The following is a 72089-nucleotide window of genomic DNA, read 5'->3' on the forward strand; positions in this document are numbered from 1 at the left end:
ATATTCTCATTTACATAATGACGTGGAGTGAGGATACAAGCTTTATATTTAGAAAGAACACACAGCATCCATTTTGTACAGACTTTTCATGACTGCTTGAAATGTATATGGCATCTTATATTGTAGTTTTCGTATATGTGAACAGACTTGTTTTGTAGAATAGAAACAAAGTTTGAAATTAGGTTTTTTTGTATTAAGAAAGGTGGCAAGGATCATTTAGGGTTTGTATAGTGGAAGCTTTAGTGAGAAAAGATAAGGTGAAAAGTGATAGCATTAGTAATCAAATTGTAGAAATCATTAGTAGGAGGAGAAAGAAAGAGTACAGGAGTACAGTTAGAAAAGTTACATAGTTAAGTATGTAATATAAGGGTGCAGGCCTGGTGAGAATGGTATAAGACAGATGCTGATGAGTGAAAAGACAAAGGTAATAAGGGAGAAAGAAAAGAGGTGGGGAGGAGGAAGGGGAGCTAGGATAAAATAGAGAAAGAGAAAGAAGGATGGGGTGGGGAGAGTGGGCTGGTAGAGTGGGGTGAAGAGTGAGAGGAAGGTTAGTTAGACTGTGAACTGGGACAGGTACTTGCTCTTTATAGATGTTTCTGTAGTTTGAATTTGAACTTTTTGAGGTTTAGGGTAGTTCTAATGTCTAAGGGAGCACATTCCATAATTTGGTAACTGACTATGAGTATAAACACTGTCCTGCAGTTTTATTTGGTTTACAAAGGGTTAGGAGTTGTTTGTTTTCAGTGTAGAGCTCAATTTGGTATATGTTTGGAGAAAGGAATTCATGGCAGGATAGGTTTCAGAGTTATAGATAATTTTATGGACCATTGACAGTTGTGGGTAGGTAAGTTTTGGGTGAGTTTTAGCCAATTAAGGAATGTAAGAGCAGTACAATGGTGTTTATAGAATGTGGATCCTTTTGCAAATTTTGCAATTTTATTGTAGCATGACTCAAGCTTACGTTTTAGTGTAGATTGAAGGTTGGTTAGTATAGGGGAACCATATAGTAAGGAGGGTAGTAAGTACATTGAAATTAGATTTATTTTAGTGTATTGATAAAGCATTCCAAGTTTAAGGTGAGTTGTTTTAACAGTATTGTGTATGTGAAGATCAAAAAAAAGTTTGTTGTCTATGGTTACCCCTAACAGTTTGGTGTGTGGGACTACTTCTATTTCTGTGTTATTCAGAGAGTATATTTTGAAGTCTGTTGGTTGAGATTTTGCTGTGAAAAGAAGTAATTCGGTTTTATTAGGGCTGAGTATAAGTTCTGCATTGTTAAGCTAGGGTTCAATGGATGAGAAGACAGATTGGACTATATCCCTAATGTGGGTAATATTATAAGAGGAAGAAATAAGGGTTTCATTGTCAGCATATTGAATGAGAGTACTTTGACAGGAAGCAGTATATAGGTTGTTTATAAAGATGTTAAAAAGAAGAGGACCAGAGATGGACCCTTGTGGTACTCTTGTTTTATTTATTTCATATTTTGAGGGAGCATTTTGAAATTTTACTCATTGTTCTCTTTGAACTAAATAGTTTGAGTACCATTATTCAGATGCCTGAGTTAGGTAAAGGGAAAAACGTTTCTGTAACAGTTTTGGATGTGAGACTGTGTAAAATGCTTTTGATTGCTGAGGTTAGTTTGGCTTTATTAATAATATCAGTAAAGGATACTAGAGTAGTTGCTGTGTTATGTCCTGGTCTGAAGCTGTGTTGGGTTGAGGTAAGTAGTTGGTTGTGGTTAAGGTAGTCAAGTATTTGTTTATGTATGCATTTTTCTAGGATCTTGGAGAGGGGAGACAGAATGGAAATAGGATAGTTAGATATGTCATTGGATTTACCTCCTTTATGTAGAGGGATTTATAATTGATTTTGTTCCAAAGGGCTGGGACATAGGATTCAGAGATGGATCTATTTATGAGGGTACTAATAGGGTAGGCAATAGCATCAGAAGAAAGTTTTAGTTACTCGAATGGAAAGCTGTCACATGAAAAACTTTATATAGCAGGCACTATATATAATTAGTACAGGTACGGGTTTTAATGTTAGGGTTGGTGTTGAGGGTGTAGATTGGGTGTTTTGAGAAGAGGGAGGAGTAAGAGTGGAAGAACTGGATGAATTATTAGAAGATAGGTTGTTAATTGCCGAATTTGTACTGGCAGGTTTGTTTCTATAAAGTGTGTATTAAATATATCTGCTATATGAGATGGGGTTTTGTCAATGAACAGGGGTGGATTTTCAAAGTCAAAGTAAACTTTATTGTCATTCAGAAATCACACAAGTGCAAGAACTCCATATTTCCAGACTCAATGTGAAGACAACATATAGACTATTTTCACAGACATTTACAAATGTAACACCTGGCTATTACATCACAGACATGCAGGTAGACAGACTAATATTGCACATAATTAGAAACACATTTTAACACTTTTTGAACTGAACACTTACTTGCATGAGACTTTTGTATTGCACAGGTACTTGGTTAAGACATTGCATTGATCCTTTCAGAGAAATAGACATTGAGTATTGCACTGTGAACATTAAAATATTGCACTATGGACCTTAGAATATTGCACTATGGTTAATTTATGGATTTGCATGTATTGCACTGAAAGAAGAGATATTTTACTGCATTGCTACTGCCCTGGATGGTCTATAAGTTACAGTCATGGTGAATATTGCACTAAGTATTAGGTGAGACTGGTAACCAGGTTCTTGCACAAATTGAGACAGTTCCTACTGACCCAGTTGGACATCATGGAGTGTAGTGGTAATTAGAGTTCATCAGCCTGATGACATTAGGGAAAAAGCTGTTCCTGAATGTCGTAGTTCTGCAACGTATGCTTCAGAAGAACTTTCCGGATGATAGATGAAGGAACAGTCTGTAAACAGGGTGAGTGGATAGGTGATAAGGTGGTCTTAATGATCTGCTCAGCTGTCTTCACCACTCTCTGGAGGGATTTGCACTCAGAGGTAGACCAGGTTCCGTACCATACTACGAGGTTGTTCATCAGGATGCTTTTTATCGTACCTCTGTAGAAGGTAGTGAGAACTGCCGATTGGCGATTCGCTATCCTCAGCCTTCTTAAAATGTGCAGCCTCTGGTGTGCTTTCTTGACTATGGCATTTGTATTTGTGTTCCAAGACAAGTCCTCATCGATGGTCCTCGATCGATGGATCGATCGATGTCCTCATCGATGTGCACTTCCAGAAACTTTCTCACTCTTTCAACTGTTTCCCCATTGATGGTGAGGGAGGAATGTTCCTTGCGATTTTTCCTGTAGTCCACAAGTAGTACACATTTTGTTTCATACCTGATGATGAAATGGTGGACCAGAATTTTTGGAGGTTGTTTTTATGATCAGATAGTTGCTGTGTGAAATACTGGCTTTTGTCAATGGTAATAACTTTCTTAGCTGGATTGCATAATTGTCTATAAATTTGTAGGATTTGGTAATTTTGTTTTTCAGCCATTCCTTCCAAGCTTTGTCCCTGTTAATTAGTGACTATTTAGTTGATTTTGTAAGCCAAGATGCGTGATCGATTTTGGTTCTTTTTGTATGAAGTGGGGCTAGGCTGTTTAAGGTATCTAAAAATAGTTTGTTGAAATGGTTGACTGCCTCATCCAAGGGAAGTTTTTTTAGGATGGACCAGTTTAGTGATTTTAGAATTTTGCTGATGAGTTGTTGATTAAATTTAGTTAGGTTTTTGGGAGGTTTTGTAGCTGTAGGTTTTGGGTGCGTGGGATGTAGTCCTGTAGGTATGAGTGGGTAGGTCAGGTTGCCACCCATCCCGTTGTCAGCAGAAAACTCACAGGTTAAGCCACCTTATCCCATTGTCCGCTGTATCAAGTAGTGGGACCTGAAAAGTCCCGCTTTTGTGATCGCACTGAATTGCCGTGGAAAAGTCGCAATTACTTCTGGCTTTTTCATGGCAATTCAGTTACGTCACCAACCCAGACCTGCAGGTAAAGCTGCTGCCTGTTAGGTCCGGGTGCTTTAATTCATGCAGCAATTGGCTGCAATTCATGAAAGGGGCGGGGACTGGGGCAGGAAGAGCCCTGCAAAGATCACAGCTATAGGAGCACTCTGTTTTAAGCGCTTCTACAGCCGCTAAAAAAAAAACAAGAATTTTTTTTTTTTTATAACAAGTGATCCAGCCAGTGAGCCAACAATCCTCCTCCATCCAGCCAGCCAGCCATCTTCCTCTGCCAGCCAGCCATCCTCCTCCAGCCAGCCAGCCATCTTCCTCCATCCATCCAGCCAGCCAGCCAGCCAGCCAGCCATCCTCCTCCATCCATCCATCCATCCATCCATCTAGCCATCCAGCCATCCTCCAGCCAGCCAGCCATCCTCCTCCTCCATCCATCCAGCCAGCCAACCAGCCATCCTCTTCCAGCCAGCCAGCCATCCTCCAGCCAGCCAGCCATCCTCCTCCTCCATCCAGCCAGCTAACCATCCTCCTCCTCCATCCATCCATCCAGCCAGCCATCCTCCTCCAGCCAGCCAGCAATCCTCCTCCTCCATCCAGCCAGCCAGCCAACCATCCTCTATCCATCCAGCCAGTCAGCCATCCTCCATCCATCCAGGCAGCCAGCCATCCATGCAGCCAGCCATCCATCCATTTATGCAGCCAGTCATCCATCCTGCCAGGCATCTATCCATCAAGCCATCCATCCAGCAGCTACTCCCACCAACCAGCTAGCCACTCCAGCAGCCATTGGTCGTACCCATAACAGCATCTCCTTCACCACTCTGGTGTTGACGTCATGGTAGAGGGTGTGGCCATTGTCATATTGGCCGCACCCCCATGTCCCACTTTGGCCTGCTTAAAAGGTGGCAACTCTATGGGTAGGTGGTCACTTAAAGTGTTTTGGAGGGTACCTGAATTAGAATATTCAGTAGGGTCTGTGACTAGGATCCAATCTAGTATGGAACTATAGTTCTTATTTTTGTGAATCCTATTGGGAGATGTGATGGGTTGAGTAAAACCAGATAGATTTAGACTATTGGTTGGGTAATGTGAGATTAAGTTTTGCCAGCTGATGTTGACATCACCCATAATGATAGTTTCATTAAGGATGATTTGTACTTCCAAGATACTATGTCTTCTAGTAAGGGGTAGATATAGCTGGATGGTATGTGTTTTACTGTTATACAAAGTTGTTTGGTTTTATTACATTTTAGGAAGGATATAAGAATTTCTGTGCTACTGAACTTAGGAATGGGTTTAGAGTATGGTATGATTGTATAGGAGGACAGGTAAAGTAGGGCCACCCCTCCAGCTTTTTTGTGGTTCTATCTGATTTTATTATATTATAACCTGGGAAGTATTTCCGTGTCTTGGATATGTGGTTTTAGCTATGTCTCTGTTGCTGCAAGTATATCGGGCATGTACTGGGATAACCATTCATGTTAGTTTATTACACATTCTATATAGATTTAAAGTGACTAGATGCAGAGTATTGGAAGAGGAGGTGTAGTGGATATCAGATGTTGAAATAGGTCCAGGGTTTGGATGAATATCACCACATAGGGATAGACCAGTCGTATGTGAGAAATAGCAGTTTATAGAGTAATATATTCATTTTTGTTTTAGTTTTAAGAGATGTAAAAAATTATACTTTGAGACATGGAGATTGCTTATGTGTAGCAGGCTTGCAGATATATTAGAGTAGCTATTTATATGTTTCTTTAGGCTAATACTGTATGTGATAGTACTAATGTTTGTATTGACATTTTGAGTAGTAATAGATGTGCTATTTGTTAGTAAGAGAAAGCTAATTGTAAGACAGATTAGTTGGATTAGGGTTGGAAAGGGAGTGCCATGTTTAGAGAAAATTGAGCAATTTAAGATAGAAGAAATAAAGGGTTATAGTGCGGAGTGGGGTTTGATGGTGAAGGAGGAATAAAGCTGTTAAAGAACAAAATAAGAGATATAGTTTTCAGTAGTCATGATATATTGGTTAATGAGGTTTGATGAGTGATTGGGTGATGAGGGAGAGGGGTGGAGTTATGGTTAGTTTTAATGTGTTTGTAATGAGAGTGGGTTGAATTTGGGGGTATGGTAAGAGAGTGGAGTGAGCCCGAGCAGAGCGAGGTCCAAGTGGGTTTGACCTAGTCAGGATCATTTTAGCTAGAAAACAAACAGTAAGCCTTACTATCTTTCTTGCGCTTGTATTTATTTTCAGAGACTTCTCTTACAAGCAGTAAGCATCTTTATGTGGGGACAGTAGTAGAAGAGTTGAGTTAGGGAGAGATCTTTTCAGTTAAAACAATTTTTTAAAATTAAAAGAGGTAAGGCTATACTCAGCTTGCTAGTACTTACAGGGAAAAAAAAAAAAAAACTGTTAGCAGCTAGTTAAAAATTTAAAGGGACAGCTGACTCAAATTTGGTCCACTTATGTGTTCTGACTGCCTAGGGTAGCTTAAAATATAGCAGATTAGGCTATGCAACTGCAAATAAAGTGATTACATGACATTGCTCATAGGTCATACGGAGTTCTCAGTATGGTTGCTAAAGTTCTTATGCTAGGAAGGGATACTTATCAGCTGCTAGCTTACAAACACATGGTGTAATGTAGTGGATCCTGGCCCCTGATAAGCAACGGATCATGATTTTCTCCTTACTCAGCCTAGTTATATAGATATCAGTGTGTCTTAAAATGGAGTCTCCAATGGCTAGAATTTGCATTGTATGGTGACTTGCCTTATGGCCTATTAAGTAGAGGCTCCATGAGATGTGGCTGCATGTGTTGATGTGGGTGTTGTTTTGAAAGAGTACATTCTAGGATGCTGAGGATATTTGTTATGTGTATTTCCTTTAGGAGGTCTTTGGGGTTTAGGAAGATTACCATTTAAGTGCCTCAGCATATGTGAGTTTACATGTCTGCCTTAAACTGTGTGTGATGGGTGCAGCGTATGTACTACTGACAACCTGATTGACATTATGAGTACTTTTATGTGAGAGCTTTGCCTCCACTGACATTGTGTAAATACATTTCTCACATACTATATCAGTTTGTTTGAGAATTAGATGGGTGTTAGTAAACATGGAACAATTTCTACATTGCCTTAGGATACCCGTATACCAAGCTGTTAACAGAGATAACGGGAAAGTTCATATCCATGGAAACAGTCCCTTTTTTATTGATTAGACGGTTGCAGTGAGGATATAAAGTAATGACAGGAATATCTATCTGGTTTGCAACTCTGGGGGCAGTGCCTTGCCTGTTTCTGCAAAGTAGTTGCCCTGTGTGTAACTAGATATTGGTGAAATTTCAAGGGTGCTTTTACAGGAAAAAATATCAACTCAAGGTGTCTCCGTCTATACAGGGTACTACCAAACACTTGAGGGGAAACTAATAAGTAGACCTTGATGACTTATGAAGTATTTAGGGAGAAATTCTGATGTTAGGTTAGACAGCAGCTAATCAAACAGTACTTACAGAAGAGAAATAATTAGCTTTTCAATAATGACTAAAGAAGGAATTCACCTGATTGGCTACTGCCTGACTATTACTAGTACTGGTTTCACCACAGTTTCACACTGCTGGTATATTAGCATTTCTGGAAAATATACAGTCTTTTTAGAACATTGTAAATAGAAGCACGCATAGTTTCAAAATCTTTAATGCTGCTCAGTTCTTCAGTTCCTGAATACATGAAGGCATCACAGTAACCTCCATCATGGAGACTTCTAGCTGTTGCAAGTATAACTATAATGAACTTTCTTTTAAAAATCGTATATATTTAACTATTGAATGTCATAAATAAATAAATAGATATTCTTTCTAACACTAATCTCTAAGTCTAGGTAACTAGACTTTAAATACTAGGTTACTGTGAAATTATTTTCAGAAAAACAAATAAAAGCAAAGGTTAATTGAATATTACTTCGGAAAAGAATGCAATGATTGAAGTCATTTAATACTGTGATTCAAGTGTTTTAAACTGTAAATAATTGTAAACAGTTTGTTCATGCTTTAATATTTTGATGGAAAATAATAAAAAATTCTTAAAAAGTAAACTGTTTTAATTATCATTTGGCATTAAGCACAGTGATGTAAAATGTAATTACTAAAGAACTAATTTTTTGTTGACATTTTTATGAACATTTATGATTTGTCCTCAAAGTACACTCTGGTAATGTGATAAATGCATTTTAATTATACCACAGTTGCAGAAACAAAGTTATACGTTTCTTTGGAAATGCCATAATGTTTTAAATGAAAGCTGTATTTGCTGAGTTAAGTCATTGATAATACAGCAGGTATGTCACCGATAATACAGTAGGTACATTTAAGAAGTGACATGGGGGCCAGGTAAGTTACCCAAAGCAAACCCTTGTCCTTTCTTACTAAAATGTAATATTTTGCAGGGCAAGCAATTTCTGCTATCAATGCAAATGAATTACTTTCACTTAATACCAAAATAAAAATACATTAATATAGAATAGCCATTCTGTTGTTGTAATATACAATAGCAATGCGTTTCAGATATAGTATTGCAGGTTTTCAACATTTACAGGAAAGTTTGCATTTTCTTCTCCAAAGATATCAAGGCTTTACTTTTTTTTTTCATTTTTAAGAAAAATGTGCACAAATACTAGCTATCTCTAAGAAGAAAGACTGGTTTTATCGCCAGTCTTAGTGTTTGGGCTGGACAAACATTTGTTGTTAATGCATGTCAAATTAACTAACTAACTTACTAACTAACTAACTAACTAGCATACTAACTAATTAACTAACTAACTAAATAAATACGTAAATAAATAAATGATATGCTGGCTCTGAAACCATACCCCAAATACCAATCAAATGAAGAGGCGTATTCATTATGGTGTCATAGTTGAGCTAAAGATGTCAAATTAACTAACTAACTAACTAACTAACTTAATAACTAATTAACTCATTAACTAAATAAATATATACATAAATAAATAAGTGGTATGCTGGCTCTGAAACCATAACTCAAATTTCTATTTATTTAATATTTGTTTACTGGGAAAGTTCGGCTTGGAACGAACCAGATTTCAGCAGAAGCCCAGGGAGAAATGCTGCAGATGCATGTCTTTGTAACATGCGAGTAAACCAACGCAAATGCAGGGAGGACATGCAGACTCTGCACAAAAGGCATCCCAGCTGAGAATTGAACCGAAGAACCTTTTGCTGGGAGGCAATAACGCAAACTGCTGCACCACTGCGCTAGTGTCATTATGGTGTCATAGCTGGGCTGAGGATGTCAAATTAACTAATTAACTAACTTACTAACTAACTAAATAAATAGATACATAAATAAATAAATGGTGTGCTGGCTCTGAAACCAAGCCCCCAATACCAATCAAATGAACTGGCTTATCCATTATGGTGTCACAGGTGGGCTGAGGATATGTATGGAATAGCCAAGACAGGATTATTGAACTTCTTTATGTACAGAGTCTGTGATTTGTATAAGTGAACTGTTTTTGCTGCTAATTTTTTAATATTCAATAATCTGTGATACCTAAGCAATCGCTCTTACATTTTGGGTGAAAACAATGAAAATTACCATTTACTCTGAACTTGAAAAAATGTAGTGAACATTAAAATCATAGGTTTACTTTGCAAGAATCCTGTTTTAGGTTTTTTTATTGCATGTGCGTCACTGTGATGCAGTCAGTTCTCATAACAACTACTTACCTGTCCTAGTCTTCTGAAACATTTAGCTATTTCTAGGTAACTAATGGTAACTAATACTAGTTATGTACCCTTTTATATTAAAAAGTATTTTAGCTGAAAACTATAAAAAGGTGTATACAGTCAGGTGCATTTTGTTTACAAGCAGACTATTCATATCAATGCTACAACGTCTGTAATAACTCACTGCAGTTAAATATAAATAGATTATCTTTGCAGTATGCGCAGAGGTTGTTCACGTCTCTGATACACTCTAGACAGAAAGAAACCCCCCAAGACAAGTGTTCCTGCAGTTTTCCAGTATGAATGTAGGTAACCATTACAAATGTTGGGACCCACTTCAGCAAGCCCCAAAATAATTCAACTGGATGCCCAAAAAATGGACTTACATATGTTAAGTCTCAGATGGCCATTTCTCATAATATTCCCTTTTCTCTAAGGTATGGTGATTTTGGAGTTGCTCTATGTAGGTTTGAGGGTATGGATTACAGGGGGGATTGACACCTGCAAAAAATAAGTTTACAGGAGAAGAGCAATGTTCAAGATTCACTCTTCTCCTCCATTTACTATCCTTTCTTTTTTGCCTTGTCAGCACTCTGCATTTTGAGTACTCACATTTTAATAGGGAGCCATAAATATGCTGATTTCCAGCAATCTGTTCAATGTGCCAGTGAAAGAGATTGATTGAATCACTAGTTCACTGTATAGTTTTGAGTGAAGCATAATACCATGACAGAACATGCTGAAGTAATTATTTAGCATTTTATGCTCTGATAGTCATTCACTGTACTGCACCTCCTGCTCTATTGTACTACTCAGCATATAGTAGGTAACTTTACTGTAGAGAGAATTATTCTTGATAAGAAAATGCAGGGTCATGGCAGCAGTCTTTATCATTAGAAAACATTGCTTTTTACAAAGGTCACCTCTCTGGCAGACACACAGGATAATAGTGTGGAGAACGACAGCTTAGTTTAGAACACAATAATATTATGAGCAGTAGTTGTAGCTGCTGAATGCATTATAGTGTTATGCATGCCTCTAGCTCTTAGACACACAGGCAGAACTGTCAAGGAATAACAAGGACTGCATGCTAATGTAAAACACATTTAGGTTTTACCCTTGATTGCACACAGATTCATATGTTCGCCCTAAGCTTATGGCAAAAGAGGCCATCTAAAAGCACAGCCACATCGACTGACAATATCCTCCAGGAAGCAGATTTTCATGACATATCCCCAATGTTTCCTCATAAACCCAGTGAAAATGTTTGATCACCCATTAAGTTACCCATACTGGTTTTAAAGATTGCCAGGGAAGTTCACCAGCTCACTACACTCACTAAATAATGACATACATTGGGGTTTCATACTTAATAGCCTTCAGAAGAAAAGCATGCTGATGCAAAGCCTGTAATTCTAACTACTTTTTAAGTATGTAAGAGTAATATCTGTCCCTGATTTTTGTCCTTTGTAGCTTTCCACTACTTATGTATTTTTGTATTCATTTGAGCACAGTTAAGATTATGTGATGTACAGTCACAGTCATGCAGTATGTGGCTGTGTGTGTGTGTGTGTGTGTGTGTGTGTGTGTGTGTGTGTGTGTGTGTGTGTGCGCGCGTGTGCGCGTATGTGTGTGCGTTGTGTGGTGTGTGCATAATATATGTCTATATGTATGCAGTAGGGATATAGCTATAGAATATGTGTGATTTTTGCCTTGTATTTTGATCTGTTCCATATAATGTTTGTGTTGTTTAATTGGCAGTTCAGTGAGGAATGCAGTAAGTAAATAATGACAGAGACATGAGTTTCAGACTTAATAACCTTAAAAAAGGCGTATTAATACAAATGCAGTTGTTTTTTCAACTTTCTATTTAAGGGCAGGGTTTTTCTGATTTTAGTCCTTTGTCACCCATTATATTGGCTTTCCCTAGATTCTTGAGCTGAGAGGTTGAAAATTAAATTGGGAAATTGACTGTATTCTGTCAGCAATGAGCAGAGAAGACACATTATTCTGTGAGTTATTTATATATTTATTTATATTTATTCTTTAGTTTGATCACAATCAGACATCTAAGGTAATAGTAACAGTCATACAAATGACTATAATTAATGGTTTTGTGCATGTGTGTGTGTGTGTGTGTGTGTATCAGAGGGATACACAGAAGGTACCTATCTTTTTTGGAGGGGTAGGGAAACAGACACTATTCCCAGATAGGCTTTATATATCCTTGCAAGCTTTTGTCATCTCAGTTTACTGGAAACTACTATTTTGTTAGCTTTGAACATTAAGCTTTAGGTATAACTATTGTTTTCTTGAAAGAAAAAAATAAGATTGAATTTCTCTCTTTAGTTTTGATTTTTGTTTAGGCCAAATATAGATGAAAGGTTATAAAAGGCTCTAAAGATGCACCTCAGAGCATCTAGAACTCAATAACGTTTGGGACCCTCGTGGCCCCGAGACTCCAGGTGTAATTCAATTACTTCCTCTTCACTTATTCCAGTGGAGTCTTAGCTGGTTAGGGTGTGTTTCGAGAATGGAGGCTTAAAGGATGCTTTGCACTTAATCCACAGAGTGGCTATAATGATTTTGTATTGAGGCAGTTTGGATGAAAGAGACAAACTGCATCTGCTCTTTGTTCAATGGTAATAAATAGTTATTGACTTGTCATGAAAGAACCTCACCCCATTGCAATTAGCACCATCCACTCAGTTGCTTCCTGTATCCCTGTCTTGCTTTTAAATCATAGACTGCCATAGCCTCTATGATTCTATGATTTATGTTACAAGGGGAATGGAAAAAATAAGAGGCAACATCTGGAATTTTCTGTAAAATCAAGGACAATTGACAAGTATGGATGTGTATGTGTATGTGTGTGTTTGTGTGGGACAGTAAATGAGATAGGTGCATGTGTCAAAATGATGCACGGGCTACAAGTGGTAATTATATTTTAAATTGTTGATTAGTACTGGCATAATTATATGATTCAGAGAATTCTGATTAGCTGGTAATGAGGTCTTCCTCAATGTGGCTCAATTGTGTTTCTGAATCTCATTCCCTGTGTTCACATAAACTGCCCCTTTTAGCTGCAACAGTTTACTCCTGCTATGGGATTTTTCTCTGTATCAAATCCTCAACTGTGGTCTTTACTTTGGTTTAGTTTTTTTTTTTTTGACACAGTAGCTTGTGACCTTCTAAATTACATGTGTTTTCTTAAGGGTGCAAAAGTCTGATGCACCGCACATCATTGCCTGATATCACAGATTATGGACTAATGCAACTGTTTCAGAGAAGTCGGCTGTCTTTTCTCTACCTCCCATTTACTTTTAGTGTTTACCATTTATTCTCTTCCTTACACTTGCACCTTTGAAATTCAAATGTTTATACATTTCAGTGATGTGCTAACAATATATGTAATGTTGTATATAGTTAATTCTCATTACATTGTAGCTCACCCCATTTTCTTTGTATACATTTATCTTCTACAGTATGTTATTCTTTATATGTTCATTTTTTTGAAGTTTATTCTCACACTTGACTAAAGCATTATGCATTTTTTATTGTGTTGCAGCTGTATACAGAAAACAGCATTTATACATACCCACTGCTGATGTACCTTTCTATCAAAATATTGAATGTATTCCTATATATTTATGTTATTCCAGCTGATGTTTGAAATGCATGTAATTGCTTTGCCTTAGCCAAATGACGCTTGATGTGGCTGAAAAGTGTCCTGTACCAGTCCACTCACCTGGTTAGCAAGCAATAAATAAAACAACAACAAAATATTTCATAAAAAGCCAGACTAGTGTATAACATGGTTTTCAGAAATGTTATAACAGATATGAAAATATTGCTTATTTTTCTTACATCACAATGAGCACTCAGTACTTCCACTACTAGGTATGCTATTATTGGTCTAATCATTATTCTTCTACACTGGCCTTACAAAGGAAAACACCCAATAAGTTAAATCCCATTCAGTTAAGGAGATGGTTAAAGCACAGCAAATTTACTTAGCAGTGGATGCTTTGGGCTTCTTTAAGCAATATGGACTGTAGATAGTTAGAGGTGGTTTAAGGGCCATGGACTTAAAAGTTCTAAAGCACTTCAGTGTCATTCTAGACGATCTAAATAGAACATCTCTCTTTATGCCACTCAATAAGCCTTTTTCAGTAACTTTACATGATACTTTATGTACTTCCACATACTATCTAATTAGCTATTTAATATGTCTTTGTTAAATAAGTCATGTCGTTAGAGCACATTATTCTATTAAACTGTTTTATATATAAGGCCTTCTAGATAGTAAAGTAACTTAGCAAACTATCCAGTCTATACTGGAATGGGAAGAGGTAACTGAATTGGCCTCAGATGGCCAGAGTTCAATTCACAGCTAAAGCTCTGGAAAGGACAGTGTGGGGACTGATGGAATGAATAGGAGACATAGGCTCACCCATCTTAGAGGGTAGGAAGTGGTTTGGTATGCTACATCATGGATACTGAAGAACTGTACACAGTTTCTGGTTCTGCCATGTGCTGCAACCAGACCAGGAAGAATGCAGTTCTGTGTGAAATCATGCATTAGACCTCTTAGAATAGCAGTGTATGAAGAAGATACAAGTTACCCCAGGGAGAAGTCAGGTAAATGTGAAAAAGAATCCACAGGAATGCAGTATATGTTACTCAAATATATTCAACTCAGACCCCTCCCCCAGGGAACAAATGGGCTTGTAAGACTCTAAGAGCACAAAAGGAATGGGCTGTAGGGTTCTCCCCTTCCCTGGTCTAGAAAAGAACGGATCTGGTGTATGCACTGAAAGAAGGAATAGAGCTGAAAGGGTGTCTGGCCTTTGCTGTTGGGGAGGGGATAAAACATAACAAATCAAGCAGCAAAGCAGCTGCAGCAAAAGCAGAAATATTTATAAATTTCAGATTGAAGGAGTACTTTAGATTTTGTATCCACTACAAACTGAATAAAACACTTTAATTTTCTAAGTGGTAGTGTGGTTATGGTAATTTTTTCATCTCATAGAGGCACATGATAAAATCTAGAGACAGCTATATGTTATCTCTAAAAGTGTTAGAAGATATTTACACAACTAGTGCAATTCACTGCAGGAAACATACTGTTTGCAATCAAATTTTTGAGAACTGTACTTTCAGATGAGCTGAAATCAAAGTGCTAATTGCACTACACAATCTATTAGTCAGTGCACAGTAGCATCAAGGAAGAAAAAAGTCAGTCAGCATGTATTCACTTTAAAGAAGTTTAATAAGCAAAAAAGTAGCACAAGTTGTATATCTATAACAAGAATAAATGCATGCTATGACATATTAAGGAGTTACATGAGCAGAAAGGGGCAGTCTGACATCCAGGTATGTGGGCTGGTCAGTTGACCCTTTACAGACAAATCTAGGTCAAAATATGTTAAGGTTCAGCAGAAACATTACAGTTTACAATTTCACAAATGCAGCAAACGTTCAGACACATATAAAAACAGAGTTTCACACTGCAAGATAATTTACATTCCTTAAATAGTGTGGACTGATATTTACATAGTAGAGTATTTTGAATCTGAAGATACTTTACATTCTTTGGGCAGTATGCATTGGTATTTATATGGTACAGCATTACTCAGATACTAGATTGTGATAGGGACACTGCCTATGAAACTTATGGACAAGACGCAAAACAGTGCAATCAGAATGGGGTGCACTTCTCTGTTTATAATCTAACACCTTAGAATCATTCTGACATCCTTAAGACACTGTATAGGAGGGGGCAGTGAAAGATGCTGGAGGTAAAGTCAACAGTAATGGTAACAATCTGGAAGTTGAATAGTCCACACATTGTCTTGCTTGTGGAAAGTGGGACACTAAGTTGAGAAGAAACTTCTGTATTTTGATGAAAGACTAAATTATACCAGAAGTCCGCGATGGTGCAGCGGTAGCATTGTTGCCTCACAGCAAGAAGTTCTCCCGTTCAATTCTCGGCTGGAGTGCGGGGAGTGCCTTCTATGTGGAGTCTGCATGTCCTCCCCATGATTGGGTGGGCATTTGAAAGACATGCGTAAATGGGTGTGCCTTCGTTGAAGGTTGAACGTTGAACTGGCACCTCGGCGTTCATCAAAATCTACTGCCAATCATTAGTGGACCAGAGTTCTGCTGTGGCGACCCCAAACCGGGAAAAGCCGAAAGACAAAAACAACAACAAACAAATTATACCAGAAGGCATGCATCCTAACAACCGTGAATTAATTTATTACAGCATCTCAGAAGAAATGTTAATGTCTGGCTTCAACAGCATCAGTACAATTTGCAGATTGTTTGACTGAAGGGTTATGTAGCAGCCATGAGGAATACAAAAAAATCATGACTCCCTAAAGTTGAGTGGACACAAAACCGATAAAGTAAATGTCAAAAGTCATGCCAAGAAAAGGTTTTACAACTGATCAGGAAGAGAAGTAAATAGTATAAAGTGCTACTGATATTTTATTAAACTTCTAAATGGTCTGTTTATATGACTATGTTAAGCAACTAATGTTACACAAACAAGCATTGTCATTTCCAGATGTTGATTGCACTGGTAATGGGTAGAATTAATATGGTAATGTTACCATTTGAATTTTAAAGGTAAAAGCAACCATCAGGTGTTGCAGTCTAGATAGACAGAGCACACACAAGATAACAGTCTTGAATGATGATTAACTATTTTTTTTCAGCTCAGTGCTATCAGCCTACAGTTATCTGGTATTGCATTTAGGCTTTTATTTTCAACAAAAAGACTCACTTGTCAGTGGATGATTTATTTCTAGCTGCTCATGTAAGAAAAGGTGCAGTCTGAGAAATGTAGACACATACACTACACAAAACTATAACATAAATATTAAAATTATAAGGGGTAACACTCTGATCAAAGGGCTGCGAGGCTGTAACAAATTCATTCATGGTTGTTAGGTATGTGTGTTTTTCATGAAGCTGCCAAATGATTGTTTATCATTTGTGGTTAGTACATTAACAAGTTTGCCCTTCAATGAGTTTATGTGGTGCTTCGTGGTATCAAATAAAAGCTTACATAATGCTGGGATACTTCTCACTACTTCTCGCTCTTTCTTGGCATTTAACTACGATCCCTTTGGTGATATTTATATTTGTTTAGTAATGGATATTACATTTATACATATTTGCATATTTTATTTAAATATTTCAGGCAAATATTAAATATTTCATAGTAGGATAGTAGAGCAGCATTTAACATAATAGCTCAGCTCAGCCGATAGCACAAAATGTCTGCTGATCTAAACACAGCTATCAATAAGCAAGAACATGTGATTTATTTTTAGCCAAATTATGAGTATGCACTATATTAATATTACTTCTACTATGAGTGGATCAACTTCAACCTGCTGAGGACCAGAATCCCTGAATGATATTCTATGAAAAACAGGTCTGAAAAGACACTTAAAAACACAATTTCTTACACCCCTCGATCTGGGGGAAGCCCTCCCCACACACTTCCAAACTTATATATTCCAACTCCACAGTCACATCCAATTAAAAAATAGGTAAATTACCCCTACAAAGGAATCACTGCATTGACAGCTTGCCAAAAGTGATTTTCTTTGGAGAAGCTCCAATCATCAGCATGTTGAACTTTGGGCAGATAACACTTAAAACATCAAACTTCATCCACCCATAGATTACCCATTAATATTTTTGTTAATAACATCACCCAGCTAGAATACTTCATGGCATCAAATAAAAGATGACATCATCCTGCAAAAGTTGTCATTGATACCTGCAGCCTGCAGATAATTATATTTCATTAGTAATACAATATGCATATTTGCATAAATATACATTTGTAAATATCTCATACATTGTCCACCTGGATGCAATGTAGGCCAGCATTTAACATGGCAAGTCAACACAGAGCTCATTAATGGCTCCTCAGACAAATGGGATACTGGTACCAGAAAAACCTGTGAGTTATTTTCCAGAAATATGATGAACATATGCCATATGTTAATTATATTGATAAATATATAGTACTCCTTGGTATGTAATTAAAGAATCAATAGTGCTGGAATCAATTACAGCTGATACTTGGTGTCTGACTTGTACTGCTTTGCAGATAATTGAATTTTTGACCAGCAAATAGGCAATTATATATGCAGTTATAATTATGCAACACTGGAATGATATCTGCAAAACTACTTTACTGCAAATTGAAGATGACATCTGCATAAGCAAAAGTTACTTGGTAGTTGGAGCCTGTGTACTATGGTTGGAGAGATATTAATAGTTTGCATAATTATAATTATCTAATCACTCTTCAATATAAATTTACTATTGTGTCTGGCTGACACACTAATATCACCACTGTGAAGAAGAATGCTAAATAACTTTTTTGTAACTTTCATATTTTTGATATATATATATATATATATATATATATATATATATATATATATATATATATATATATATATATATATATATATGGGATCACTACATAATCTTGAAAGTTTGAAATACCAAATTTCAAACTTTCGATACTATATAGCCAAAACCCCTAATTACCGAAAGACCAGAAGCACGAATTTCAAAATTCCGATAATCGGGAGTTTGACATTCGTGCTTCTGGTGTTGCGGTATGGTGGAAGGTCAGGTAAGTATCTATGTTTAAATGTGTTGGTTAGGGTTTATTGTATAAGTGTGTGTTGTGACTGTGATGTGTGTGTGTGTGAGGGTAATGTAGGTGTGTGGTATTGTTTCGTGTGTTTGTGTATGCAGTGCGACCTTGGAGTTAGAATATTTAAGTAGGGGGGTGTGGGGGGGCAGCCCCCCACATGGGTGGTGCAGGGGGGCTTGCCCCCTGCTTGTCTGTAGTTTAGGTTTGTGTGTTTGTGTTCTGGGGGATGATGTGTGTATGTATATGTGTGTGGTGTATGTTTCTGTAGTTTTCGGTAGTTTGATTTCGCAGTTTTGATGTTTCGGTATTTTAGTGTTTCAGGTATCTGGTCTCAGGATTTTGGGCATCGGTAGTTTGGGTTTTCATGATTTAGTAGTGGTTCCATACACACACACACACACACACACACACACACACACATATATATATATATATATATATATATATATATATATATATATGTCTATACTGGTTTGCATATAGGTTGAAAAGATGAATTCTCAGAGTTTTAGCTCAGGAGAACCCTGTCCAGGCAGGAATTCTGCAGGTCTCAGAAGGTGTTATATTCCAAAAAGGTTAGGTGTTAAGGAGCTATTTTTTTATACTGCAAAAGGAGTCTTTGAATTCTTTGTACATCATCTAAACTGTATCAAGTGTAATGCATACACACAGAAAAATGATAAACATAAATTCAGCTGCAGAGGAAACAAGTATTTTAGCCCAGATATAAACCATTATAACAATACTATTTTAGTCCAAGCTTAAACTAAAATAATAAAGGGACCCTACTGTATCTTTTTGTATAACCTCTCTGGTGTGTGTAACAGTCTGACAATGTGCCCAGTACCTGAGATGGAGAAAATGGCTGTATAAACCTTATGTTGTGCATACATCACAAAGAAGCTTGTATACTACTGAGAAGGGGAGCACCCAGTGCTTTTACTATAATGTACATCTCCAATTATGTTTTGCAGTGTTAAGAAGTAGGGTACAACTTCTGTTTCCAGAGCAGAAAATGGGGCTTTGAATTTGCAGAAATGTTAGAAATATTGGTTCAGATTCATATACAAGTTGTGCAGTATGCAGCAAGCAGTTGTATTGATTGGCCATGTTTTGTAATGCAGGGACCATGAAGACACTGGAGAAGATTTATTCAAATGATTGCATAATGATGTGCAAATGAAACCAGGCAAGGAAATGAGGCCTTAACGATATACAAATGTAGAAGAGGTGAACTCAACTGCAAATCATAGTCATGTGTGCAGGAAATTGTGCTTCAGTACATACCTAACTATAAAATGGTAAAATGTACAGAAAACATTGGAGCTGCAGACATTGAGAATTTTAGGGTTAATGGCATTAGTCGTGTAGTGAAATAAATTGCCACTACTGGGTGACACCTTACACCAAAGGAAATGGTACCACCAGTGGTTGACAGACTACAATTTCAATGATCTGGAGAGTATTTATTGCTTGTGGGAGGTTTAGGACATTATTCAGTCCTTGTTTGACATGTATCATCGACACGAAGAATATTTGTTAGTATGTGGCCTTCCCATGCCTATGGACATCACATTTTATACAATTCTTTCTAGTCTAGATACAGGAAGCTTCCAGAGACCCACAGTAAAATGACAGAAATTAATTAATTTTTCTATTTATTTTTGCTAATGAGGGTAGAGAACTGATCCACATGGACCTTTTCAAGACTCAGCCTGGAAGCAAAGTGTGATAAAGTGACTTTCTCAGAGTCACATGGTTAGGCAAATGGAGATTGAAGAACTCCAACCTTGGTCCACAGGAAGTGGCTAGTAAGCTCATAGCCCAAATCTGCTGCTCTAACTGTCAAGACTATTTCACAGGGCTCCATCTCTAAAAAGATCAACAGGTTCCTAGACATATATAATGCTTCCACATTTGGAGAAGAATTATATGGTGTCCTAACATACCACGAGAGGTATCTTACACCACGCTTATCTTTATACCCAGTTCCTGACCTGGCCCACAGTAACAGTGTGAACAGAAAGGGCTATCATTATATGAACTGCCCAGTAGTGTGTGATACATATGGGATCACAACCAATGTGTGTGTGTAGAAAATCCAGGTAGTTTGTATGATTCACATGTTTTGCCCACATCTCATATATATCACGGCTTAATGAATAGTGACATTCTATAGGTTAATCTAGTTTGTAAGTGCAGGCACTGTGGCTAATGTTAACAGCCATGGTTACACTTATAGTATGTCCCCCAAACCACACTCACCATCATATGTGAAAACAATATGGATGAATAAGATGGCTCCCATTTCAGATTCACCTGTATGTTGGAACTGGGAGAAGGCCATCAGTGTCATTCATGTGAGCCTATATGCTAGCCAACTATTCAGAGATATACTTCTGTAGGCTGAGTAACCCTGGAAGACATCATAGTGTATACTTGCATATGATGTGTTAAGGGATAAAGGCACTAGGTGTATGGGAAGAGGTACAAGAAAAGAACAAAGACCTTTTTTGTAAGGACCTGGACAGACTGTAGGAAATAATAGAAACTCTAAAGCACTGAGCATCACTACTAAACTTTGATGTGTATTTTTAGTTTATTGTGTTCATGAGATCATGACTGTCAGTCAGGACACAGGAACAATCCAGTGTACCTTTGTTTTACAGAATATAAAGACATTATGGAGAAACACAACTCAGTGGATATTGGACAGGAGGGTCAGTGAATGTCACCAGGAATACCTAGTATTAAGTAGCAGATGCACTGCAAAGTTATGTTCATGTCCCGGAGGTACATATTTTCTTTTTCCATCCCATACATTGCCAGCACTGGGCATAATCCTGTTGAATGAGAAATTTCTGTCTTTATCAGCTGCACTGTAAGGTACATAGGTACCTTGTTGGTGAGGGTGTGTACAGTGTACTGGTTAATTTCTCTATAGACACTTTACTGATAAGTGTGAGTATCTGTTCTGCGCTGGATACACATGGCTGAGCACCACACCGTAGACTCCTTAAGCAGAATGCCGACAACTGTGTTCACGGTGATGGATCCACAAGTATGGTCACCTGCATCAGATTTGCAGCACCCTTCATACATCCACTGTGAGTGTTGGTGTGAGAAATGCTGGATGTACAAACATAGCTGCCTGTGTTCGATACTTCTTTAAGCTCTGTAGCACTGTACTAGTTATGGTGTGCACAGTACTTCATGCATTTTGTAATATGTACTGGAGTTTGTGCTAAACAAAGCAGTGACTGTGGTCAGCACTGTAACTTAAAAGCATATTTATTGAGAAATAAATGAGGATAAGAAGAAATGCAGGTCTCATCAAACAAATCCATCTGCATTTCAAAATAAATAAATTTGCCTTTCTGGCAGGTTTTTCTACAGTGCAGTAAATGTTTACACTTAGATATTATATATATATATATATATATATATATATATATATATATATATATATATATATATATATATACATATATATAAAATATATTTCTAAATAGAATTCTGGCAGAATATTTGACAAAAGTAAAACAGTATTTAATACAGACAGATGACTATCCATCTTCCCAATTTAAGCAACAGGGAACAGCAAAATATTTTCACATTCAGTTTCGGCTGTAATAATTAAAGTCGGCTTCTTCTCTCAAGGGCCAGGTTACTTCCCTTAAAGGAATACTCTCTGAATTGCCTGCCTTCTTCTTCTTCTGGTGGTCTGCATAATGCCAAATAGAATCCTCATTGGATTGTCTTTATACCCAGAGGTCATCAAGCAACTCTGAACTAGGCAGTGTGCTTTAAATACCCTTACATGTAATTCTCCCTCATTATTTTTAACATCATGGGATGATAGGCTCGTATGTTTATGCTAGACTATTGATGCAGTGGATCATTGGTAGCCTAGCCAAAAGATAAGTATCCTTTGAGATGAATAATTAATATTTATGAGCCCTTTCAATGAAGTCTTCAGGGGCCAGACACAGAATGTATTTATGATTACTGATTAGGACCTCCTTCTAGGTAAATCCTTTTGAAAGGACCATCCATTTTTATGATATCTTGCCTTCTATACCAGCACATTTAAAGGTACCAGGCAACACTATGCTACAAAATAAACAGGCATCCACACTGAGCACACTGTAACTTCCAGATGTGCTATGCTAGTTATAGAATGGGCAATGTTATCTGTACATTTTTGTATTTTCTGAAAAAAAAAAAAAAACAAAACATTTATATACTTGTTTCCCACCTTTCTAAGCTAGTATAGTCCAGTTTTCAGGTTAGTGCTGAATTTAGGGCTGTGTTACAAGTTTCTGTGTTTGCCCATGCCTTACTTGGATAGAAGGAAGTTTCTCTGTTCACCTGTGAGAGAGGGGAGCTTTGAGCAGCCTATCTATCCCTGGAGGAGTGGTTGCAGCCCAGAAATTAGTAGTTTATTGGCCATTTTGGGCTAATTTCTATCTCTTTCATTTCCCTGCTATAAAACCCACATTTGCAAGGTTTTGTGCTTGTATACAGCTCAGCAAGCTCCTGCCTGGTGCCCTGCAGAGTTCTACAGCAGCAGAGAGACAAAAGAGAGACTTTGGAGTGATTAAGTACCATTTTTCTGCATTTTCTTGCTGTCTTTAGCTAATTCTGCCTAAAATGCCACTTTTTTAGAGGTTCTGTCATTTAAAAAGCTTGTTTCAACTACATATTGTACTTATTTTTCCTACCTGCACTTTAACAAAGTCGTTTTTGTGTTTAAATTACCTGTTTAACTGTTGTAGGCTACACACTCAAGTGTGATAGCCATTTATGTGCATTTAAAGTGTTTTTTTTATTGTATCTGCTTTATTTTCTGAAAAAAAAACAAACATATATACTTGTTTTCCTGCCTTTCTAAGATAGTATAGTCCAGTTTTCAGGTTAGTGCTGAATTCAGGGCTATGTTACAAGTTTCTGTGTTTGCCCATACCTTACTTTAATAGAAGGAAGTTCCTCTGTTCACCTGTGAGAGAGGGGAGCTTTGAGCAGCCTATCTGTCCCTGGAGGAGTGGTTTCAGCCCAGAAATTAGTAGTTTATTCACCATTTTGGGCTAATTTCTATCTCTTTCATTTCCCTGCTATAAAACCTGCATTAGCGTGGTTTTGCACACCGGGCAGCACCGGTTAGCTACGGTATAAGTATTCCCGGCTCCACAAAGTCTACTCTTCAATTTTTCACTTGGGACTAGACAAACATTCTACTTAAGCACTCAAACCATTCACTTCTCAGCCTGGCACTTGCTCAAAACTCATAGCAAGCACTAATAAACCATAGCACTAGACCCCCCCAATACTGTAGAGAAGGACAAGGCTCTCTATTCGACCTTACCAGCCAATCAGTAAAACAGCTCACTGTACCTATCCAGGCATGTCCAAAGGGCAGTTTCAGGTGTACTCTCCGGTCCAACTGGTGAATCTGGGCATTTTGAGACAATGTTACAACTGCCTCATGCACACAGACAACCCTCTCCTCCTACCACCAAACACTAATACATGCGAGAGATGCAATTATACAGCCAAACTGGAGGCTAAGCTCTCTCAACCCAAGACTGGACCAGACAGTCAAGAGGAGAAGGAAATTACTTGTATCATACACCAGTCTCACATAGACCTATAAAACCAGCACTGGCAAAAAACACACATAAATACACAAAAAAATATTTGTAGGCTCTAAATAAAAACCTGCAAAAGCAACAGAGACCTCCAAAGTAGTCATCCAAGCAACCTCCACCCCCCAACACAAACCATGAAACACATATTTCACAAAACCAGTGTGCCACGCAATCACAGCCCTTAAGGCAAAATAACATACCCAACACACTAGTAATAGGTAACTCTATAGTCAGGCACACTGACGTCCCACTCACCAGGCTACACAAGCAGAAGGTTACTGTTAGCTGCCTGTCTGGTGCCAGGTTACGTCACATAACACAAGCACTCAGGTCACTCCAGAACAAGTACAAATACGACTCTGTCATTGTCCATGTTGGTGTGAATGACCTGAGCCATACCTCCCTGGGCTACATGAAAAGAGACATGGAAGAGCTATCTGATCACATAACCCAGGCCGGTATGACCCTGACCCTGAGAAGCATCCTGCCCTTACCAAGAATGATACCACAGTATAAAGAAAAAATTATAAATTTCAACAATTGGCTAAGCTTCTGGTGTCATTCAAAGGGGATCCAGTGTCTGTCAGCCTGGGATGACATGATTGACAAGTCACGCTGTTTCGCTAGAGATGGCTTGCACCTGTCAACCTTAGGCTCTTGAATACTGGCCAAGGCTCTTGCCAGCACCATAGTGCCTTTTTTAGGCAAGGCTCAAAAGACAAATCCACCACCGTAAATAGCACAAGTAACAAAAAACTGAGGGTAATGTTACTCAATGCCAGAAGTCTAAACCTCAAAATGCATGCACTCGAGGCACTCCTAAGTATGGAGAAAATCGATATATGTGCAGTAACAGAAACTTGGTTTAAGGCTCCAGAGAGCACCCCAGCACTACCAAGCTACAACTCATACCATACATTTCGGCCACAAAACCCGGACCGAAATACAAAAGGCGGGGGCATATCCATATTCATCAAGGATACCCACACCTCCAGGTTAGTGGCAAAGCACAATGTTTCAGAGATCATCCACGTGCAACTAAGAACGGGCAGAACTGCAATTCAAATTGTAGCTTGTTAAAGATCACCTATCATGTCCTAGGACCCCCATTCTGCATTTCTGGAAACACTGGAAAACATAAAGGTCCTAGCAAACACCCTGATATTGGGTGATTTCCATTACCCAAACATTAACTGAGAGAACTACTCAAGTATTAACTCCCTTGCCCAACATTTCCTAGAGTTTATAAACTCAAATGCTCTGGATCAACTGGTCAACACCCCTACCAGTGGTGACAACATATTGGACCTGGTCATCACCAACATGGGCGACCAGTGTTCCACACCAGAGGTCAACCCCTCGCTGGTTAGATCTGACCATAAACTAATCACATTCCACCCCCACCCTCAATCAAAGAAACATAGGTTCATAGGTTCTTAGGCTGGTACTAGGCCTATGCAAGCCTAGCCATAACAATTCCCTAGAAATTTTTTTCCCACAATGTTTACTTCTCTGGGCCCCTGTCTAGCAGGGTGACTGACAGGGGCCCACAGAAGTAAATATTGTGGGAAAAAATTTCCAGGGAATTGTTATGGCTAGGCTTGCATAGGCCTTAGGGCCGATAGCCTAGTACCAACCTATGAACCTATGAACCTATGTTTCTTTGATTGAGGGTGGGGGTGGAATGTGAAAAACTTTTCAACAGCAAACTTCACGTTACTTAAGGCCGAGGTTGAAAGTTTCAAATCCCCTGTGCTCAAGGATAACACTGCCCAAGCTGCAAAATCCTTTACTAATGCACTCTATGGGCACCTACAAGAATGCATGGGTTGTGCAATCCCAAGCAAAACCAAGACTCACTCCTCCAAGAAAAGGAAACCAGTCTGGTGGACCCCTGCCATAAACAAGCTATACAATAGAAGGAGGAAACTAGTACAGAAAAGAGTAAAATCCCAAGAGGGGAAGACATCCCTGATCAGTATCAGCAAGAAACTATGATCCCTCATAAAATCATCCAAGGCTAGCTTCGAAAGAAAAATTGCCAAGGACTCCAAAGATAACCACAAGGCATTCTTTAGCTATACGTGAAAGAAAACAAAAGCTGGATAAATGCCTGGTATACACCTCAAGCGAAAAAAATGAAAAGACCAATGGTTAGACCACAGCTGAAGATAAAAATGGAATAATCCACGTCAGGAAATAAATCACTTGCAGCTTCACAGTAGTGCCCTTTATAAAATCAAAAGTTGTAACTGAGATGTAGTAGTCAAGGTAGGAAACGGTTCACTTGCAGTTTCACACCACTTTATTAAACATCTTCCTGTTATGGGATGGTACTAGTGAAGAGTTGCAAGAGATGGTGGAGTACTTACATAGCACCACTGAATTTTTAAGATTCACTAGTCAACATTCCAGGGACTCTACTGAGTTCCTAGATGTTTTGGTTAAGAAGACAGTGTTAGATGAACTTACAACAGGGATGTATAGAAAATCTACATGGAGAAATAGTATCTTACATAAGACTAGTATGCATCCAACATTTGTACATAAAAATGTAGTGAAAGGACAATATATGAGAATAAGCCACTTACATAATACAAGATGTTAAAAGCAACTTATTCACTAGTGACATCATTATGAGTCTGAAGTAGCCATCAGCCTTAGATCAGGAAGCTTTACTCTTGTTTAATAAAGTGGTGTGAAACTGCAAGTGAACTGTTTCCTACCTTGACTACTACATCTCAGTTACAACTTTTGGTTTTATAAAGGGCACTACTGTGAAGCTGCAAGTGATTTATTTCCTGACGTGGATTATTCCATTTTTATCTTCAGCTGTGGTCTAACCATTGGTCTTTTCATTCTTTAGCTATGTCAAGAATCTAAGTGGCAATTCTCAGATCTGCTCGGAGTTAGTGCAGAATGGCACAAAATACACTGAACCGACCAATATCGCCAATATCCTGGCAGACAGGTTCAGTGCAAACTTCACCCACCTCTCACCCCCAAAAGGGCCCATAACCCTACCAGAAGAATGTAGTTCCCCTGAAATCACAGGCACTCAGGTTAAAACAGCCCTGTCCAAAGCCAAAAACACAGCATCAATGGGACCTGGTGGTGTCCCAGGCTGCATCCTACATGAGCTCAAAGATGAACTAACCCCTCACCTAAACACACTGTTCAAACTCAGCCTCTCCACTGGCTACGTGCCCATAGAGTGGTGTACAGCAATGGTTATTCCGCTCCACAAAGGTGGAGTCACAACAGACCCTGGGAACTATCGCCCTATAAGCCTGACTAGCTTGGTCTGCAAGGCTATGGAGCACATCATTATGGATCTCATTAACAGAGACATTGGGAACCTCCAAACACTGGACCCTACACAGTTCAGCTTTGTTAAAGGGAGATCATGCCTCCTAATCCTGGTGGACTTCTTTGAGACAGTTACTAAGGCTATAGATGAGGGAAAGGTGGTCCACACAGCCTACCTAGACCTCACAAAGGCCTTCAACACCATTCCCCATTTTGGTATTATAGACAAGCTCACCAGCCTGAGCATAAACCCCTCCATCTTGAGATGGGTTGCCAAATGGCTCAGGGACAGAACCCACATGGTAAGAGTTGCAGGAGCTAGGTCTGACTCTAAACCAGTTACAAGTGGTGTTCCTCAGGGCTCAGTCCTAGGACCCCTCCTGTTCGGCATATACTTCTCAGAGGTGCAGACAAGCACAGGAGGACTATGGCTGACCAAGTTCACAGACAACTGCAAACTAAGGGCTATAACTGACTCTCCGGCTGACACAGACATCCTCCAAAAGGGTCTCACTGAGACAGATACCTGATGTTAAAACCATGGCCTCAAGCTAAATGCCAAAAAGTGCATAGTCATCCCCTTTGGAAAAACAAAGTACCCACAAATTACCACATAGGTGGTAGACCCCGAAATACGGAAGATAAAATAAGGGATCTGGGGACCCAAGTAGATAGTAATCTCTCCTTTGATAATCACATTGCCAAAGTGGTTAGAAAATCCTTCTATGTGGCCCACCTAATCACAAAAGGGTTTGCATTCAGATCTAAAGAGGTCATTGTGCCCCTCTACGCATCACTCATCAGACCCATCATAGAGTACAATGCCCCATTTGGGATATACCTTACAAGACACCTGCAACAGCTGGAAAGGCCACAGAAGTACCTCACCAAAAGGATCACTGGCCTCAAACAGATGCCCTATGCAGTTCGACTGAAGAAACTCCAGCTGTACTCAGTTGCATACCACCTACTCAGAGGTGATCTCTGCCTGACATACAAAGCCATGTTCAACCCAGAATTGATGGACATGCTCCACCTAAAGAAAACCATATCCCCTCGAGCAACACGCGCTAGGGATCTAAACCTCACCACAACAATAAATAGGATGTGCTGGAGGGATAAATTCCTGCCCCAGAGACTTCCCATGCTCTGGAACAAGATTCCAATCTACATTAGACAGAGCTCCTCACTAATACTCTTCAAGAGAAACCTTGACGAGTGGATGTGAAACAGGAAGTTTACCCTGGGGATCACTTCAGTGGTTCTGCTGGACAGAGGCAGATGGAACTAATCTAAGGGGCGGCGAAAGCCAACACATTCCAGCTAGGCTTATAAATGCCTCTGGGCAGATAGCCTAGTACCTGCCTATGAACCTATGAACCTAATTGTGGACAGCTACATTCTACATGTGTTGCCTGTACAACACATGTGCCTGGTGTGGTATCATTAACACTTTTTCCACATATTTGCTATGTCAGTTGTATCTTGTTGCTGTAGCCGCTATTTGTTTAAGTACATGCACCATTTTCTACAACAAAAGCAAGTGTCATGTACCTGTTATGGCCTGTTGCAAGGTATGCTTCCCCTTCAATACCATATTATCTTCTTTGTTGTATTCTCTGATGTTTTGTATGTGACAGCATTGTGCAGTCCATGTACAGTGCTATGATGTGACCTCACAGGTGGCTGATGTTAGGGCATACAAGTATGATAAGAAAATATTTTCAATGCCCACCATGTGAGGTTGGTAAGAATAACTACAACAGGCAGTGAGTTCATTTGTTAATTTTCCAACTTTAAAAGTATTTTTATGGAGAGAAAGTATTAAAGCATTTGATTAACTCAGTTAGAGGACATGGTAATGAAAACAGGAACAGAGAGTTTTAACCCATATTTAAACACCCTTTAACAAATAAAAATGAGAACAACTTCATTGGAATCATCACCATCATCAATCCTCCTTTTCCTATTTTTTCTACATGAGCCAGGTATCGTGTCAACTGTCACCACCTCTGTTGATTCCTGTCTTTCTTAAATCTTCTTCAGTAAATCATTCCTGCTTTCCTGCATGGGTATCTGAACCACCATATTCTGTTTTCTTTGACCTTCTCTGCAATTGAAGCTGCATTGGTGTTTGCTCTGATGTTGTCAATTCTTTATCTAACCCACAGTGTGCATCCATTCACTTATCTCAATCATTTAATCTCTGTCACATATAGATTCCTTATCTGCTCTGCCTTCAATGCCTAGTTCCCTTCTCCTCAACCACCACTCCCAGATATTTGAGCTGTTAACCTGTTCCACTATTTTACCTTCCATCTCAATTTTCAGCTTCTACTGATTTCTATTGACTACTGTCTTGTCTGTACTCAGTTTCATTCCATGTGCCTTCAGTTTTGCATTCTATTCCCCTATCATTTGTTGATGTTCCTGTTCAGAATCTGCTTGTAATGCCACATTGCCTGTATACAGAAGTTTAGTAGCTCTGTCACCAGTATGAACAGAGGTGGGCTCAGTGCTGAACTCTGATGCATACCTGTTCCTATTGGGAACCTCTCTGTGAGTCCAAGTGCTATTTGTTCTTGTGTCATTGGGTCCTTGTACATAGCCTGCACTAATTCTACATGTGTTTCTGGGACGTCAGACTATCACAGGGCTGACCAAGTTAACTTCCTTGGGACCTTGTAATATACTTCTCTTAGTTAAGGAATGCCTAGTGGGACTCTTTCCTTATCTTCAGCTTCTTCCTCACTAACAGTCTTACTGCAGACATCAGGTCAGTTATGCTACATTCAGATCTGGGTCTGAACTGATCATCTCCTACCCTACTTTACATTACTCTGCATATTCCTTTATCAGTCATCCTATCCCGTACTTTCCCTTTCATGCAGTATGATAGGATTATGATACCTTTATACTGCTCACAGTTTTCAATATCCCCCTCTGTTCTTGTATATTGACACTAATATACTTATTTTACAGACATCTGGGTTACCCCTTGCTCTTCATACTGTTTTCAGTACTCATAGTCATCATTACTCCCATATCTTATTCCACCATCTTCATCATGTGTGCCATGCTCTCATCTGAGCCCCCAGCTTCCCCTTTCATTTTCCATAGTGCTGTTCTTATTTCTTCTGTGGCAGGATCTTGTTACTCTCCTGTGAGGGGTTCTTTATTCTGAAGCTTCTAGAAGTGGTCCTTCCATTAGTCTTTGATGTCTTGTGGACTGGATATTACAATGTTTTTGTCTGCCCTATTTAGTTGATTTCAACAGTATAAGAGATTGGGTTACAAATAACCTGAATATGATTTTACGCATCTAAAAACTGGGACAACATTTGGTGTCCCCCTAAATTATTTTTAAAAGGGGGACTAGCATTAAATATTTGTTAGAAAATAAATGTAGTTTACAGCATGAGACAGTGAAAAAGATAAGTACTTAGCTGTATGGTATGTGTAGCAAGTGCAAGTTTAATACATCTATTTTATGGTCAAGAATAATGACAAAATATTTACAATAGGTTTTTCAATTGTAACACAAAGAAAGTTATTTATCTTGTTACCTGAGATACATGTTATTGTATAGACAAAATGACTTGTAAGATTTCTGAAAGAATTTATGAACACAATCTGACAATTAGAAACAAAAACAAAACTAATGCTTTAGCCAAACACACTGTCAGTTATCAAAAAATGTAAAATGTTTGTGCTCTTGGTCATTGAAAAAGTCGATTTAGGAGTAAAAAGATTCTGACCTGGATAATCCAGGGATTTGTTTTGGCAGTTCATTTTAATAGCTATGGAGAGCCAGGATTGGATGATAAAAGGGGTATAAATGCATTCTGAATATGAGGTATTTAAACTAGATTGAATCTGGCTTTTAATTGGCATTTCAGCATGGACTGGTACACTTGGAACATGTGAAGTATGATTGTTTTTATTTAAACAGGTGCTTAAAAGTGATTTTATATTCTGAGGAAGTTAGGTTTAATAAAAAGGAATAAAAATGCTCATTTTTATCCTCAGCATGTTTGTTGGGTGTATTTTTTTATCTTTTGTAACATAATATAATTAATGGACCCTAGTAATTCATTCAGTAAGAAAAAGTTTGTTCTCTGCAACTGGACAAAGTATTAAATTAAATAAGTGATGAAAACTCAGATTAACTCATGGACTTTACCAGAGCCATAAAAAAGAGAATTAGGATCAGTGATGTCCTAAATTTAATACCATGCAAGATCTGACGTATCAGTCCAAATAATTTTCCAACCATTGCTGATATCTTATGGACAGTACCTCGGTCTTCATTCATTCTTGTACATATGTCCTTACTCTTGTACTCCATTTTAAAACCTTGAGTGTTTGCAGTGTGTGCATTTGTGTGTGTGTGTGTGTGTGTGTGTGTGTGTGTGTGTGTGTGTGTGTGTGTGTGTGTGTGTGTGTGTGTGTGTGTGTGTGTGTGTGTGTGTATGTGTCTGTGTGTGTATATCCTGCTGTTAGCCCATTAATCAACTTTTATATCCCAAAGAAACATCTCAGATATGAAGACAAACATCTCACAAATTATAAACCTAACAAAACACCAGGCCTAAGCTTTTACTCCTGCTCTGTTGCAAAACTATGGAACTCCTTTCCTTTAACTATCAAAACTGCTACTAACCCGCACTTCTGCAAAACCTCTACAAAAGAATATTTCAACAAAGCTTGGATTTGCTCCTTTATGAGCCCAGGCTGAGGTACTCTTATACCTTTTCTACCTTTAATATTTATCCCCACTACTAACTTACGCTACTCTCCCTTCCTCTAAACATACTCCCATAAGGTTGCACTCCTACCTTTCCACATCTATTCCTACTATCCCCACTGTCACACCCTACCCTTGAACAATGTGACTTTATTATGTCTGTTGAGTTTTTATTCTGACAAATTAATATGTAGTTTTTCAAATTTTGTACTTGAATGTTATGACTTTACTATGTCTAAGTTTTCATTCCGACAAATTAATGTGTTGTTTACATATTTGTGCCTGAATGTTATGACTTTATTATGTCTATCTAGTTTTCCATTCTGTTAACCATATGTATCAGGCCTTTTCTCCCGAGGCCTCTGCTGAAAATGGGCACCTCATGATCCAGTTGGACTTTCCTGGTAAACAAATGCCAAAAAAAAACATTTTTTATATATATATATATATATATATATATATATATATATATATATATATATATATATATTGTTTGTCAAATGATAACAAAACACATCTTGGTTCATTTTGCACTATTTAACCATATGTGCTAAAAACCAAAAGAAGATTATTATTATAACACAGACAATCAGTATTGTCCCTAATATATATCTTCCTGTTTCTTGTGATACTTTGTCAGGATGGTGTTGTGAAGTAAAGTTTACTTGAACCCTAATGTACCATTTCTCCATTAGTCCATTTCCATCTTATTTTATTTTTTTAAGCAGCTAATACCCCAGTCACTCCTCTTCTGATACTACCCAAGAGTTTCACTTGCTCTTCAGTAACAGCAGTAATGGCATTCTAGTTAGTATAGCAAAATGTGGCAGACGCACATTCACAAAGGTTCATTTCAGGGCTAAAGCCAGTCTCCCCACTACCCACAAATCACAACTGTTTGAATTCTGCTACATCCCCGGCCGAAGCAGCAAGTCACTTTTCTCAGAAAAGAAAAACAATCGCATTAATGTTCATCTTCTACTATCCCATAATTTCAGTCATTTATCTAGCAATAATTCTAAATTTGGGTCACAATATCACAAACTGATGCTCTTCTCCTGTTACAACAATCTATATTGGCCTAGTAGCATTTAAAAGCACAACAGGTTGCAGCAGTGATGATAATACACTCTTGGTTCATTAAGAATAAATGTGAATCAAAGCTCCTCTAGGATTATTTCTAGCAAAAAAACTGTGAATGAATACTTTTCCCCTGAAATTCATTAAAGGCCCTAGAGTGATCTGTATAGCTCTCTATAAAAAGGCTCTGCTTCCACAATGTGTTGTTTTGTGAGTCAGACACATGTTAGCGAAGATGAGGTAAGACATTATCAGCTAATCTGCATGTCTCTGAACCACACTTGCTACTGTCACATGCTGATCATTATTGATATGCACATCATGGTAGTAAACTGCTGCTCGTGTAGGCATTGATATTCTCCCAGTCACTCTCCCACACACAAAAGTACACAAAACACACACACACACACACACACACACACACACACACACACACACACACACACACACACACGCACGCACGCACGCACACACACACACGCACACACACGCACACACACGCACACACACACACACACACACACACACACACACACACACACACACACACATGCATCACAATCCTTGCATCTATCCTTCTGACTAGTTTGCCCTCCATGTTCCCCAGTCTATCATGGCACACTTGTAGTTGCCCTAGTAGTACCCCCCCCGATCAGTGAAAATTTTAAGTGCCATCATGTTAAATTTGTAGTTGCCCTGTTGACTATTGTGTCCTCCACCCTCCATCTGTGTACTGATGTTGGTGCCATTTTGTACTTAGAGTAATGCATGCCTGGTGTCTAATGTTTCTCCTTATCTCCTGATGCCTGTACCAATGTTGGTGCTGTTACAGCACTTCCAGTAATCTCTGGTATCTATCTTTTCCTCCCACCTGATGTCAGTGCCATTATGGCACTTCAGTCTTGAGGTATCCTTGGTGTCTAGTGTTTACCACACCTCTCAGTCTTAGTATTGACATTGGTATTGTTGTGGTACTTCTGTGTTCAGCTTTCCCTAGTGTCTACTGGTTCCACCACCCCAATCTCAATATCATGGTGCTGGTAGGTAGTTGAGCATGGCATTTTGGTGAGGCTGGCCATGTTGATCTAAAAGAGAGAGCGAGAGAGAGAGAGAGAGAGAGAGAGAGAGAGAGAGAGAGAGAGAGAGAGAGAGAGAGAGAGAAAGAGAAATGGCTAATTAGCATATGTCACTCCCACACACTGCCTCATTAGCCTATAGCACAGACATGGAGCCAAGCCTATGTGGTGTTGCATGTCTTCATCACAGAGCACTATGCATAATGTTAGGGTAGTTGCTGAATAGCAAAAGGTTACCACAACTTGTATACAGAGATACACACATTGCTGTGCCTTATTGAATCCCCCACTGGAGCTTACCTAAACAGAACAACTTGTTATAGATTTCATAACATGGCAATATGAAGCTTTATACAAATAACTTTTTGTCCCTGAAGTGAGTCAGTTACATGTATTTAACTGAACATTATGCTTACATACAAACTTCTCTTATCACTGTATCCTTTTCATTACATCATGTTTTATATATATATATATATATATATATATATATATATATATATATTTTTTTTTTTTTAGTTTTCTACTTCTGCTCTATACAGTGTACAGTGTATCATTTATTTTCTGCTGTACATTCTCAGTATTTGGAAAACTGTTATCAAACATGAGGTAGAAGAGACATGCAGAGTCAGGGCCAGCAAAATATGTTCAAATATCACTCGGGGGGGGGGGGGGGGGGGTATGTCACAGTATGTTGTTGCATACAGAGTAAAGAATAATCCACAACTTGCAAACTGCCTTACACTATGAAGAAACATGAAGACACGTGCCATACCAGTGTAAGAAATAATAATTCTTGCAAGAAAGGAGGTGACGCCTTATGTAAATGTGTGGGAAGAGAACAATTTACATAAATATTTTGCATTAAGTTCTTCATTTGCAGCAGTAAAATAAGGAAGCATAGTTAAATGCCTTGTTTTAAAGGTACAGTTCAGTTTCAGCTGGTGATAGTGCCATCAGAAAAATGACAGTTGTATGAGGACTTAACATTTCCAAAGGATTTTGAAGCAGCTTTTTATTATTTTACCAGAGTGAGAATTCAGCACAGACTGGTAGGAGATTAAAGAAAGTACAAAAGCTGCTTGCTGTCGCTTGTTCCTGCGTGCAAATCACATCTACTGTATGATAACAAGCAAGCATTGTAACGTTTGTCATTTACATAGAAACAGTGATGCATTGTTTTGTATTTCTGGCAAACATTAATTCTGAAATTGTTCTCATTTATGCAGTTGTGTGCGGTTAACTTGTATTATAACTGAGCATTTACTGCAGATAGCTGCTCTTGAAATGACAGAAAAAAATTATTTGGTTACAAAATGCAGATGAAACAAAAGCTGTTGAATAATGTACCTCACAGTTTATAGGGAAACATGCAACTCATATTTGAGAGGAGGGTAGACCATTACTTTAATTATTGACTCTTACAACATGTATAGCAATTTTTCTATACATTAGACTTTTTGGTAAATAAGAAATAAGCTGAAGCCTCTGTAGCATCGTACATTTAAATACTGATCTCTAAGTGCACATTTGGATATCTCCTACACTTCTTTGTAGTGTGTTCCCTGCTTTGAAAATGGTAGGGGTCTTAAAACTGAAAACATAGGTGCTGCTCTCACTGAAAGGTATACAAGGGATATTCTGTTTCAGATAGTCAGGTGAAGTATGAGATATCAGCTTTAAGAGACTGATAATTCAAAGCTTCATTTTAATCTGACAGGAAGGAAAGAGCATAGGAGAAGAGAAGTATGAAGCACTAACCCTGTGTGGCTTGTCAGATAGCATCCAGTTCCTTAGCTTCTCAAGGAAATCAACTTAATTACCATGCATTTCTACCACTGCGACATAGTTTTGATTCAGCATGCATCTCTACCATTACTACATTTATTTATTGATGTATTTACATACTTAGATTTTGGTTATCAAGGTAGATGTTGCATTTCATTCCAAGTTAAAATGAACAGCCTGTTTACTTTACAGAAACATCAAGTTCTTACACTGGACACAAGCTTTCAGTGACAGACTTTTAAATATTCTGCTGAGCTTTAGAAACTACAAAGAATAGTAAAACTCAATGTCTTCTGGGCTGTTCTCATCTGTTTCTGAAGTAAAGCTTTAAATCATTATCTTTATCAGCCTGCCTCTTAAGTTCCTTTCAAGGCCTAGACCTGTATTTGTCTTTGTTTCTGGTTACTGAAGTCTCCTACATCCATTAACTTCTCTTGTGAGACCCCTGATCTATTCCGTATCTAGACTCAACAGTCTCTCTCTCTCTCTCTCTCTCTCTCTCTCTCTCTCACCCTCTCTCTCTCTTTCTAGGCCCAATGGCCTGTCTCTATAAGCTGTAAGGAGCAACTGATTCTCCCTCTGCATACTTGAAAATCCCTTTCTTGTGAGATGCATCTGGATCCCTTTAGACTTATTACCTTGCCTTTTTCTGCTTTAACAGACAACTGACTCCTTTTCTTTCAATGGCCTGTCTCCTCTCTCTTTCTCCCACTCCCTCTCTCTCTCTCTAGACCCAATTGCATGTCTTCCTGTACTGTGAGATACAACAATCTTTGTCTCGTGCTCCACTCAGATAAGCTTCTTTAACATGACCTAGGAGCCCAATTCCTCATACTGCATTACAGACTGGGTCACTAGATTACAGATGATATAATAAACAATCTCTCGAGTGTCGCTGCCAGTATGCAAGAAAAAGTTTTGCTGCTAACTTTAGTGTAATTTGTACCTTGAAAATAATAAGATAATGTTATATGCAGTTAAGAATTTTAGCACCCTGTTTAAGAATACATTGTTGATAGTTTACGACAAGAGGGTTATGCAATTAAATAATATATAAAACTCATCTGTATTTCTCTCCTGCCCCAGTGTCACATGCAAAGGTCTACAAGTTTATAAACAGAGCATCTGGCAGTGCTTCCTGAAGTCAGGTCACACAAAGGACAAGGCAGATTGATCTGAGTCATTTGCATTAGATAACTGGTAACCATAAGTGGATGCAAACAGAAACAGAGCTTGCATTTTTATTGGACAACCAGAAGTACCCCAGATTCCTAACAAAATACCAAATTATCAGGAACAAGTGCAAATGCAGAAAAGCAAAGTACAATGATAAAAACATAGAATAAGCAACACAAAGTACTTTTCTCTTTATACAACCTGCCTTCATGATAATTATATGAATGTCTACAACACATAGATGGGAAGTGTGGCAAAGGGTCATTGTGGTGGAGAGTGGGCCATGACTATGAAACCAAAAGTCAAGCGACTCATGTAAGTTTATTGCAGTGGACAAAGCCCGACCTTTGTGTCATTTGTGATTTGCTGTAATGCAGACAGGTGTAGCTTAAAATTAAGTGGATAATTCATTATAAACAGCAAAGTCCTCTTGAAAATCAATCCTATACACTCTATACAAACCAGTTCTAGCCAAGAAAATATTAGTGTCCTGTGTCATAAAATATTGAGGCCTGTATTCTGAATGCTGACATTCAGGGATGAAAAAAAAAAGCTTATGAAAATAAAGTGGAAAATGGGAGTGTGACTGTAGCACTGATAGAGCTGGGGGTTGTGTGGTTGGGAAAATGGGAACTTACTTTAAGGGACATCTGTAAAAACTAGCGTTACAGCTTTTTCTGTATTTTGATGAACAAGCATTTTGTATTACAGTGTTTTATAAAAAAATGCTTGATAACATTAACTATACACTTAAAATGGAGAAAAAATGGAATATGAGTGGAGAAAGGAGATAGATTTTAGAGTTGGGGAAGATTTAAGGATGCTAATGTATCTGTTAGCTCAAGATATCTGTCAACGCAACTGTTTTAATTCATATTTTTTATTTTGTAAACTACATTTTATTTGTTTAACTAAAATATACAATAACAAGAAGAAACATCTTTAACTGAGAATCATCGAAAACAAATAAGCAAATATAAAAAGAAGCGTGTGCATACAGACATAACTTCAAAACATATATAAACGTCTAAGCTAAACTAGACCATGTATATACTAAAATGCACCAACACTCACCGAGCAGTTTAACATCAGAGACTTTCTGGAGTGCACTGCAGACCTGATAACTATAACATGCAAGTCCTTGCTAATGTTGCTTGTTAGTGCTTTCCAGTACCAAAATATGACAGCCAATAAGTGCACAAGATATGCAAGAACCATTTTTGTTCTGCTCTTGCAAGCCCCAGTCCTTGTGGTACAATCCTTAGCCACCAAAAATGAAGGTCCTCCAAGAAAGGATACATTTTCCAATGGCATAAGATACAGCAGCATGGATCTTCATCTATAAACTGGAAACTGATGGGCAAGACCAAATTAGGCTTTTAACCCATTGTTTTGATGAGCAGTGTTATAGTCAAGGCCATGTTCCTCAGCAATCAGAAAAAAACTAAACTGATTAATTATCTTTTATTGTGAGTTGCTGAGAAAGCATCAGTTTTACAGACTGAAAAAAAGTATTAGTTGTATCTAGAAAAGAATTATGCAAACGTTTGACTGTTTAGCATACTCAGCATATATGTATCTATACCCAATTTAGAATTATTGGCATCCTAATAAGAAATGATTGCTCATTTGAAAGATTTAAGGCTTACTCTAGTTTAGTTAGTTGATTTAATCCTGAATAGAATTATGACAGCAGGTTCAAATATAGAGGAAGTCACACAAAATCGGCAGTTATTTTGGAGCTGCTATAACCCTATCTTAACTATTTGAAGAACAGCTTACAAGCAGTGACTGATACACTTTGAATGCATACAATGGCTGTGGATACAGGAACTGTTTTCATACAGTTTCAGGTCATTAACTGATTAAGCATAACACAGATATGTGATCACTTTGCCTGCATATTCTAGTACAGTTTATCAAGGACTAAGGATTTGTTCTTTAAAAGAAACTTGGGAGACCAAGAGAGATGGTGGTGCACATCATACGTGTGAATTAAGAAAGCAAGTTGCAGTCTCATCTGCAAAGATCCATCCAAAAATCATGCAGTAAGTAAAGCAAACATCGATTGCAGATCTGAACTCTAGCACAGTTGCTATTTTTTGTATTAAGTGGATTTGCATTCTTTTCCTGTAAAGTTTAATATTTTTTTTAATAAACCATCATGGTTTGCATGCATTTTTTGAAGGAAAATGCATATTCACTGTTTGGTGTTTCTCTGCATTTTTTGTCAGCAAATTGTTCCTTGTAAGGACTTGTGGATAATTTCAAAAGTACTTACTTCTTAAGCTATAACTTAACAAAGTATATATCTAACTTTTGTACCTTTCAAGTGTTGTGAGTTGAAACACTAGAAATAATAAAGACAGCATAAGGGGTCCATGGTTAAGGCAAAGGAAAAAAACACTCCCAACATTTTTGCAGGAGGGCAAGCCCCCTGCACCACCACACCACCTGGTAATTATATATAGCAACACTGACATTGCACTAAGCTGTGAAAGGGCATATTCCCCGATCCCCACTGTCGCAAAATTTCTCACTGAGAAAGCTAGTATGCTTCAATCAACTGTGCCGGCTCTGTCAGCTATCAACAGACTGTTTTCTTAATGAAAGATGCTGCTCTCATAGGTTCGTAGGTGATTCTCAGGCTAATATCCCCAGGGGCCTTTTTAAGCCTAGTCATGCCTTCCAAATGTACCTGACATGTTTTGATGGCCTAGGGGTATCAGACAATTTCATTCAGTCCCAATATGTTGTACTGAGAGGAAGTTAAGTCATATATATGCTTTTAAACGTGTGGCTATATGGGGATTATTCTGTAGGGAGTAAAATAACATCCTGGGGAAAGGAAATATAGTGTTTTTGAGGCATAGTTCCCATCAAAGAAATGAAAAATGTACACTGTAAAAGCTAAGCTGCTTTCTGGGAATGAGGCAGGACATTGGTAATGTGGTAAGACAGCTGTTTCCTAAACTTTAGAAAATCATCAGATTAGAGGCTACCAAAGCACTGCTCCTCTAACACCATGAGACTGTAATAAATAATAATGTCACTCGAGTTTATCCACTGCAGCAGGTTATGTTTTGCAGTTTGTTTGCAGAAAGTAATCAGTGTACCGTAACATGAAGAAAACAGCAGAAGGCAGCCTGTGCACTGTCAGCGATAGCATATAAATAATTACAGGTTCAGACATAACTGCATCCATATACATTGCGTTCAGCAGAAATTAGCATATACAGTTAAGTTCATGGTGCTCTGATCATGTCAGGAAGACTATTTATGGTTGCATGGAGAAGTTTCGGCATGAGGAACAAGCTGTCATGCAGGTGCATTCACTGTACTAACAATACAGTATTAGGTAAAGTTTGAATGTCCTCCTTTAACTAAGACATAGACGATCAGTGCAACTTATGAAATACTATAGTGTATGAAAAGCAGAAAAGATAACAACCACATAGGAAAGTTTGTGTTTTTTTCAGAATGCATTAGTCTTATGGAAGACTATAACTTAGATTAGGATTAGTTTTTACAGATTGACATTATTATAATAAGTCAGTATGCTTATATGAATGTATCATGAAAGGTAAACAACTCAAAATAACTAAGCTAAAAGAATGAACAGAAAACAATGAACACACAAACAATAGAAAACAGAAATATCCCTGTGGGGGAGGGGGCAAGACACCCACACCCCCTATCTTAAATATACCAGCTGATTGCAAAATATATAGCACCAGCAGTGATTCCCAAAATGAAACACCCTAGGAAAATGAAAAGCAACATAAAATAACCCCAACAAATTAAAAAACCCACCCAACATCAACACAATCGAAACTACAACTGATGGCAAATAAGGTTTTCAGTCTTACCAGCACTCAGTCATTTATAAAAAGCAGTTTGCAAAAAAGATCATTTGTTCAAACATACTGCACCTGATTAATATGTGAAGGCCAAAAGGTATCTATCATACCTTTCAAATGACCCTGATGTTGCCTCTTATTTTTATTGTGTCCCTTGCATAATTACGAATTTTCTGGTAAAACATACACTATTATAATCAGGCAGTAATGCCAGGCATTAGAGATTCAAACTTCTTATTGTTCAGAAACTTCACATTGATGAAAATAATCTTGTATTTACTTTTCAAGTGAATTGGAGTAATATTAAAAAGTGTCTCTAATTTTGAACTCCCCCCCCAATTATTTTTGGATTTGTCCAGAATTCATGATCAAATAAAGTGAGAGGTATGGAGTGTATACAGGTGAAATCTACAAGTATCACAACCCACAATACACTTTAAAAATATGTAGTCTAACAAATAACTTAAGACTATGAGATATAGTAAGTAGTAGTTTATCTGGTTTGCAAGAAAAAGTGTTTAAAAGCAAAATAACACGCATCAGTAGGACTGCATAGTTAAAGTTATCATAGTATAGAGGGATATGAGCAGGTCAGCGATTATAACCTCTTTAATATGTGTTTGAGATCTGAATGCCAAGAAATTCACCTCAAGATTGAAGCTCAAGAGGTGAATCTTGGCAAATGTTGATAAAACATAATCAGGGGTTAAGATCCAATGATCCACTGATAATTCTTTGTAGTGCATGGAGATTTATCTTCTCTAAGTATTACAAGTTAAGCAAAAGTAAGATAAAAAAAAACACCAGTAAATTAGTTGGGCAGTGGTTAAAATCTCATGTATTCACCATGTAAGGGAAGCAAATTATTTCAAAATACTTTGTGTACTTCAGCAGACAGTAGCCATTTCATGCCCTGCTGGTGCTTTTTACTGATCAGCACTGTCTGCTTTTAGTGGAGATAAAATGTTAACAGTGCCAAGGCAGTGCTTAACAATTGTTATGGACCTCTCTAAGTCTTGTTAGTGTTGGGTCTCGTACTATAGCAATGTTCAACCAGAATATAATTTGGCTGTTTTCTGAGTGTAATCAGGGCACTCTATGTACTACAACAGTATTCTAAGATGGATTAGGAGATGCACATCCTTCACAAGCAATCTTTTCAAGCTACAGTCACTAAGGACACTGAGATACACTGGTAGGGGTGGGGTGGGATGGAGTAAGTGGTGGGGGAATCAAGACCAGCCAACAAACAGAAGAGCATAATATACAGCAATGGAGAACACAACAGCAGGAATCCAAACAAAGGTTATAGTAAACAATGGGGATGGAATGTGTAGAGTGACTATAACATCACTGAATGTGATAAGCTAAACAAGTTCAACAAACGGAGCAGTGGACTACAGAATGCACACTTACTAACTCTTGAGTGAATGAAGGTCTAAATAAACAAAGGTTCAGAAAAGAATGAACAATGAGAAGAAAATAAGTCAAAGAAACTGCCTACTCCATAATGCAGATGGAAAAAATATTCAGACTGGCCTAGATAACCTAGACACAGAATGGCCCAATAGGAGGGGCTGGACATGAGCTGCCATTGGAGCCTTATCCATTTTGGGGGAAGGAGGTTGATTTAACCAACTGCAGCAGCAGTGCTTACTGGAGAAAGGTGTGTATGGCATAGAGTGTGATTAAATGGGGATGTGACCCTGGCAACATGAAGCAACATTCATATGGTAGCCATATACAGTAACACACACTTGCACCACACCTACTGCACAGCGTAAAGATCCTACTCATAAAACTACATATACTGAGGTACTTAGAGTTAACCTTCCTAAAACACTACTACCTCCTGCACAGTACAAACAAAGAAAGGGTCCTCAGCCATCACATAAACAATCCATTAGAACACCACCCACAGCTACGCATACTAACACTGTATCCAATGTCTCTACTGCTAAGCCTTACACAGCCAAATTTCCTGGTCTTTGGTGATTCTATAGTGAGGCACTCCAATGTCCCCCTCACCAGACTGAGTAAGGAAAGAGTCATGGTTAGCTGCTTTTCCATGACTAGGATCCATCAAGTCACACAGGCACTTAGAAAATTGAACCGCAGGTACCAGTATGACTCTGTCATAGTCCATGTTGATGTTAATGACCTGAGACGTACCTCACAGGACCATATGAAGCGAGACATGATTGAGTTTGCTGATTATGTGTCTCAGGCAGGTATGGGCCCAGCACTGAGCAGCATACTACCTTCTCTAAGGATAATGCAATGTTACCGACAGGAAATTATTTATTTTAACAATTGACTTTAGCTTCTGATCTCATTCCAAGTGGGTAAAGAATTTGATGACCTGGGAGAGTATAGCTGACAGACCACAGTGCTTTGCCAGGGATGGTCTGCACTTATCCCCTCTACACTTTTGGATATTGGCCAATAACTTTTCTATCTCCATAGTGCCATTTTTGGCAATGCCAAACTGGTAAACTTACCAACTTAACTGACTCTATGAAGGAATATCTGAAGGTGGTACTGCTCAATGCTAGAAGTCTTAACAACAAACTTCACTCCTTGAAGAGTGTGGACATATGTGCAGTGGTAGAGATATGGTTTAAAATCGTGGAAAGTACCCCAGCAGTGCAAAGCTTTTCACATTTTTAGACCAGCTACAACACAGGAAGGAACTAAAGGTGGAGGAGGCTCAGTCTGTATTAAAACCTACCTCAAATCCAGACTAAAGTGTATGAACCACTGGAACTCATATATGTGCAACTCACCATAAACAACTTCTTGTACCATATCCTTACAACCTATAGGTCCCCCTTCACATCTCAGGAAACCCATACTACCTTTCTCAATGTACTAGAGTCTCTCACCATTCAAGCTAATGTGATATTTAAGGGGATCTTGACTACCCCTCTATAGAATCTTATACTACTTCTAATGCACAAGCCCAGGGTTCCTAAACTGTGTTAATACCAACATCCTACAATAGTTGGTCCATTTTCCTACCAGAAATACAAACATCCTTGACCTTGTACTCACGAACATGGGGGGGGGGGTTGATGTACCTCACACAATGTAATGTCTTCACTCATCAGATCTGACCATAAGTCAGTATTATTTGAAATAAAAATTAAATCTGGGGATCCAGTGAAACCAAAAACTTTTAAGGATTATTCCAAGGCTAACATCTCTACTAAGCAACACCTTGGATAAATTCCAAGCACCCCCAAACCCAGTCAATATCATAGCATATGCTATGGTATTTACAAAATCTCTGTACGGCAATATAGATAGCTGCCTAGAGCAAGTTCTGCCCACTTGTATTAAGAATAAGGCAAACTCAAAAGACTAGCCACCCTGGTGGGATCACAGTAACAATTAGTTATACAACAAAAGAAAAAAATGTTGGTCAAGCAGAGGAGGAACAAAGCCATAAATACTGAAAGCCCCCTGACCAATATAAACAGGCAGCTAAGAGGGTTAATTAATACTTTAAATGTTAAATTTGAAGAAAAATAGCTTCTCAGGCAAAGGACAATCACAAAGCTTTTGACAGCTATGTCCATAACCTCAGGGGAAATACACATCAATGAATAGAACTTATTGTAAATGGCATCACCTACACTGAACTGGAGGCCATTGCCAGCCTTTTAGTTAACAAGTTCAGCTCAAATCCCTCCCAGTAGTCCAAAGAAAATACTGTATACCACAACCTCCCAACAATTACTAGGGAACAGGTCATCGATGCACTTTCCAATGACAAAAACACTGCATTAATAGGCCCCAATAACATCCCAGGATGTTTAATAAATAGCATGAAACATGACTGCTCTGGTTCACTTGAAACACTTTTCAAATGGAGCCTTCAGTCAAGTTTTGTGCCCAAGGAATGGAAGATGGCTACAGTCATTCCCCTGTACAAAGGAGGTCCAGCCACTGATCTGGGTAACTTCAGACTCATAAGTCTTACAAGCCCTATATGTAAGGCCATGGAAATGAGGACATAGGTAACCTTAAACACTGGACCCTTCACAGTGTGGCTTTGTTAAAGGAATGTCATGCCTATTAAATCTGGTGAACTTTTTTGAGAGGGTCACCAAAGCATTGGATGAAGGTAAGACTGTGCATACAGCTTACCTTAACCTGGCCAAGGGTTTTAATACAATACCCCATTCAGACATTATAGAAAAGCTCACTAATTTAGGTATAACCCCATTTATAACCTGCTGGATAGCCATCTGGCTCACTGATAGGACCCAGGAGATCAAAATAGGTGAGGCCATCTGCACCAAGAAGATAGTCACTAGCAGAGTCCTACAGGGCTCAGTACTGGGCCCACTCCTTTTTGGAAACTATTTCTCTGAAATGGAATGTTTGAGGTTGAGTAAGTATGCAGATGATTGCAAGCTGGGGGTTATCATCTGCTCCCCTGCAGACACCAGCATTCCTCAAGAAAGTCTATTTCTGACTAACAAGTGGTGCCAAAGCCATGGTCTTAAACTCAATGCTAAGAAATACATAACCGTATCCTTTTGGAAGTCAACCATCCCGGCTAATTACCAAGTTGATAATATGCCCTTAAGATTCAACACAGTGGTCAGGGATCTGAATACACACTGAGACAGTAGCCTTACCTTTGACCACAACGTGGCCACAGTGGTGAGGAAATCCTTTTATTTTCACAGCTTATAAGTAAGAGCATGGCATCTGTCTCCAAACAGGTTATTACCCCACTGTACTCTGCCCTTATCAGACAAATAGACCATAGAGTACAATCCTCCCTTTGGTATGTACCTGACTAGGCATATGCAGCAACTAGAGTGACCTCAGAGATTCCTTACCAAAAGAGTTCAAAGCATAACAAACCTGCCTTGTGCAGAGCACTTTAAAGCTTTTCCCTCTACTCAGTTTCCTATATATTGCTGAGGGGTGATCTATGCCTGGCTTGCAAGGGCATCTGCAAATTCCACTGTTATGAATCTTCTACATATTTGTAAGCCAATTAGTACCAGAAATACAAGGTCTAGAGACATGAATTTTGGGGAGACAGATATGCGTCCCAGGGACTGCCCCTACTATGAAACAGGCTTCCCATCCATGTGAAGCTGAGATCATCTATTACCCAGTTTAAGCACAACCTAGACCAGTGGATGGGGAATAGGAAATTTACACTGAGCCTTGCACCCATGTCCCTTATGGACAGAGGTAGCTTATAAACACCGGGCCCCAAATGTCCTGTTTAGATACAGGGCATCATTATTCTTGCAGGAAAACTTGGCTAGGCTTAGCAAGGCCTCCAGGGACATTAGCCTAATAACAATCTATAAAACTATGAATATCATGGAAGTCACTTAAGCCCTCACAGAGATGAAGAAGCTCTAGAGCTGTAGAGTATGAGGTTAGGGACTTAAAAGGAAATCCCATTACTTTTGATTTAATTTCTCCAAATCTTTTGGGCTTCTAATACTATGACTGGAGTGGACACCATTGCTAAGTCAGGGTATAATTAAAGTTCATGAAATTAGTATTGTTTCAATCTTTGATGTTAGTCAAAAGTACTCTTTGCAGCACCTGCAATGTACCCAGAACTGACTCCTTCTGCAATTCATATGGAGTTACAGGTATCGGTAACATATCTAAATACGACTTTAGATTATTTTTTATTAGACCCAATGCTCCTACTACAATGGAAACTGTCTGAGTATTTTCTTCCATGTTGTTCTCATTTCTGCCTGCAAATCCTGATATTTTATGACTTTATGTCTCTCTGTACGTGATACGCCATAATGGATGGGTGTAGTAATTTGGGTGATCAATGCTAATTTTGCCTTTTTTTATGGACTGCTATATTTGGTTTTCTTGCATCTGTTTTTTTGAACTGTGCCTTTCAATGTACTGAACCCCTGCCATGAGTGTATCACACCTAGCAACAAGGTGTGTGACTGTTTCCAATTCTTTTTTTACAGACCCTCCATTTGTCTGTTTCTCTCACATGCTAAATGGACTTTGTAAACTAATGTGTATGTAGTCAACTATCCTGGGCTGTCACTATGAACAATTCATCTTTTGGTTTCAACTTACCTCTCCTTAACAATTCCTGCATCAAATCCTGATCAACACGAGGTTGTTCCTGGAGATCTCTGCACTTGCCACTATATTTACAACTTTCCACATTTCTTTTCTTGTCATATGATCCTTCTACTTATATTCTTTCTTTTGTTTCTTGGTACATTTAGTTGCTGTCTGATTTTTGTCTACTTCTGGTTTGATTTCCTTTCCCACTTGCCACTTGAATGCTTCTGCTAAACTATGCAAGAAGGTCATCTTGGACTTCCTGTCCTCATGTTTTAAACCTTTCACTATGTTTGGATCTGATGAGGTCATCAGATTTGTATGCAGTCCCATGACTGCAGATCTACACATGCAAACAGTTTCGAGGAGGCCCTCACGTCCTTCAGAGAATGGAATATACATTCCTAGTATGCGCTGATTTCTATAAATCATTTGATAAGCTTGAAGCATTTTTCTTGTTTTTTTGTCCACCTGATCCAATATCTTTAGGGGCCAGTCAATCACACTAAAACTGGTAGTTAAAACAGGAACAGCAAATTGGTTTATAGCTTGGGCTTTATTCCTAGATGTCAAGGCTGTTTTCAGTATTAGTTTTAGTCTTCTGAAGTATTCCTTGCTGAGTTTTACTTGCATTTGATGATCCTTCATCATTTCCCAAATAATTACACACTCCTTCCTGCTCAACTTCCTTTAAATAACATCCTGTTCTAGACTGATATTTTCTTGGTACTGCACCTTTTCTGCTTTAATCATTGCTTTTACGCATTTATCAAGACCAAATGTAACTATTATATCATCTGAGAAAGTTTTAACTACTTGAAGTTCTGCTTTCAACTACTCATCTGATGAACTGTACATTTTTTAAGTCATCCACAAAAGTAGATGAGAAATCTTTAAGCAAGTTTGTTTTCTGGGAACCAAATTGTGACCAAGACCTATCTGTTTAAGGAAAGAGCTTAATGGGTTAAAGGCAAAACAAAACAACAGAGTGACAAAGAATCATCTTGGAATATCCCCCTTTAAATTTTTATCTGTAGGATAATAATGTGCCTGTTGTCATGGCTTAATTGCAATGCAGTCTGGAATTGTTTCATAGTCACAGTAATATAATTGATCAATGTTGGATGTATCTTATATATCTGTAAGCACTCCTTTATCCATGGATGTGGGATGCTGTCAAATGTTTTTTGTAATCTGTTTATGCCGTACTTAAGATTCTTCCCCTTTTTTACAATTCTCCATTATGGTTTTATTTAGCAACACATGATCCTTTTTTCCATATGACTTTTTTTTGTTACCCTTTTGTTCTATTGCCATGACCGAGTTTTCTTCTAAATGACTACAAACACTGTCTGCATCAATTCCAGTACATAATGTGTACATTGTCAGAACCAAATTATTGGTCTTTACTTTTTAGGGTGGCCTACAGGTTTACTGTTAAGGAGGAGTATCATTTTACTATTGTTAACCAGGTTTGTGTCTGTTCAGAAAGCACATATAAGTATTTCTTACTCCGGCCTAAATCTTTGTGTAAAGATGTTAATACTTTTAGACGGAAGTAAGATACTGCATCTGGGTCTGGGGTTTTCCATTTAAGAGCTTTTCTTAATTTTGTTTTAATACCTCTGGCCATTACTTCATCCCATTTCATATCCTGTACATTTGAACTCCTTACCAAGGCAGGCACTGTAAGCCCCCACAGAGAAGAAGAAGTACTTCAGCTGTACAGTATGAGGTTGGAGACCTAAAAGAAAATTCCATTACTCTCCATGGTTGTCTGCATAATGACCACTTTGATTGATTCTTGCCCATTAATCACTTATGTAACCATTGAAATGAGGGAATGAATTAGTTCATAGGTTCATAGGTTCATAGGTAGGTACTAGGCTATCTGCCCAAGGGCATTTATAAGCCTAGCCAGAGTGTGTCAGCTTTCATCGCCTCATTGATTAATTAACTGAGCCTCTGTCAAGAAGAGCCAATGACATGATCCCAGGGGTGTATTTTCTATTACCCATCCACTCGTCAAGATTTCTCTTGAAGAGTGTTAGTGAGGGGCTCTGCCTAATGTAATTAGGAATTTTGTTCCAAAGCATGGGGAGTCTCTGTGACAGGAATCTATCCCTCCAGCATATTCTATTTATTGTTGTGGCGAGGTTTCGCTCACTAAAGCGAGTGGCTCGCAGTGACTTGGATTTATTTAGGTGGAGCACGTCCATCAATTCTGAGTTGGACATGGCTTTGTAAGTCAGGCAGTTATCACCTCTGTGTAAGCAATATGCCACTGAGTACAGCTGGAGTTTTTCCAGTCGGGCTGCATAGGACACATGTTTGAGACCAGTAATCCTCTTGGTGAGGTACTTTTGTGGTCTTTCCAGCTGTTGGAGGTGTCTTGTGAGGTACATCCCAAACAGGGCATTGTACTCTATGGTAAGTCTGATGAGTGACAAGTAGAGGGGCACTATAACCTCTTTATGTCTAGATGTGAACCCTTTAGTAATTATATGGGCTACATAGAAGGATTTCCTAACTACTTTGGCAATATGATTGTCAAAGGAGAGATTACTATCTATAAGGGTCCCCAGATCTCTTATTACGTCTTCTGTATTAAGGGGGCTGCCACCTATGTGGTAATTCATGGGTGTTTTGTTTTTCCCAAATGGCATGACTATGCATTTTTTGGCATTTAGCTTGAGACTATGACTTTGACACCAGGTGTCCGTCTCAGTAAGGCCCTTTTGGAGAATGTCTGTGTCAGCTGGTGTGTCAATTATGGCTCCCAGTTTGCAGTTATCGGCGAACTTGGTTATCCATAGTCCTCCTGTGTTTGCCTGTACTTCTGAAAATTATATGCCAAACAGTAGGGGTCCCAGGACTGAGCCTGGTGGGACACCACTTGTGACTGGTTTAGAGTCGGACCTAGAGCCCGCTATTCTTACCGTGTGAGTTCTGTCTGTAAGCCAGTTGGCAACCCATCTCATGACGTAGGGGTTTATGTTCAGGCTGGTGAGTTTTTCTATAATTCCCGAGTGGTGTTGGTATCAAAAGCCTTGGCGAGGTCAAGGTAGGCTGTGTGAACTACCTTCCCCTCATCTGTGGCCTTGGTAACTGTCTCGAAGAAGTCAACCAGGTTTAGTAGGCATCATCTGCCCTTAAAAAAGCCGAACTGGGTTGGGTCAAGTATTTGGATGTTCCCAATGTCTTTGTTAATGAGTTCCATGATGATGCGCTCCATAGCCTTGAAGACCAGGCTTGTCAGGCTTATGGGGCAATAGTTACCAAGGTCAGATGTGGCCCCTCCTTTGTGGAGCGGAATAACCGTTGCTGTGTGCCATTCTATGGCATGTAGCCTGTAGAGAGGCTGATGTTGAACAGTGTGTTTAGGTGGGGGGTTAGATTGTTCTGTAGTCCGTGCAAGATGCAGCCTGGGACACCATCTGGCCCCATTGACGCTGTGCTTTTGGCTTTTGAAAGGGCTGTTTTCACCTGTGCATCTGTGATTTCCGGGACACTACACTTTTCCGGTATTGTTGTGGGCCCTTTAGGGGGTGAGAGGGGGGTGAAGTTTGCACTGAATCTATCTGCCATGATGTTGGCAATATCAGTGGGTCCAGTATATTTTGTGCTATTTTGCACTAGCTCAGAACATATCTGTGAGTTGCCACTTCGATTCTTGACATAGCTAAAGAAGGCTTGGTGGTTATCTTTTGAATCCTTGGCTATTTTTCTTTCGAAGTTATCCTTGGAGGATTTTATGAGGGACCTTAGTTTCTTACTGATACTGATCAGAGATGTCTTTCCTTCATGGGATTTGATTTTTTTCTGAACTAGTTTCCTCCTTCTATTGTATAGCCTGTTTATGGCAAGGGTCCACCAGACTGGCTTCCTTCTCTTAGGGGAGTGAGTCTTGGTTTTGCTAGGGATGGCATGATCCATGCATCCTTGTAGGTGCTCATAGAGTGCATTTGTAAAGGTTTCTGCATCTTGAGCAGCGTTATCCTTTAGCGTGGAGGCTGTGAAACTTACCACCTCTGTCTTGTAAGGTGAAGTTTGCTTTAGAAAAGTTTTTTACTGTGGTTTCCTTAGTTGGGGGTGGTGGTGGGGTGTGGACATCCAGAGTGATTAGTTTATGGTCTGATCTAACCAGTGATGGGTTGACGTCTGGTGTGGAACACCTGTCGCCCATGTTGGTGATGACCAGGTCCAATATGTTTTCACCTCTGGTAGAAGAGTTTACCAGCTGATCCAGGGCATTTGAGTTGATCAATTCCAGGAAGCGCTGTACCTGAGAGTTTGTACTTGAGTAGTTTTCACAGTTAATGGTAGGGTAATTGAAATCGCCCAATATCAGGGGGTTCAGTAGGACCTTCATGTTTTCCAGTGTCTCCAGAAAGGCGGAGTGGTGGTCCTGGGTCATGGAGGGTGATCTGTAGCAGGCCACAATTTGCATTGCAGATTTGCCTGATGTTAGTTGCACATGGATGATCTCGGCGGTATCATGCTGCACCACTAACCTGGTGGTGTAGGTATCCTTGATGAATATGGATACACCCCCTTCTTTTGTGTTTCGGTCCATGTTCTGTGGCTGAAATGTGTGGTATGAGTTGTAGCCTAGTAGTTCCGGGGTGCTCTGTGGAGCCTTGAACCAGGTTTCAGTTACTGCACAGATGTCAATATTCTCCATACTGAGGAGTGCTTCGAGTGCATGCATTTTGAGATTTAAACTCCTGGTGTTGAGTAGCATAACCCTCATTTTTTTATTTGTGCTGTTTACGGAGGTGGGTTTGACTTTTGACCCTTGCCTAAAAAAGGCACTATGGGGGCAGCAAGAGCCTTGGACAGTATTTGAAAGCCTATGGGTGACAGGTGGAAGCCGTCTCTTGCAAAGCAATGAGGCCTATCGAGCATGTCGTCCCAGGCTGACAGACACTGGATCCCCTTTGAATGACACCAGAAGCTTAGCCAATTGTTGAAATTGCTCATTTTTCTTTATACTGCGGTATCATTCTTGGTGAGGGCAGGATGCTACTCAGGGTCAGGTCATACCTGCCTGGGCTACATGATCAGAGAGCTCTTCCATGTCTCTTTTCATGTAGTCCAGGGAGGTACGTCTCAGGTCATTCACACCAACATGAACAATAACAGAGTCATATTTGTACTTGCTCTGGAGTGACCTGAGTGCTTGTGTTATGTGGCGGATTCTGGCTCTCGACAGACAGCTAACAGTAACCTTCTCCTTGTCCAGTCTAGTGAGTGGGACGTCAGTGTGCCTGACTATAGAGTCACCTATTACTAGTGTGTTAGGTATGTTATTTTGCCTTAAGGGCTGTAATTGTGTGGCACACTGATTTTGTGTTTTATGTGTTGTCTGGTTTGTGACGGGAGGTGCAGGTTTTTTGGGTGTCTGCTTTGGAGGTCTGTGATGCTTTTGCAGGTTTTTATTTAGAACCTCTGAGTATGATTTTGTGTATTTATATGCATTTTTTGCCAGTGCTGGTTTAGTATGTCTATGTGAGGCTGGATGTATGGTGCAAGTGTTAACCTTCGCCTTATGACTGCTTGTTCCAGTCTTGGGTGGAGAGAGCTTAGCCTCCAATTTAGCTATGTAATAGCATCTATCGCATATGTTAATGTTTTGTGGTAGGAGGAGAGGGTTGTCTGTGTACATAAGGCAGTTGTAACATTGCCTCAGGATACCCAGGTTCACCAGCTGGACTGGAGAGTATACCTGAAATTGCCCTTTGGTCATATCTGAATAGTAGGGTGAGCTGCTTAGTTGCTTAGTTGGTGAGGGGTGAATAATGAGCCTTGCCCTGCTGGGCAATCAAGTGTCGGGACATATTAGTGCTTGCTATTAGGTCTGAGCAAGTGCTGGACTGTAGGATGCTTTTTAAGTGCTTAGGTTGCGAGTTAGACTACTTTCAAGGGAAAAACTGAAGAGGAGACTTGGTGGAGCAGCGATAAATTTAGCCCTAGCTAACCGGCACTGCTCAGATGTGCAAAACCGTGCAAATGCAGTTTTTACAGCAGGGAAATGAAAGAGAAATTAGCCCAAAATGGCCCACAAACTATTAACTTCTGGGCTGGAACCACTCCTCCAAGGACAGACAGCTGCTCAAAGCTCCCTCTCTCACAAGTAAACAGAGAAATCTCCCTCTATCCAAGTAAGGTATGGGCAGCTCAGAAAATTGTAACAGCCCTGAATTCAGCACTATCCTGAAAACTGGATGCTTTGAAAGGTGGGAAACAAGGATTTTTTTTGAAAAGATAAGGCAAAAACAGTAAAAATACACTTAAAACAGCTTTAGATGACTACAAGCAATCAGAAAAGGCTTTTAAACAAATTACCCAATTAACCAGTAAAAAAATCTCAACACTGAGCCCTGTTCCTGTAGTCTTCAGTCAGACAAGTTCTAACTGCACACTCCTGCCACTGGGCTGCAGGGGAACCTTCTCCAAAAAAGAAGGCCTGGATTAGTGCTCAAGTTATGCAAACAAAGCTAGATTCAGCAGGCCTGGATCTAGTCTATGCTACAGCAAACAAGGTGCACCAATTTCAGTAAGAAACAGTTCAAATATGTATGCACTATAAGCCTTTAACCAGAAATTCCCAGCTCAGAAGGGCTGAGTCCAGCCTCTCCTCCCACAAGAGTGCAGACCACGTACCTTCTTAATGTAAAATAACTGGTCTGAAGCCCAAGTGCTTAAACCAAAAGGCTAGAATGATAGCTACACCAAGCAGTAATAAATACAAATGAGTATTTTTAAGATGACGCAAAGGCAAAATAAAGTAGGAAGAAACACAAATACAGTAAAAGCAGATGAAAAAAATGCAAGTTTTTTTTTTTTTAGAGTGAGCAAATGAAAAGGGCATAGGAGGAGTATCCAAATGCAAATTTACAAGAGGGGTGGGCAGTTTCAAAGCCAGCAAGATCAACACCAAAACAAAAGCATGGAGAGAGTGTGGGGCACTAACTGAAAAAACAGAGCCACAATTTCCAGCTAGACAGTATTGAATGCAACACAAAGAAATCAGTTTAACTGATGTATTATTTGAAAAAAGTTCAGATAAAGATTTACTAAAATTCATTTATATGTCCAGTTGATTTGATTTCATGACGGTCTTAGCAGGCCAAACCTCAGAGTTTAAGCAGAAAATAATTCAAAATGTACCACTTATATAATGCAGGAACCAAATAACAATGAAGTAAACGACCCCCACTTATCACTGGCTATTCAAGAATTCTAACAAGCACTAACTGAAAAAAAAGACCCATAACTTCCAGCTTGTTAGTATTCAACACAACATGAATAAATCAATTTAAATGCTGTATTATTTGAAAAAAAGTGCAGATAAAGATTTACTTAAATTCACTTATACGTCCAGTTGATTTGATTTCATGTAGGTCTTAGCAAGCCAAAGTTCAGAGTTTAAGCAGAAAATAATTCAAAATGTACCACTTATATAAGGCAGGAACCGAATAACAATGAAATAAACTACCCCCACTTATGACAGGCTGTTCAAAAATTCTAACAAGCACTAACTGAAAAAAAAGAGCCACAACTTCCAGCCAGATACTATTCAATGCAACAGAAATAAATCAATTTATATGCTGTTTTATTTGAAAAAAGTGCAGATAAAGATTTACTTAAATTCACTTATACGTCCAGTTGATTTTTTTTCATGTAGGTCTTAGCAGGGCAAAGCTCAGAGTTTAAGCAGAAAATAATTCAAAATGTACCACTTATATAAGGCAGGAACCGAATAACAATGAAGTAAACTACCCCCACTTATCACTGGCTCTTCAAGAATTCTAACAAGCACTAACTGAAAAAAACAGAGCTACAACTTCCAGCTAGATAGTAATCAATGCAACACAAATAAATCAATTTAAATGCTGTATTATCTGAAAAAAGTGCAGATAAAGATTTAATTAAATTCACTTAAACGTCCAGTTGATTTGATTTCATGTAGGTCTTAGCAGGCCAAAGCTCAGAGTTTAAGCAGAAAATAATTCAAAATGTACCTCTTATACAAGTCACGAACCGAATAACAATGAAGTAAACTACCCCCACTGATCAGTGGCTATTCAAGAATTCTAGCAAGCACTAATTGAAAAACCAGAGCCGAAACTTCCAGCTAGATAGTATTTAATGGAACACAAATAAATCAATTTAAATGCTGTATTATTTGAAAAAAGTGCAGATAAAGATTTACTTAAATTCACTTAAATGTCCAGTTGATGTGATTTCATGTAGGTATTAGCAGGCCAAAGCTCAGAGTTTAAGCAGAAAATATCTCAAGATGTACCACTTATATAAGGCAGGAACCGAATAACAATGAAGTAAACTACCCCATTTATCACTGGCTATTCAATAATTCTAACAAGCACTAACTGAAAAAACAGAGCCAGAACTTCAAGCTAGATAGTATCAATGCAACACAAATAAATCAATTTAAATGTTGTATTATTTGAAAAAAGTGCAGATAAAGATTTACTTAAATTCACCTATACGTACAGTTGATTTGATTTCATGTAGTTTTTAGCAGGCCAAAGCTCAGACTTTAAGCAGAAAATAATTCAAAATTTACCAATTATATAAGGCAGGAAACAAATAACAATGAAGTAAACTCCCCCACTTATCACTGGCTATTCAAGTATTCTAACAAGCACTAACTGAAAAAACAGAGCCACAACTTCCAGCTAGATAGTATTCAATGCAACACAAATAAATCAATTTAAATGTTGTATTATTTGAAAATAGTGCAGATAAAGATTTACTTAAATTCACTTATACGTCCAGTTGATTTGATTTCAAGTAGGTCTTAGCAGGCCAAAGCTCAGAGTTTAAGCAGAAAGTAATTCAAAATGTATCACTTATATAAGGCAGGAACCGAATAACAATGAAGTAAACTACCCCCACTTATCACTGGCTATTCAAGAATTCTAGCAAGCAATAACTGAAACAACAGAGCTACAACTTCCAGCTAGATAGTATTCAATACAACACAAATAAATCAATTTAAATGTTGTATTATTTGAAAAAAGTGAAGATAAAGATTTACTTAAATTCACTTATACGTCCAGTTGATTTGATTTCAAGTAGGTCTTAGCAGGCCAAAGCTCCGAATATAAGCAGAAAATATATCAAAATGTACCACTTATATAAGGCAGAAACCGAATAACAATGAAGTAAACTACCCCCGCTTATCACTGGCTATTCAAGAAATCTAACAAGCACTAACTGAAAAAAACAGAGGCGCAACATCCAGCTAGATAGTATTCGGTGAAACACAAATAAATCAATTTAAATGTTGTATTATTTGAAAAAAGTGCAGAAAAGATTTACTTAAATTCACTTATATGTCCAGTTGATTTGATTTCATGTAGGACTTAGCAGGCCAAAGCTCAGAGTTTAAGAAGAAAATAATTCAAAATGTAACACTTATATAAGGCAGGAACTAAATAACATTGAAGTAAACTACCCCCACTTATCACTGGCTATTCAAGAATTCTAGCAAGCAATAACTGAAACAACAGAGCTACAACTTCCAGCTAGATAGTATTCAGTAAAACACAAATAAATCAATTTAAATGCTGTATTATTTGAAAAAAGTACAGATAAAGATTTACTTAAATTCACTTATACGTCCAGTTGATTTGATTTCATGCAGGACTTAGCAGGCCAAAGCTCAGAGTTTAATCAGAAAATAATTCAAAATGTAACACTTATATAAGGCAGGAACCAAATAACAATGAAATAAAGTACCCCCACTTATCACTGGCTATTCAAGAAATCTAACAAGCACTAACTGAAATAACAGAACCACAACTTCCAGCTAGATAGTATTGAATGCAACACAAATAAATCAATTTAAATGCTGTATTATTTGAAAAAAAGTGCAGATTAAGATTTACTTAAATTCACTTATACGTCCAGTTGATTTATAGTTTCATAGTTTCATAGTTTAGTACTAGGCTATCTGCCCTGGGGCATTTGTAAGCCTAGCCATAGTGATGTGGCTTTCGCCGCCCCATGAAATGGTACAAAAAATGCACAGAATAGATTTAGATTACTGTGCCTCTGTCTAGTAGTGACACAGTGAAGGCCCCCTTATATAATTGAATTAGTTTACTGTGCCCCTGTCTAGTAGTGACAAAGATGTGACCCCTGGGATAAACTTACAATCTCCCATCCACTCATCAAGATTTCTCTTGAAGAGAGTCAGTGAGGGTCTTTGCCTAACATGAACTGGGATCTTGTTCCAGAGCATGGGAAGCCTCTGGGTTAAGAATCTAACCCTCCAGCATGTCCTATTCAAACTTGTGCCAAGGTTTAAGTCTTTAGCTCTCATGGTTCTGATGGATTTGGATTTTTTGAGGTGGAGCATGTCCATCAGTTCCTGATTTGACATGGCCTTGTATGTCAGGCAGAGATCACCTCTGAGCAGGCGGTATGCTACTGAATAGAGCTGGAGTTTCTTTAGTCTGGCAGAATAAGACATATGTTGGAGACCCTTGATCCTCTTGGTGAGGTACTTTTGTGGTCTCTCCAGCTGTTGCAAATGCTGGGTGAGGTACATACCAAATGGGGCATTGTACTCAATCATGGGTCTGATGAGGGAGGAGTATAGGGGTACAATGACATTCTTGGATCTGGATGTGAATCCCTTCATGATAAGGTGTGCAAGGTAGAATGTTTTTCTAACCACTTTGGCAACGTGGGTGTCAAATGAGCGGTCCCTGTCGACTTGGGTCCCTAGGTCTCTGATTACTTTTTCCGTACTCAGTGGGTTGCTGTCTATGTGATAATTTGCGGGTACTTTGTTTTTCCCAAAGGGGATGACTATACATTTTTTGGCATTTAGTTTAAGGCCATGACTCCGGCACAAGTTGTCCATTTCTGTGAGGCCTTTTTGTAGGATGTATGTGTCCGCTGGTGTATCGACTATGGCGCCTAGTTTGCAGTCATCTGCGAACTTTGTCAGCCACAACCCTCTCATGTTTGCTTTAACATCTGATAAATAAATGCCGAACAAGAGGGGTCCCAGGACAGATCCCTGTGGGACACCACTTGTGACTGGCTTTGAGTCTGACATTGCTCAAGCGATTTTAACTTTATGGGTTCTGTCCTTTAGCCAGTTTGCAACCCATCTAGTGACATAAGGGTTTATGTTTTAGCTGTTGAGCTTATCTATTTTAATCAAGTGTCGGGACATATTAGTGCTTGCTATTAGGTCTGAGCAAGTGCTGGACTGTAGGATGCTTTTTAAGTGCTTAGGGTGTGAGTTAGACTACTTTCAAGGGAAAAACTGAAGAGGAGACTTGGTGGAGCAGCGATAAATTTAGCCCTAGCTAACCGGCACTGCTCGGATGTGCAAAACCGTGCAAATGCAGTTTTTACAGCAGGGAAATGAAAGAGATAGAAATTAGCCCAAAATGGCCCACAAACTACTAACTTCTGGGCTGGAACCACTCCTCCAAGGACAGACAGCTGCTCAAAGCTCCCTCTCTCACAGGTGAACAGAGAAATCTCCCTCTATCCAAGTAAGGTATGGGCAGCTCAGAAAATTGTAACAGCCCTGAATTCAGCACTATCCTGAAAACTGGATGCTTTGAAAGGTGGGAAACAAGGATTTTTTTTTTTGAAAAGATAAGGCAAAAACAGTAAAAATACACTTAAAACAGCTTTAGATGACTACAAGCAATCAGAAAAGGCATTTAAACAAATTACCCAATTAACCAGTAAAAAAATCTCAAAACTGAGCCCTGTTCCTGTAGTCTTCAATCAGACAAGTTCTAACTGCACACTCCTGCCACTGGGCTGCAGGGGAACCTTCTCCAAAAAAGAAGGCCTGGATTAATGCTCAAGTTATACAAACAAAACTAGATTCACCAGGCCTGGATCTAGTCTATGTTACAGCAAACAAGGTGCACTAATTTCAGTAAGAAACAGTTCAAATATGCAGGCACTGTAAGCCTTTAACCAGAAATTCCCAGCTCAGAAGGGCAGAGTCCAGCCTCTCCTCTCTCAAGAGTGCAGACCATGAACCTTCTTAATGTAAACTAACTGGCCTGAAGCCCAAGTGCTTAAACCAGAACTAATACACTTTTAGAATAACAGACACTGAGCCCTCAATCAGCACTTCCCAACTTAGAAGGATGTAAGCTATCTGTCCTGCCACAACAGTGCAGACCACAAACCTTCTTAATGTAAAACAACTGGTCTGAAGCCCAAGTGCTTAAGCCAAAAGGCTTAAAATGATAGCTACACTTTAATCAGGTTACTACCAAGCAGTAATAATTACAATTGAATACTTTTAAGAAGGCCTAGATTAGTGCTCAAGTTATGCAAACAAAGCTAGATTCAGCAGGCCTGGATCTAGTCTATGCTACAGCAAACAAGGTGCACCAATTTCAGTAAGAAACAGTTCAAATATGTATGCACTATAAGCCTTTAACCAGAAATTCCCAGCTCAGAAGGGCTGAGTCCAGCCTCTCCTCCCACAAGAGTGCAGACACCAAACCTTCTTAATGTAAAATAACTGGCCTGAAGCCCAAGTGCTTAAACCAGAACTAATACACTTTGAGAAAAACAGACACTGAGCCCTCAATCAGCAGTTCCCAACTTAAAAGGATGTAAGCTGCCTGTCCTGCCACAACAGTGCAGAACACAAACCTTCTTAAAGTAAAACAACTGGTCTGAAGCCCAAGTGCTTAAACCAAAAGGCTAGAATGATAGCTACACCAAGCAGTAATAAATACAAATGAGTATTTTTAAGATGACGCAAAAGAACAATAAAGTAGGAGGAAACACAAATACAGTAAAAGCAGATGAAAAAAATGCAAGTTTTTTTTTTTAGAGTGAGCAAATGAGAAGGGCATAGGAGGAGTATCCAAATGCAAATTTACAAGAGGGGTGGGCAGTTTCAAAGCCAGCAAGATCAACACCAAAACAAAAGCATGGGGGGAGGGTGGGCAACTAACTGAAAAAAAAGAGCCACAACTTCCAGCTAGACAGTATTCAATGCAAGACAAATAAATCAATTTAAATGATGATTATTTGAAAAAAGTGCAGATAAAGATTTACTTAAATTCACTTATACGTCCAGTTAAATTGATTTCATGTAGGTCTTAGCATGCCAAAGCTCAGAGTTTAAGCAGAAAATAATTCAAAATGTGAAACTTATATAAGACAGGAACCAAATAACAATGAAGTAAACTACCCCAATTATCACTGGCTATTCAAGAATTCTAACAAGCACTAATTGAAAAAAAACAGAGCCACAACTTCCAGCTAGATAGTATTCAATGCAACACAAATAAATCAATTTAAATGTATATTACTTGAAAAAAGTACAGATAAAGATTTACTTAAATTCACTTATATGTCCAGTTGATTTGATTTCATGTAGGTTTTAGCAGGCCAAACCTTAGGGTTTAAGCAGAAAATAATTCAAAATGTTCCACTTATATAAGGCAGGAACCAATAACAATGAAGCAAACTACCTCCACTTATCACTGGCTAATCAAGAATTTTATCAAGCACTAACTGAAAAAACAGAGCCACAACTTCCAGCTAGATAGTATTGAATGCAACACAAAGAAATCAGTTTAACTGATGTATTATTTGAAAAAAGTTCAGATAAAGATTTACTAAAATTCATTTATACGTCCAGCTGATTTGATTTCATGAAGGTCTTAGCAGGCCAAACCTCAGAGTTTAAGCAGAAAATGATTCAAAATGTGCCACTTATATAACGCAGGAACCAAATAACAATGAAGTAAACTACCCCCACTTATCACGGCTATTCAAGAATTCTAACAAGCACTAACTGAAAAAACAGACCCATAACTTCCAGCTTGTTAGTATTCAACGCAACATGAATAAATCAATTTAAATGCTGTATTATTTGAAAAAAAGTGCAGATACACATTTATTTAAATTCACTTATACGTCCAGTTGATTTGATTTCATGTAGGTCTTAGCAAGCCAAAGCTCAGAGTTTAAGCAGAAAATAATTCAAAATGTACCAGTTATATAAGGCAGGAACCGAATAACAATGAAGTAAACTACCCCCACTTATCAATGGCTGTTCAAAAATTCTAACAAGCACTAACTGAGAAAACAGAGCATCAACTTCCAGATAGATATTATTCAATGCAACACAAATACATCAGTTTAAATGCTGTATTATTTGAAAAAAGTGCAGGTAAAGATTTACTTAAATTCACTTATATGGCCAGTTGATTTGATTTCATGTAGATCTTAGCAGGGCAAAGCTCAGAGTTTAAGCAGAAAACAATTCAAAATGTACCACTTATATAAGGTAGGAAAAGAATAACAATGAAGTAAACTACCCCCACTTATCACTGGCTCTTCAAGAATTCTAACAAGCACTAACTGAAAAAAACAGAGCTACAACTTCCAGCTAGATAGTAATCAATGCAACACAAATAAATCAATTTAAATGCTGTATTATCTGAAAAAAGTGCAGATAAAGATTTAATTAAATTCACTTAAACGTCCAGTTGATTTGATTTCATGTAGGTCTTAGCAGGCCAAAGCTCAGAGTTTAAGCAGAAAATAATTCAAAATGTACCACTTATATAAGGCAGGAACAGAAAAACAATGAAGTAAACTACCCCACTTATCACTGGCTATTCAATAATTCTAACAAGCACTAACTGAAAAAAACAGAGCCAGAACTTCAAGCTAGATAGTATCAATGCAACACAAATAAATCAATTTAAATGTTGTATTATTTGAAAAAAGTGCAGATAAAGATTTACTTAAATTCACCTATACGTCCAGTTGATTTGATTTCATGTAGTTTTTAGCAGGCCAAAGCTCAGACTTTAAGCAGAAAATAATTCAAAATTTACCAATTATATAAGGCAGGAAACAAATAACAATGAAGTAAACTGCCCCCACTTATCACTGGCTATTCAAGAGTTCTAACAAGCACTAGATGAAAAAACAGAGCCACAACTTTCACCAAGCTAGTATACAATGCAACACAAATAAATCAATTTAAATGCTGTATTATTTGAAAAAAAGTGCAGATAAAGATTTATTTAAATTCACTTATACTTACAGATGATTTGATTTCATGTAGGTCTTAGGAGGCCAAAGCTCAGAGTTTAAGCAGAAAATATATTCAAATGTACCACTTATATAAGGCAGGAAATGAATAACAATGAAGTAAACTACCCTGGCTTATCACTGGCTATTCAGGAAATCTAACAAGCACTAACTGAAAAAAAAGATCCACAACATCCATCTAGACAGTATTCAGTCCAACACAAATAAATCAATTTAAATGCTATATTATTTGAAAAAAGTGCAGATAAAGATTTACTTAAATTAACTTACACGTCCAGTTGATTTGATTTCATGTAGGACTTAACAGGCCAAAGCTCAGAGTTTAAGCAGAAAATAATTCAAAATGTAACATTTATATAAGGCAGGAACCAAATAACAATGAAGTAAACTACCCCACTTATCACTGGCTATTCAAGAAATCTAACAAGTACTAACTGAAAAAATAGAGCCACAACTTGCAGCTAGATGGTATTCGAAGCAACACAAATAAATCAATTTAAAAAATGTAATATTTAGAAAAAGTGCAGATTAAGATTTACTTAAATTGACTTATACGTCCAGTTGATTTTATTTCATGTCGGTCTTACCAGGCAAAAGCTCAGATTTTAAGAAGAAAAATTATTCAAAATGTACCACTTATATAAGACAGGAACCAAATAACAATGAAGTAAACTACCCCTAATTATCACTGGCTATTCCAGAATTATAACAAGCACTAAATGAAAAAACAGAGTCACAACTTCCAGCTAGATAGTATTCAATGCAACACAAATAAAACAATTTAAATGCTGCATTATTTGAAAAAAGTGCAGATAAAGATTTACCTAAATTCACTTATACGTCCAGTTGATTTGATTTCATATAGGTCTTAGCAGGCCAAAGCTCAGAGTTTAAGCAGAAAATAATTCAAAATGTACCACTTATATAAGACAGGAACTGAATAACAATGAAGTAAACTACCCCACTTATCACTGGCTATTCAAGAATTCTAACAAGCACTAACTGAAAAAATAGAGCCAAAACTTCCAACTAGATAGTATTCAATGCAACACAAATAAATCAGTTTAAATTCTGTATTATTTGAAAAAAGTGCAGATAAAGATTTACTTAAATTCACCTATACGTCCAATTGATTTGATTTCATGTTGGTCTTAGCAGGCCAAAGCTCAGAGTTTAAGCAGAAAGTAATTCAAAATGTACCACTTATATAAGGCAGGAACTGAAAAACAATGAAGTAAACTACCCCACTTATCACTGGCTATTCAATAATTCTAACAAGCACTAACTGAAAAAACAGAGCCGGAACTTCAAGCTAGATAGTATCAATGCAACACAAATAAATCAATTTAAATGTATAATTTGAAAAAAGTGCAGATAAAGATTTACTTAAATTCACCTATACGTCCAGTTGATTTGATTTCATATAGTTCTTAGCAGGCCAAAGCTCAGAGTTTAAGCATAAAATAATTCAAAATGTACCAATTATATAAGGCAGGAAACAAATAACAATGAAGTAAACTCCCCCACTTATCACTGGCTATTCAAAAATTCTAACAAGCACTAACTGAAAAAACAGAGCCACAACTTCCACCTAGCTAGTATACAATGCAATACAAATAAATGATTTTAAATGCTGTATTACCTGAAAAACCTGCAGATAAAATTGACATAAATTCACTTATACGTCCAGTTGATTTGATTTCATGTAGGTCTTAGCAGGCCAAAGCTCAGAGTTTAAGCAGAAAGTAATTCAAAATGTATCACTTATATAAGGCAGGAACCGAATAACATTGAAGTAAACTACCCCCACTTATCACTGGCTATTCAAGAATTCTAGCAAGCAATAACTGAAACAACAGACCTACAACTTCCAGCTAGATAGCATTCAATACAACACAAATAAATCAATTTAAATGTTGTATTATTTCAAAAAAGTGAAGATAAAGATTTACTTAAATTCACTTATACGTCCAGTTGATTTGATTTCAAGTAGGTCTTAGCAGGCCAAAGCTCAGAGTATAAGCAGAAAATATATCAAAATGTACCACTTATATAAGGCAGAAACCGAATAACAATGAAGTAAACTACCCCCGCTTATCACTGGCTATTCAAGAAATCTAACAAGCACTAACTGAAAAAAACAGAGCCACAACATCCAGCTAGATAGTATTCAGTGAAACACAAATAAATCAATTTAAATGTTGTATTATTTGAAAAAAGTGCAGATAAAGATTTACTTAAATTCACTTATACGTCCAGTTGATTTGATTTCATGTAGGACTTAGCAGGCCAAACTCAGAGTTTAAGAAGAAAATAATTCAAAATGTAACACTTATATAAGGCAGGAACCAAATAACAATGAAGTAAACTACCCCCACTTATCACTGGCTATTCAAGAATTCTAGCAAGCAATAACTGAAACAACAGAGCTACAACTTCCAGCTAGATAGTATTCAGTAAAACACAAATAAATCAATTTAAATGCTGTATTATTTGAAAAAAAGTACAGATAAAGATTTACTTAAAATCACTTATATGTCCAGTTGATTTCATTTCATGTAGGTCTTAGCATGCCAAAGCTCAGAGTTTAAGCAGAAAATAATTCAAAATGTGAAACTTATATAAGACAGGAACCAAATAACAATGAAATAAAATACCCCAATTATCACTGGCTATTCAAGAATTCTAACAAGCACTAATTGAAAAAAAGAGCCACAACTTCCAGCTAGATAGTATTCAATGCAACACAAATAAATCAATTTAAAGGCTGTATTATTTGAATAAAGTGCAGATTAAGATTTATTTAAATTCACTTATACGTCCAATTGATTTATAGTTTCATAGTTTCACAGTTTAGTACTAGGCTATCTGCCCTGGGGCATTCGTAAGCCTAGCCATAGTGATGTGGCTTTCACCATCCCATGAAATGGTACAAAAAATGCACAGAATAGATTTAGATTACTGTGCCTCTGTCTAGTAGTGACACAGTGAATGCCCCCTTATATAATAGAATTAGTTTACTGTGCCGCTGTCTAGTAGTGACACAGATGTGACCCCTGGGGTAAACTTACGATCTCCCATCCACTCATCAAGATTTCTCTTGAAGAGAGTCAGTGAGGGGCTCTGCCTAACATGAACTGGGATCTTGTTCCAGAGCATGGGAAGCCTCTGGGTTAAGAATCTATCCCTCCAGCATGTCCTATTCATACTTGTGCCAAGGTTTAAGTCTTTAGCTCTCGTGGTTCTGATGGATTTGGATTTTTTGAGGTGGAGCATGTCCATCAGTTCCTGATTCGACATGGCCTTGTACGTCAGGCAGAGATCACCTCTGAGCAGGCGGTATGCTACTGAATAGAGCTGGAGTTTCTTTAGTCTGGCAGAATAAGACATATGTTGGGGACCCTTGATCCTCTTGGTGAGGTACTTTTGTGGTCTCTCCAGCTGTTGCAAATGCCGGGTGAGGTACATACCAAATGGGGCATTGTACTCAATCATGGGTCTGATGAGGGAGGAGTATAGGGGTACAATGACATCCTTGGATCTGGATGTGAATCCCTTCATGATAAGGTGTGCAAGGTAGAATGTTCTTCTAACCACTTTGGCAACATGGGTGTCAAATGAGAGGTCGCTGTCGACTTGGGTCCCTAGGTCTCTGATTACTTTTTCCATACTCAGTGGGTTGCTGTCTATGTGATCATTTGTGGGTACTTTGTTTTTCCCAAAGGAGATGACTATACATTTTTTGGCATTTAGTTTAAGGCCATGACTCCGGCACCAGTTGTCCGTTTCTGTGAGGCCTTTTTGTAGGATGTATGTGTCCGCTGGTGTATCGAATATGGCGCCTAGTTTGCAGTCATCTGTGAACTTTGTCAGCCACAACCCTCCCATGTTTGCTTTAACATCTGAAAAATAAATGCCGAACAAGAGGGGTCCCAGGACAGATCCCTGTGGGACACCACTTGTGACTGGCTTTGAGTCTGACATTGCTCCAGCGATTTTAACTTTATGGGTTCTGTCCTTTAGCCAGTTTGCAACCCATCTAGTGACATAAGGGTTTATGTTTAAGCTGTTGAGCTTATCTATGATGCCTGAGTGGGGTATTGTGTCAAGGCTTTAGCCAAGTCCAGGTAGGCTGTATGGACTGCTTTGCCCTCATCAATGGCTCTAGTGACTGTTTCAAAAAAGTCAACCAGTTTCAAAAGGCAGGATCTGCCCTTTACAAAGCCGAACTGGGTGGGGTCAAGTGTCTGTAGTCCCCAATGTCTCTGTTTATGAGTTCCATAATGATTCTTTCCATAGCTTTGCAGACCAGGCTGGTTAAGCTTATGGGGCGGTAGTTCCCAGGGTCTGTAGAGGTACCCCTTTATGGAGTGGGACCACTGTTGCTGTGCCAGTGTTCAGGTACATATCCTGTAATAAGGCTAAGGTTAAATAGCATTTTTATGTGCGGGTTTAGCTCCTCTTGGAGTTCACGTAGCACGCAACCCGGGATACCGTCAGGTCCCATTGATGCTGTGTTTTTAGCTTTGTTGAGGGCGGCTTTCACTTGGACATCTGAGATGACAGGGAGATTACATTCAGCTGGGATAAGTATTTCTTCTTTTGGGGGTGAGGGAGGGGAGAAATTTGCACTGAACATGTCAGCCAGAATGTTGGCAATATCTGTGGGTTCAGTGTATTTTTTGTTGTTGTGAACTAACTCTGAGCATATCTGAGGGTTTCCGCCCAGGTTTCTAACATAGCTGAAGAAGGCTTTGTGGTTATCTTTAGTGTCCTTAGCGATTTTTCTCTCAAAGTTGGCCTTGGATGTTTTTATGAGAGAACGTAGTTTTCTGCTAGTGTTGATCAGAGATGTCTTCCCTTTATGGGATTTTGCTCTGTCGTGGAGTAGCTTCCTTCTTTTGTTATACAATTTGTTAATGGCTGAGGTCCACCAGACAGGACGCTTGCCTTTGGTGGAGAGGGACTAGGATTTATTTGGGATTGCATGATCCATGCATTCTTGGAATGTCCATAGAAAGCATTTGTGAAGGATTCGGCATTGTGGGATGTGGTATCCACTGGCCCAGTGGGCTTAAAGGATACCATCTCAGTCTTAAGAAGAGTGAAGTCTGCTTTTGAGAAGTTTTTCACTGTGGTCTTTTGTGCTGGGGTGGAGGTGGGATATGTATATCCATGGTGATTAGTTTGTGGTCAGATCTCACTAGTGAGGGTATACCTCCGGTGTGGAGCATTTTGTCCCCATGTTTGTGATGATCAGGTGTACTATATTATCTCCCTTGTGGGAGAGGTGACTAGTTGTTCCAGTGCATTTGAATTTATGAATTCCAGGAACCTTTGGGCTATGGTGTTAGGGCTAGAATAATTTACCCAATCTATGCTTGGGTAGTTGAAGTCTCCCAGTATGATGGTATTTTGTGATACATTCATATCCTCCAATGTCTTCAGGAAGGCTGAGTGGGGTTCCTGAGATTGGGAGGGTGGTCTGTAACATGCTACCAGTTGTATAGCAGTTTTGCCTATGGTTAGTTGCACCTGTATGGTCTCCGATGCTTCATGTGTTGCTACTAACCTGGAGGTGTGGGTGTCCTTGATGAATATGGACACTCCCCTCCCTTTGTGGTTCGGCCTGGGTTTTGGGGCCGAAAAGCATGATATGAGGTATAGCCTGGTAGCGCTGGGGTGGTCTCAGGAGCCTTGAACCAGGTTTCAGTTACTGCACAGACGTCGATGTGCTCCATACTGAGGAGTGCATTGAGAGCCTGCATCTTGAGATTTAGACTTCTGGCGTTGAGCAGCATTACCCTTAGTTTTTTTCCATTTTTGTTTTCTAAGGAGGTGGGTTTGTCTTTTGAGCCTTGCCTAAAAAAGGCACTATGGGGGTGGCAAGAGCCTTAGCCAATATCCGGAAGCCCAATGGTGACAGGTGCAAGCCGTCCCTTGCGAAGCAGCATGGCTTGTCCAACATGTCATCCCAGGCAGACAGACATTGGATCCCCTTAGAATGACACCAGTACTTGAGCCAATTATTAAAGCTGATCATCTTGTCTTTGTATTGTGGCATCATTCTTGGTGAGGGCAAGATGCTGCTCAGGGTCAGGATCATACCAGCCTGGGCTACATAATCAGAGAGCTCCTCTATGCCTTTTTTCATGTAGTCCAGGGAGGTACGTCTCAGGTCATTCATGCCAGCATGGACAATGACGGAGTCATATTTGTACTTGCTTTGGAGTGACCTTAGTGCATGGGTTATGTGGTGGATCCTAGTGCCCGATAGGCAGCTCACAGTCACCCTCTCCTTGTTCAGCCTGGTAAGCGGGACATCAGTGTGTCTGACTATAGAGTCACCTATTACTAGTGTATCAGGCATGGTGTTTGGCCTTAAGGCTGTGATTGATTGACACACTGATTTATTGAAGTATGTGTTGCATGTGTTTTGTTTTGAGGTGGTGGGTTTTTGGATGTCTGCTTTGGGAGCCTCTGTTGTTTTGGTAAGTTTTTTATTAGAGCCTCCGAGTATGTCTTTGTGTTTTTATGTGTTTGGTTTGCAGTTGTGGTAGGTCTATGTGGGACTGGGATTGTTGTGTGTGTGGTTACCATCTCCTCCTGTCTGGTCGTGCCAGCCCTGAGTTGAGAGAGTTCAGCATCCAGTTTGGCTATATAGTTTAATCTCTCACATGTATTAGTGTTTGTTGGGAGGAGGAGAGGGTTGTCTGTGTACATGAGACAATTGTAGCACTAACTGAAAAAAAACAGAGCCACAACATCCAGCTAGATAGTATTCAGTGAAACACAAATAAATCAATTTAAATGTTGTATTATTTGAAAAAAGTGCAGATAAAGATTTACTTAAATTCACTTATACATCCAGTTGATTTGATTTCATGTAGGACTTAGCAGGCCAAAGCTCAGAGTTTAAGAAGAAAATAATTCAAAATGTAACACTTATATAAGGCAGGAACCAAATAACAATGAAGTAAACTACCCCCACTTATCACTGGCTATTCAAGAAATCTAACAAGCACTAACTGAAATAACAGAACCACAACTTCCAGCTAGATAGTATTGAATGCAACACAAATAAATCAATTTAAATGCTGTATTATTTGAAAAAAGTGCAGATTAAGATTTACTTAAATTGACTTATACGTCCAGTTGATTTGATTTCATCTAGGTCTTACCAGGCCAAAGCTCAGAGTTTAAGCCGAAAATAATTCAAAATGTACCACTTATATAAGACAGGAACCAAATAACAATGAAGTAAACTACCCCTAATTATCACTGGCTATTCAAGAATTCTAACAAGCATTAACTGAAACAACAAAGCCAAAACTTCCACCTAGCTAGTATAAAATGCAATACAAATAAATTAATTTAAATGCGGTATTACCTGAAAAAAGTGCAGAAAAAGATTTACTTAAATTCATTTATACTTACAGTTGATTTTATTTCATGTAGGTCTTAGCAGGCTAGTATAAAATGCAATACAAATAACTTAATTTAAATGCTGTATTACCTGAAAAAGTGCAGATAAAGATTTACTTAAATTCACTTATGCTTACAGCTGATTTTATTTCATGTAGGTCTTAGGAGGCCAAAGCTCAGAGTTTAAGCAGAAAGTAATTCAAAATGTACCACTTATATAAGGCAGGAACTGAATAACAATGAAGTAAACTACCCCCACTTATCACTGGCTATTCAAGAATTCTAGCAAGCAATAACTGAAACAACGGATCTACAACTTCCAGCTAGATAGTATTCAATGCAACACAAATAAATCAATTTAAATGCTGTATTATTTGAAAAAAGTGCAGATAAAGATTTACTTAAATTCACTTATACATCCAGATGATTTGATTTCATGTAGGTCTTAGCAGGCCAACGCTCAGAGTTTAAGCAAAAAATAATTCAAAATGTACCACTTATATAAGGCAGGAACAGAACAACAATGAAGTAAAATACCTCCCCCTTATCAATGTCTATTCAAGAATTCTAACAAGCACTAACTGAAAAAAACAGAGCCACAACGTCAAGCTAGATAGTATTCAATGCAACACAAATAAATCAATTTAAATGTATTATTTGAAAAAAGTGCAGATAAAGATTTACTTAAATTCACCTATATGTCCAGTTGATTTGATTTCATGTAGTTCTTAGCAGGCCAAAGCTCAGAGTTTAAGCAGGAAGTGATTCAAAATGTATCACTTATATGAGGCAGGAACCGAATAACAATGAAGTAAACTACCCCCACTTATCACTGGCTATTCAAGAATTCTAGCAAGCAATAACTGAAACAACGGATCTACAACTTCCAGCTAGATAGTATTCAATGCAACATAAATAAATCAATTTAAATGCTGTATTATTTGAAAAAAGTGCAGATAAAGATTTACTTAAATTCACTTATATGTCCAGATGATTTGATTTCATGTAGGTCTTAGCCTGCCAAAGCTCAGAGTTTAAGCAAAAAATAATTCAAAATGTACCACTTATATAAGGCAGGAACAGAACAACAATGAAGTAAAATAGCCACCCTTATCAATGGCTATTCAAGAATTCTAACAAGCACTAACTGAAAAAACAGAGCCACTACGTCAAGCTAGATAGTATTCCATGCAACACAAATAAATCAGTTTTAATGCTGTATTATTTGAAAAAAGTGCAGATAAAGATTTACTTAAATTCACCTATACATCCAGATGATTTGATTTCATGTAGTTCTTAGCAGGCCAAAGCTCAGAGTTTAAGCAGGAAGTAATTCAAAATGTATCACTTATATGAGGCAGGAACCGAATAACAATGAAGTAAACTTCCCCCACTTATCACTGGCTATTCAAGTATTCTAGCAAGCAATAACTGAAACAACGGATCTACAACTTCCAGTTAGATAGTATTCAATGCAACATAAATAAATCAATTTAAATGCTGTATTATTTGAAAAAAGTGCAGATAAATATTTACTTAAATTCACTTATACATCCAGTTGATTTGATTTCATGTAGGTCGTAGCAGGCCAAAGCTCAGAGTTTAAGCAAAAAATAATTCAAAATGTACCACTTATATAAGGCAGGAACAGAACAACAATGAAGTAAAATACCCCCCTTATCAATGGCTATTCAAGAATTCTAGCAAGCAATAACTGAAAGAACGGATCTACAACTTCCAGTTAGATAGTATTCAATACAACACAAATAAACCAATTAAAATGCTGTATTATATGAAAAAAGTGCAGATAAAGATTTACTTAAATTCACTTATACATCCAGTTGATTTGATTTCATGTAGGTCTTAGCAGATCAAAGCTCAGAGTTTAAGCAGAAAACAATTCAAAATGTTCTACTTATATAAGGTAGGAACCGAATAACAATGAATTAAACTACCCCCACTTATCACTGGGTAGTCAAGAATTCTAAAAAGCAGTATCTGAGAAAACAGAGCCACAACTTCCAGCTCGATAGTATTCAATGCAAAACAAATAAATAAATTTAAATGCTGTTTTATTTGAAAAAAAGTGCAGATAAAGGTTTAATTAAATCCACTTATACGTCCAGTTGATTTGATTTCATGTAGGACTAAGCAGGCCAAATCTCAGAGTTTAAGCAGAAAATAATTCAAAATGTACCACTTATACAAGTCACGAGCCAAATAACAATGAAGTAAACTACCCCCACTTATCACTGGCTATTCAAGAATTCTAACAAGCACTAACTGAAAGAAAACAGAGCCACAACTTGCAGCTAGATAGTATTCAATGCAACAGAAATAAATCAATTTAAATGCTGTATTATTTGAAAAAAGTGCAGATAAAGATTTACTTAAATTCACTTATACGT

This window comes from Protopterus annectens, chromosome 3.part1, assembly GCF_019279795.1.
Source record: "Protopterus annectens isolate FY-2018-M chromosome 3.part1, PAN1.0, whole genome shotgun sequence".
NCBI classification, from domain to species: domain Eukaryota; kingdom Metazoa; phylum Chordata; order Ceratodontiformes; family Protopteridae; genus Protopterus; species Protopterus annectens.